Source organism: Engraulis encrasicolus, chromosome 21, assembly GCF_034702125.1.
Source record: "Engraulis encrasicolus isolate BLACKSEA-1 chromosome 21, IST_EnEncr_1.0, whole genome shotgun sequence".
NCBI lineage: Eukaryota > Metazoa > Chordata > Actinopteri > Clupeiformes > Engraulidae > Engraulis > Engraulis encrasicolus.
This window is the reverse complement of record NC_085877.1, coordinates 32,724,124-32,796,212: the sequence shown is the minus strand read 5'-3', so window position 1 is coordinate 32,796,212 and position 72,089 is coordinate 32,724,124. Positions and strand designations below refer to the sequence as shown.

Here is a 72,089-nt window from a genome sequence, read left to right as displayed (position 1 = left end):
GGAAAGATATGCCATATTCGGCACAGGATCGACGGGCACAAAACAGCACCGCGCTCCTACTAGGCTACACGAAGGCGACACGCTGATTGTTATTAAGATATTATCAATCATATGACACAATTATGTAGACTGTATGTGTTGTGGTAAACTGGAAAATATGGAAGCATGTTAGGGTGCCAGCCAGCTGCCGGTTTCTCAGATCATGTGACATTCCGCGCTGTCTTTGACAGGTTGAAACCGAAGTGGCACTTTGAAAGCCAGCTTTAAAATCTTATTAAACAATGGCGTTATCTCAATTATTATGCCGACAACTTATCGATCAACCAGCGCGGCATAGGCTACTTGTTTTTTTGTTTATGGCAACGTGACAAGGGGGGGACGATGCTTTGGCTGCTGCACTCTGTCTTTGACATGTTGAAACCTAGCGAAATTGCACTATCAGCTACTTTAAAAACGTATGCTTAAGTAGCTCAATAGCATGGTTTTAATGTAACAATGGCGTTATACCCATCAATTTGGAAGTCGGTAGGTATATTTTGACACAGATGTTCGTGCTTAGTTTCATAACACAAGAACTGCACGACCGCCGGCCATGGATAGAGTCATAACTACACAACACAGATGTTCGTGCTCGGATGCTGGGGCGATTTCGTTGCATATAAAGCAATAACTCCACGACCGACGGCCATGGAGTCGTAACGAAACACCTCGACCCGCAGCGCATTGACCGAGGACCCTTAGTACTAGGGTGCTACAATGGCAGAGAGGAATAGCATCTTTAGCATGCTGCTATCCTGCTAAGTGGCTGTCGGCCAGACTCACCCGTGGTCGCACTCGAGCTAGAGATATCCGTCAGCACACCTGCTATCCATAGACACTGCTTGTGGTAGCCTAGGAGTGTATTTCCAACCATGTCCACGGTCTCCAGATTTTTTAAGGTAAACAACAGGAGGGGTGGAAAACGCCCGGAGCACAACATTGATCTAGGTCACTTCAAAAGCTGATGCCTCCTACACGATCAGCGTTTGCCTTCTCCTTGTCAGCAACAGTTCCAGTCATTTTGACTTAAAGAAACTTGTGCAGAGAGATGCCTTCAGTGAAGCTTGTACTTGTTGCAACCTGTACCATTTGGACCGCCACGAACACAATATTTTCCACTGTGCTTTGATTTACTAGCCATAGACGCCGCCATTGATTACTATAACTTTGTGGGTTCGGAGTTGGACTGTGTCAACCTTATGACGTCACGCACAAGACAATAAATTCGCACTACTGGACAAAATATTGCTCATTTTGAGCACGTTTTAACATGACTTCCCGGATACATTATTACACACACAATAACTTGTTTTAATCACAAAGCTTGGAACTTTTGCAATATGCAGCACAAACTGTAAAATTCCAACAATTAATATTCGTTTCATTTCTTCTTTAAGGGCCTGGGGTAGCTTTTTGGAAACTTTGGATTTAGAACCAGTGGGAACGGAAGCAATTTTAAATCAGCCATTGTTTTTCAACCCAAATTTAAATATTGGGGGAGGAGATTTCTGGACAGTGTGGTTTAAGGGGGGATTTAGGAAGATCAGAGATCTACTGTATGAAGTAAGGCCAGGGCTCTTGCCCCTAGAGGCTTTTATTGATGAAATAACAAGAGTGAAAGATGATTATGCAGTGGGGAACATTAAGAAAGAACTGGACCTGATTTTAAATGCCATTCCAGAAGAATGGATGATGAAAATACACTCAACAGGAGGGGAAGCAGGAGAGAAGGATGGTGGTGTGCAAATCAGCATGAAGGAGGAAGGAGTGGGGCTACAAGGTCTTGTTCTTAGACATTTTTATTTGTATTTCAGAAAGAAGGCTTTTATTGCACCTGCATCAAATAATTATTGGTTAAGACTGGTCGATGGTTTGGAAGCAGGCAACATTTGGAAAAATGCAGACACTGAAATGTCCAGTTTTGGAAAACTTTGATTTTTTTTATTGGGGCACAATTGGGTGTACTAAATGAAATTAGACTCTGTAAGATGGGTTAGGCAAAATATGACCTATGTAAAGTGTGTGGAGGGGTCAGTGAAGGGCTCAGACATTTGTTTTTTTCCTGTCCAAAATTGAAATGCTTTAAAGAAAAGGTGAAAAAAGTAATTTTGGGTTTTGGAGAAGACACGCAGTATGTGGAAGAGAATTGGGAAAAGGTTTTTTTATTTGGTAGTTTCAAAAAGGAAGAAAAAACAGACAAGCATTGCAAATTGTTATGGCAGTGGCAAGACACTCAATATGGACAAGAAGGACCATGAACAAATACAATGAATGAATTGAATCTATGTTGCTTATTTAAATCCAAATTTTCAGCAATTATAGAATCAATGTACGTATGTGTATTTTAGCGACAAGAGAGAATCTGATTATTTTGATGACATCTTTGTTTTTACGATTCCCTTCATTGAAAGACAATGGAATGGTTTTACATTGAACTTGCCAATTTGTTGTTGATTTATGAATCTTTTTTGAATTACTGGAACTTCTTTTATCATGCCTATTTTTTTGTTAATGTGGTTATTGACTTTGAAGTCCCCTGCACAACTGCTTTTTTGCACAGCATATTTGCACATATAGCTTTACCAGGAGTAAGTTTAAACACAAGCTGGATATTCTCTTCAAAGAACTATGGTCAAATAAACTCTTGTTGAAAGAGATTAATTGATGTAAATATGTACTGTATTGATGATTCAATAAAAAATAAATTAAAAAAATGGCCGATCGGTTGAGGCTTTGGACTTGAAATCCAATGGGGTCTCGCCGTAAAAGTTAGAACCCTGCTCACAGCGCATGCTCTTGAGCACTGCCACCCAGATATGGAGGAAGAGACGCTTACGCCTGGAAGGAACATGTCGTGAGCTAACGAGTCGCGAATTCGTGCATGCTGATGAGTACAGCAAAATGGTGGATCAGCGACTTATGTTGATCTTACGAAGTGCCAGTGTCTGAAATGTTGTCCGTTTCCCCGTGTCCTTCGTTGCATTTTATCCAAGTACGAAGGAAAGAATTGAGCTGTGATGGCAGAGAGGTTAAGGCGTTGGACTTGTAATCGAAAGCGCAAACTCTTGACCACTTCCACCCAGATAAGGAGGAAGAGACGCAGGAACATGTCGTGAGCTAACTAGTCGAGAATTCGTGCATGCTGATGAGTACAGCAAAATGGTGGATCAGTGACTTATGTTGATCTTACCAAGTGCCAGTGTCTGATATATTTTCCTTTTCCCCGTGTCCTTCGTTGCATTTTATCCAAGTACGAAGGAATGAATTGAGCTGTGATGGCCGAGAGGTGAAGGCGTTGGACTTGAAATCCAATGGGGTTTCCCCGCGTAGGTTCGAACCCTGCTCGCAGCGCAAGTTCTTGACCACTTCCACCCAGATACATAAGAAGTGGCGCTTCCGCCTGGAAGCAGCCGCAAATTCTGATGAGGACAACAAAAGATGGATTCGCGAGTTATGTTGTGCTGTCGAAGTGTTTTGGTCTGAACCTTGATCAATTCTCGTTGGCGCTTTTCGTCGCATTTAATCCAAGTACAATGAAGACTCCTTCTCACAGCGAGTTCTATATTGATCTTCATTGCGTCACCATATGTAAGTTGAAACAGCTCGTTGAAAGTCAATGATGAAGAACAGAGTTTGCTGAGACGTTCATGGCAGAATGCTTGCGTTCCAACCGGTTTCAGTTGGTAGTAGCAGGCAGGCAGGCGTCCTTCGTATTATCGTATTTCTATGGTGGCAGCTAGCTGGATGCGCTGGCTGCGCCCCAGACGTGGCGTGGCTAACACCAGTTTACTCAGAAAGACACAATGTAGAAGTGACTGGCGCTGATAAGAAATGGAGCTGGTGAAACTTCTAGGTTTGGATGATTTGATGCAAATAACTTCATGAGCATTTTCTATGTAACCCATAGACCAATTCTAACTGGTGAATGAAGGGGTTTAATATGTCACCTTTAACCATTTAATAACCATGTAATAAAGACAGATAACTTTTCAGCCTGGATTATTTATTTTTGCACGCATGTGTTTCCCCCTGCCCTTCTCTGTCTGTTATCATTACAGCACTACTGTGAAGCCCACAACATCTCCACATCAACGGCCCACTCCATCTCAACGCTCCTCTCCATCAGCATGGTACACTTCATAACTTAAACTAGTTCATGACCTCTTAGATCAGGGATGTCAAATTCAAATTGACTGAGGGCCAAAATCAAAATCTGGAACGAAGTCGCGGGCCGAACTCAACAATTATTTTTACAAATGGACTAAAATTGTGCATGCATGCACTTCATACTCGTAGTAAAATACAGTCTTTCCCATCATATTTGTTAGTTAAAATGTATCTGCACATCCTGTGACACAGTAAATTCCATGTTCAAGTTGTGTTACGCTATACATTAATGGTGTGTGTGGGCCAACTGTAATACACATTTGAAACGATCTCGGGGGCCAAATAAAATGGTTCCACGGGCCAAATTTGGCCCCCGGGCCTAAGTTTGACATCCCTGTCTTAGATCATTTCTTTTTGCATGCTTGTGTACCTCCCTCTCCTCTCTTACTGTCTCTACCACTACAGGCCTGCTGTGCAGCTCGCTTGAAGGACAACACCGTAGCAGCACAGATGTATTTCTTTGTGTCTTTTTTATTCAAGTGCACAACATGACTAACTAGACCATCTTCATCAGAGTCCATGAGTGGAATGGAGAGAAGAGCCTAATTATCTGAGGCCCTGATTCAGCAGGTGTAGGCCTATGCACCGTGGCATTAGGCTATTGGTCCTTCTCCCAAGGTCTCACTCAGGTTGCCCACACCCATAAACTATTTACAAAAACAAAGACAATGCACATATAAAGATGCAAATATAAATAAAATTACATATGAAAAAGGGAGGAACCAAGAAAGGAATCCCAAAAGCCCTATAATTGAAAAATAAATAAATAAACATATAGCCCACCAGATTTAAGAGTAGACCATTAACACCAGTAAAGGTAGGATCATAACTTTAGGTGTATATCGCTCTAACATTACAGAAAACAAGACAGACTCAGCTCCTCATTGAGGCCAGAGGGTTCGAGTGAGTTCAGCGTATATATCCAAAAAGCTTCTCTGCATAAGAGTTTTTTAATCACATCTCCACCTCTAGGTGGAGTGACAACACGTTCTATGCCCCAAAACTTAAAGGGACAGTTTGGTCAATTTCAACATGCAGTTGTAATGCTCACACTACCCTGGACTTGTCAGTGCCTGAGATTTTTTTTTCTTCTTCGTCAGCCGTTTCCGAGATCCTGGTCATTGTAATGGGGGCAGCTCTTTGTTTACATTTCAAAAAAACATTTTTATTTATTCCCAAAAACATCCAAAAGGTTATAAAACATCAGCAGACAACTAGCAAACAGCAGTACCTTTTGGGAAAATATTTGGAGTTGGCCTATGTTTCATTTTTTAAAAATGTAAACAAACGCTGCCCCCATTAGAATTGCTCATATCTCGGAAAGGGCTGAGCCAAAAAATGTGGCATCACCAGGTACTGACAAGTCAAGGGTAGCGTGAGCAATACAACTGCATGTTGAAATTGACCAAACTGTCCCTTTAAGTGAGGCCGGTGACCCATGTTTGGCTTCCATATAGTGTCTAGCCATGGCATATGTGGTGTTGTTTGTGCGAATAGCAGTTTGGTTGCTCGGCTATTCTCAATTTCAATTCTCGTTTCGTTTGGCCGACGTAAACAAGGCCACATGGGCATTTCAATAGATAAATGACATGTGTGCTGCTACACGTAATAAACGACGAGATTTTATATCGTTGCCCTGTGCGCGGATGGGAAAAGTATTTGGAGTTTGTGGAGTTTGAACAGTGTGAGCAGTTACCACATTTATAAAAGCCTGTGGGTGGACTAGGAAGCCAGGTCGTGGGAGATGGTGTATTCATGTCTGAATGTACGAGGCGGTCACGGATGCTGCGGGCGCGTCTGAAAGTAAAAGTCGGTGGTTCAGAGCAAAACTCATTTAAAGCAGAATCACTTTGTAGTACATGCCAATGCTTGCGAATAATATTCTTAACCCGTCCAGCTGCTGGGGAATAACCAGTGGAAAACCCGATTTTAAAGCTTTTTTGTTTTTTTGTAGATTTGCATAACAGCGTTGACCGATCTGTATGCATTGCCCTTTCGTAGGCCTGGTCGATGTCTGGCTGTGGATAGCCGCGTTGCTGGAAGCGCTCTGACAGTTCCACAGCTTTTACTTTAAAGTCCGCGGTGGAACTGCAATTCCTACGAAGACGCAGAAATTGGCCCGTGGGGATGTTGCGTTTTAAATGGGTGGGATGGTTACTTTCAGCATGTAGGAGTGTATTGCGACTCAAAGGTTTACGATAAATGGTTGTCTGTAGAACGCAGTTGTCATCTTTGAATATGGTCAGATCTAGAAAGTGAATCTGCTTGAAGTCCGACTCCATTGTAAAGGACAGATAGCTAGTGGTGGAGTTGGCATATGCCAAAAACGCATCTAATTGTGCAGGTGTGCCTCTCCAAACCAGGACGATATCATCAATATATCTCCGGTAGAGGACCATGTTAGAATAAAAGGGATTTTGGTTCGGATTGTGTATGAATTTCTCCTCCCACAAGCCCATGACTAGACACGCGTAAGAGGGGGCGAAGGCACTCCCCATTGCGGTTCCTTGCAGCTGTAGATAAAAGCTTGCGTCATATTTGAAAAAGTTATTTGTCAAAATAATCTCCACCAAATTAAGTAAAAAACTTGAAGGTGGCAGGATGTCAGTGGGTCGTCTTTCTAAGTAGTGAGACATGGCTTGTATCCCAATGTGGTGTGGTATACACGTATAGAGGCTTTGGACATCAAGTGAGACCAGCATATCACTTGATTCGCATTGCAGATCCTTAAGTACATTCAAAACATCCGTAGTGTCACCGAGATAAGAAGGTCAACTGAAAGCAAATTTTCTCAGGAAAAAATCAACAAACTGCAGTGTTTCCCACAGTAAATTTTGGAAACTATGGGGGCAGCCGGGAGTTTTGTCCTGGGGGGGGGGGTGTCTTTTCAAGCGGGCTTTGGGGGGGGGGGGGGGGTGTATTCATGCAGCGTAAATGCAAAATGGCAAAACAATGAGTACAGTATATTGGCGCATGGAGAAACTATAGGCCTAGGCCTACATTTCAGCCATTTATATTTTGAGAAATAAGGCTACATAATACACATGCAGGGGTCTACGTAATGAAAAAAATAATAAAACAAAATAGGAGCAGAGATAAGAATTTAAGACTACTGTGAAATTGTTAACGCATAAACAAAAAGGGTCTAAGAGGGTAGGCTATGCCTTTTTCCCCACACACATAGGCGTACACATTCTACATGAGGGGTGCTGGTCACAGGGCCTGATTTTTTAAATTCCTCCCAAAATTCCTCCAACTGTAAAACAAAGCCTGGGGAGTGTTAGTAAACTCATCCCAACTGTCCCTTCTCTGAAGGTTTTTTTTATTGCTCCCAAATCCAAGTTAACTACAACAACTTGACTAGGCTTTTGATCCCTCTGTCTTTCAAGCACTTGTGGTCTATAGGATGTATTTACTCCAGGAGGAAAATGCGAAGGAAATCGTAATTCAAATCGTTTTTAACAAAAACGGAAATCGTAAAAAAAAAAAAAAAAGTAAAAAAAAAAAAAAATTTTTTTTTTTTTTACATTTTCGGAAACTATGGCGGCCATATTTAAACTATGGCGGGCCGCCATAGTTTCCTCAATGTATGGGAAACACTGAACTGAGATAAAGGTTCTGTAAGGCTCCCTATGCTAGAGACTATAGGGCGTAAAGGTGGATCATTCAAGCGCTTGTGAATCTTTGGAAGCCCATAAAATACTGGGCAACAAGGGTGCTCTTTTTGTAGAAAAGACTTCTCTTTCTCAGTAATCCAACCTTTTACATGAGCCTCATCAACGAAATCATGTATTTTCTTTTTCGTAGTAGTTGTAGGATTAGAAACCAAACGCTGATAATGCTCTTTGTTTTCCAGCAACTTTAATATACTGCAATTATAGTTGTCAAAACTCATCACGACAATAGCGCCCCCTTTGTCAGCAGCGCGTAAAATGATATCCTGTCTAGTCTCCAAATTACGCAGCGCTTCAATTTCACTTCTTGACATATTTTTTGATTTAGGGGTAAATTGTCGGTTTAATTTCGCTATGTCTTTTTCAACCAGTTGGCTAAATGTAACAATGGTTGAGTTTTGATTGGAGAAAGGTATAAACTTAGATTTCTTCTTGAATGGGGTATTTTCTCTTAATATAGTGTTCACATTGGGATCTGAGTTTCTACACACAGTGCTGCTACTGGATAAAGCGTTCCTCTGGAGAAAAAATGTTTAAGATGTAACTCTCTGAAAAACTTAAAGCAGTCAACCTTAAGAGAAAACATATCAGTATGATTAGAGGGAGCGAATGACAGTCCTTTCCGGAGCACTGCCTTCTCCTCATCAGAAAGCTCGCAGTCGGAGATGTTTATCACAGTCTCTTCACCTGGGTGCGTGGGGACCACCGGGTTGGTGCAGGAGGATCTTTTCTTGCCCCTCGTCCCCCGCCTTGTTTTTTCTTTTGGCGTTGGAAGTTGTTGTTGGCCAAAAAAGGCCACGTGCCAGTATCGCTCATACCATCCGACGAATCTCTTTCACTGGCGGTGGAGAGGACTGGGTCTCTGTTGGTTCTCGGTCTCACTGGGCGGTGATTTGCAGCAACCCTCTTCCTTCTTCCTTGCCACTTGTAGACTGTGCCATCCGTGTAGTCAATCTGCTGTGCAGCTCACTTTGCCTCCGTGGTCCACAACTCCACCATGTTACCGGGAGGCAGTAGTGCAGCAGGATGCAACACCATCCCTCCAGCAGCCCTCTGCTCAAGCTCTGGCTCAAGCTACTCCTGATTGGCAGAGTTTTCTGCCAAGTCAGTTTAGACGAGTTTTGCAGCCTGGGGATTGGGAGTGGGTGGCTAAATGTTTGTATGAGCCCACAGGTCAACTGAAACAGAGGCTCAGCACAAACTGGTTCTACCCACCACTGCAGCCCAAGTCATCTCCACCTCAGCCTCGTGCTGTGTTCCAATACTCGTACTGTCCGCCCTTTGGGTACGCAGGGTGTTCCATTTCTAATTGCGACGGTAAAGTGTACTGTAAATTACCCGGATAACGCCCGCAAAATGGCCATTTTTTGAAGTGTGGAGTTACTGTACACTTTTCGCACTCAACGGCCGCCATGTTTGTGACGTAGTTGAGTGTCAGATCTGTCAAACAGTGGAATCACCGTGATAACAGCATAGTTTTGATTCCAAAGACAATCGCCATGTGTATTAGAGGCAGGGGTAACTTTAAAAAGTGTCAGCATAACGAACAGTGCCTTCCGTGATGAATTGCATATTGGCGGTTGGTAAACTCGGCTGACACGCGACCAACCGTCATTTCCGTTAAGTGTATCAGACATAGTGCTGGGCAATATGGAAAAAAAACCAATATCACAATATGGATTACTTTATGTCACGATAACGATATATACGATATACACGATATAGCACAATTACAAACGTTTTCAGTTATTCTCTTTATTTGCTCTTTATTTTTTCACGTTGCAAAACAACCTTTCTTTAGAATGGGTCTTTTTATGGGTCTTTATCCACAGTGTGCCCATGGAGCAAGGAAATCCTTTCACAGCTGGATGTGGCTCACCAGAGCACGTTTCCTGCAGTGCTAACTGCTCAGTTAGCTCTTGACAGGAAGTGTGTCACCTGTTTAAGACCGAGGACCACTGGTAACAGCTCCTCCTACATTCAAGCAGCGATGGAGGAGGTTCACAGTGAAGAGTGGGCACGGCGAGCCATCCATTACCTGTCAGACTGCCAACATCATCAAAAAAGTGTGCCCTTTTTCAAACCACTGCTGCACCTGAATATGTTGCACCACCAGAGTTCAGGCCCCTACCACTGGCACAGTGGTTTGAGACTGTCCACTCCAATGACATCACAGCTCATATGGAGGAGATGAAGGGTGTAATAACCTCCACCTATGGCTGAATTTGAAAGATGGATTCGCATGTAATAATGTTATAGAAGTGTGTTCATAATTACCTCACAATTAAGCAGAATGTCTTGTTGACTTTATTTTGTTTTCTTTTCAGATCACCAAAAAGCTGGCTGGTGGCATCGCAGACACAGCAGCTTGGATGACCAACATTGGCAATGAGCTTGGCCAGGTCCTCAACTATGTTTTAACAACTGGTGAAGGCGCAGGACTGGAAGAGCTGTACCAAGGTGTCGTCCGGCGATACGAACACGCTGGGGAGCCAGAGCCATCTGCCATCTATGTTGACCGGGACTGCTTGTATGCTTTTCCTGTTTTGTTTGTGAATCATTATTGTTGATACTTGCAATCACACTCTTTTGGTAAGCTGTGTGACCCAGTGTGACCAGTCACACACTTGCATGATGTTACAAAAAACACTGCTGTTAGTGATGTTCAAAACTATGCTGTGACAAGTAAATTAAACGTGTGTGTGTGTGTGTGTGTTTACGCGTGTGAGAGAGAGATCTGACTTAAGCTAAATGTATGTAAGCGTTTGCTGGTGAATATACAGATATTAGTATGCTACTGGACTCCTTAATTTCCCTCAGGATGAATACATTTGACTCTACACAATCTGTTTGTAGCTCATCTACTTCATATAGTAGGGCCATGGGTAGAAATAATTGAAATAGGTAAGGTTTATGGTATGTAAATTTCCCAAAAACGTTGCTAAAATCAGCTCATCAAGGCATAAAATGTGTCTACCCTTGACGTGTATAGTATACACGTCAGTGGTGTCTACCCTTGACACTAAGAGGAATTTTGAATCTGGTAGGCACAATCAGTGTCGCCAAAAGAAAATCAGCCAAAGTTGCTAATGGCTCGCTGAAAAGTCGCTAGATGACGCCATGACATTACGTATGACGTCACGGCGTCACACACCGTGCGCTGATATTAGGCCAGTCAATCTAGCATTTGACCCGGGACAAATTGCAATAGTAATTATTCCATGTTTTTTGTAATCCCTAGGTTTGTCTAAATAACATATTAACAATCTACAGCTTTATATTTAGTGGAACATACTTTTTATCAACGTCAAAGTTGGAGATTTCCCATTAATTTTCCCATAGGGAGACAATATATAAGATACTTGGGGAATAGGCTAAAATTTAAAACAATAAGATATCAATTTGAAACTTTCACAGTAATTTACTCAAGCAAAGACAAAGATTTTTTGTATTGCAAGTTGTCTGAAATATGATGATTAAATATGCAAATGAGATCACATCTACTTAAATATGTGATAAATTATGCAACAACGGCCAAAATATAAAACAAATTGCAAAAGTAATGATTTACACTAGAGATGGGATTTATGGCTCTTTGACAGGATCCGGATCTTAGTGGCTCGTTCCTTTCAAAGAGCCGTTCAGAAAACTGGCTCTTTTGGCTCTTTTTAAAATAATTTATTCAGTGTTAAGAATGTAATATTTTGACTCCACCTCAAGGTAATTTTGTCCAAACAACAACTGATTATTCTCCTGCTTCTAAAGACCGCTTTTGCCCGTCTTTGCGGCAAACAATTGTGTTTTTCCCCGAATTTAATTACTCTGGTCGAGGTCATGTGCTTAAAATGAAAGAAAAATGAACGATGAACCGTGATCCGGTTCCCATCGTTCACTTCAGGGAGCCGTTCAAAAGAACCGGCTCGTTCATGAACGACACACCTCTAATTTACACTTTTTTATTGATACTTAATCCACCCTGCATCACATATGAAAAATCTACCTTCATCACTTTAGTGGAACATGCTTTTTTGAAGGTCAGAAGTAGCAGATTTCCAATGCATTTTGCCATTCAGTGGGTAAAATCGTATACTGTTGACCTTGGGAAAGGTATGTTACACTGAATTGATGAAAGTAGATTTTTACTATGTGATGCACAGGGGTTGAAGGATCAATGTAATGTATGAACCATTACTATTGCAATTTGTTTTATGCTTGGTCTGTTACCACAGTTTTGATCACATATTTCAGTACATATGACCTCATTTGCATATTTCAGAAAAGCTGCAATTCAAAAACTGTTTGCCTGAATGTGAGTTACCATCTGTGAAAGTTTCAAATGAATATGCCAGTTTAAAATTTTACCCTATTCACCTTTAAATTCCTATATTCTCTCCCTATGGAGAAATGAATGGGAAATCTGCCAACTTTGACCTCGACAAAAAAATGTATGTTCCACTAAATATAAAGCTGTAGATTTTTAATTGTGATACAAGAGGGCAGCGTTGCCAGATTGGGCGGGTGCCCGCCCAATTGGGCTACTTGGGATGAGCATCGGCGGGCAAAAACGGGAAAAATTGGCCATTTGGCGTTTTTTTTAAGCCGTTTTGGGCCCATAGAAGTCAATGTAATTTGGGCGGAATTTAGCGCATTTTGGCGGTTTTTAAGAACCTTTTGGGAGGGATTTGGTCAGACACATCTGGCAACACTGCAAGGGGGTTTAAGGATCACTTTAAAGTAGGAACCATTACTATTGCAATTCGTCCCGGATTTGGGCCTTTTCAGACCTAGATTGACTGGCCTATATACAGACACGTGCCCACATGCCTTCTTCCACAGTAAAAATGGGCGGTACTAGCTACTTTTTGGAGATCAGAGCTACTCTGCTGCCCTACTTAAAGGACCAGTTCAGTCAATTTCAATATGCTGTTGTATTGCTCACACTACCCGGCTAAGCCCTTTCTGAGATATGAACTATTCTAATGGGGACAGTGTTTGTCTACATTGTTTTTTTTTTTTTAATGAACATAGGCCTACTCCAAATATTTCCCCAAAAGATACCGCTGTTTGCTAGTTGTCTCTGTTGTATAACCTTTCGGATGTTTTTGAGAATAAACAAAAATGTTTTTTTGAAATGTAAACAAAGCGCTGCCACCATTGAAATGACCAAAATCTCGGAAAAGGCTGAAGAACAAACAAACAAACAAAAAAAGCCTCAGGTACTGACAAGTCCAGGGTGGTGTGAGCATTACAACTGCATGTTCAAATTGACTGAACTGGTCCTTTAACCGTGGGAAACTCTTCAGACGGCGGTGCAGAGTCACCATTCAGAGTTCCCACTCTATTTCAACAATTATTTATCCAGGACATTGCCAGGACTATTTTTTGATAATTCAGGACGGTTTGTCCGTCGGACCCACACAGCGACACACAATTCATTTCAGAGATAATGTGACAATATGACTAAGATTTGGAAGGTGAAAAAGTGAATCGCACTCGGGTTCTTTTCTTCTTTTTTATCTTGTATTTACATAGCAGCAGAAGTGTAGACAAAAGTTTCGGCTGTTGCCTTCGTCAGTGTCTCATCTTACTAAGCTACTTCCTGAGTTTTATCTAGGCGTCTCCTTTGCACACTTGTTGCTGATTGGGGATGAAGCAGTGCGCGCTCTAAAGCATCAGGCCTGATTGGAGAGCCCACTGCGCCACCCCCTGGATCAGCACAAATAAGTCTACAAAAACAATTGAAATGCATTTGTAACAATTCAAGAGATAAAATGAGGTAGCAACAAGCGAACATAAAGCCACAAATATACATATGGTTAAGTCAACAAGGCTAAATCTCATAACACATAAAAGACAGAAGCAGACACCGGAAAGAATATGAAAAAACAAGGGAAATCTACAGGGGAATTAGAGGAAAGGTGATAAATCAAAGTCTTCGTTCATGCCCCCTGGCGACATGGATTGGAGACAATGTATCCAAAATGCCTCTCTCTTGAGAAGCATCCTGTCTACATTGCCTCCTCTCCGAGGTGTTTGAATCTGTTCAATCCCTATACTTGTCAAATCTCCAAGGGTATGATTTTGTTCAAGAAAATGCCTTGCAACAGGGGACGTTATGTCTCGTATGGCGGATTTGTGTTCACTAAGTCTAGTTTTTAAAGCTCGTATTGTTTTTCCTACATAGGGCAGGTGACAGGGGCATTGCAAAAAGTGTATTACTCTCTGAGCTCTGCCGCTGAGTCAGTCATATAGAATCCGACGTATATGATGAATTTGACATGCAGTCAAAGCCTTGTTAGATCGATTTCGTTCACGGGGCTATCCCGAGGCGTGGCTCTCCACGGCGTATAACAAGGCCAAAGCATCGCAGAGATCACGCCTATTGGCTGGCTCTAAAAAACAGAAGCGCCCGTTTTCAGTTAATTACGCACTCACATTTAACAACATATCGGGACGCATTAAAACGATAGTGAATTCACATTGGTACATTTTGGCGATGGACCCTTGCTTAAGAACACGTTTGCGCACCGCCCTCTTTTTACCTATAAAAGATCTAGCAACCTGAGCAACCTGCTGGTAAGATCAGACGTAGTGCGTCAAAAGAAGCCATCCTTTATTAAAGGGTGATTTCCATGCAGGAATTGCGCGGCCTGTCCACACATCCAAAAAGTGAACAAATTTAAAAACAACCACACAGGAAAGGAACACAAAATTCACTCTCTAATAACATGCTCTTCACAGAGAGTAATATACATTTTGCAATGCCCCTGTCACCTGTCCTATGTAGGAAAAACAATGCGAGCTTTAAAAACTAGACTTAGTGAACACAAATTCGCCATACGACGGGGAGACATAACGTCCTCTGTTGCAAGGCATTTTATTGAACAAAATCATACCCTTGGAGACTTGACATGTATTGGGAGGGAAAGTGGAAAACAGCGATCCTAGCGGTTACGTTCCAAACACCAGGGTGATCCTATTGAAACTCCCATAGACGAGTTTTTAAAAAAATCCCACAAAGATATGACTAGGAACTATAACACCAGACACATTTTTCAGCGTACACAATAGGATGAACTACTACCTGTGAAAATCTTAAGTCATTTTTTGCCCCTTTAAGAAAAATAGAAATTGTGCCAATCTGGTCGGAAACGGACTACAGCTCCCAGCATGCTGTGCTTCGCGCCTAGTTGACAACACAGAGAAACAAATGAACGCGAATGAACGCAAGTTCTTCGCATATCTTCACATTCTTGTAATCCTATGAGTTCCACATTGTCTTCTTATTACACATATATACACGCGATCATTTTGGTTTGGTTTTAACTTCTCTAGTAGATATGATGGCTTCTGTAGTGACGAGTAACCACCTCTCTGGCTCATGTTTGGCTATGCTAATTTGGCTATGCTAATTACATGGAGTAAACACGTCACACATGCCAGTCAGTGTAGTTCTGTATTAGCTTTTTAAAGAATATTAAAATCAGTTCAGATCAGTGAAAAACCGAACATTTTACCCCCTGATTCGATAAAACGGGCCAACATGCCTATAATATGACTGCCACTACTTCTACTTCGTCGTCAGGGCCGATATGTAATTTTTCAAAGAAAAAAAACCATTAATTTGTTGCAGGGGCTTGGAACGTTGCCAGCAGGGGGCGATGAGATTACTTTCCCTCCCAATAGGGATTGAACAGATTCAAACACCTCGGAGAGGAGGCAATGTAGACAGGATGCTTCTCAAGAGAGAGGCATTTTGGATACATTGTCTCCAATCCATGTCGCCAGGTAGTCCGGCGGATTAGACACACAAAAGGGCCTAATCGTGCACTTTTGAGTAAAAGCATGAAAATTGGTACACATATCCTTCTCCATATGCTGATTAATATTAGCGTTGGAGGCGTCGCGAAAAATGAAGAATTTTCAAGATGGCCGTCAAATCCAATATGGCCAACCCAAACTAATGAAACTACTTGACACATTGTTGTAAAAGCATGAAAATTGGTACATATATCCTTCTTGATATGCTGATTAATATTGGCATTGGAGGCGTTGGCGAAAAATTATGAATTTTCAAGATGGCCGCCATATCCTATATGGCCAACCCATATTAATGAAGCTACCTGATACTTTGTTGTAAAAACATGAAAATGGGTGCCCAGTTACTTCTTTATATTCTGATTATTAAAAGAAATGGAGGCATTGCAAGAAAGTTGAATTTTCAAAATGGCCGCCAAAATCAAATCAGGCCAACCCATATTAATGAAACCATTGATGAATTTAACACCCACTTTGTAGTAAAAGCATGAAAAATGGTACACATTTACCTCTTGATATGCTGATTAATATTTGAAATGGAGGCATAGCAAATAAAACCAGAATTTTCAAGATGGCCGCCAAATCAAATATAGCCAACCCATATTAATTAATCCTCCAGGCACATTGTGGGATATACAGTACCTCTAGAAGTTAGTGACGACTGCATATAGGCCTTGTGTTTAATATGCCTCTCATGACTACAAATTCAAAAGGGTCAAGATTTCAAGGTTGCTAGGAAGTTCAATTGATTTGTCAATTCATGGACATGGTTAAGACATGGTTAAAAAAAGAAACCAATAATTAATTACTTCTAGCTGTACTTCAAGGTTTTCAAACGAACTGCAATCCTGTCCCATGCATTTTGTATGGGTATGTCTTGCCTGGTTAACACTAGTTGATCTCACAAGTGAGATACTCTGAAGGTTACATATGCAATTTCTCATAGGAAAGATGTGGTTTAAAATTGCCCATGGCCGTTAATTGGGTGTTACGAATGTTTCATTTGGCATATGCATAGCCCAAAGCCAATCGTGTCAGTTGTATCTTTTCAAACAAACTGCAGTCGTCGCCTTTCCACCCTTCCCTGCTCTCTGAATGGAGACCAAGATCTAGTACTTTGCTGAGGGATGGAATCCATGCTGTCTTTCAGATCAGAACGATTGTGCAAAGCAGCACGGGATTCCCCAGGTTGTGGTATATCCTATGGCCAACATCAATCAAACTGCCAACAATGCCTAATTTAAAGATACACATAAACTTTGAATAAATGGTGAATGGCACAGTTGGTGCAAAGTCAACTCAGGGTATGTAAATTTGAGTAACCTTGAGTGAAATTTTACTTGGACAGTATTAGGATTCATTTTTTGGCTATAATAATGGTGTGCAAGATTTTTGCTTATGATGAACCCCCATTTCTGTATTTGTAGTTCAAGGTATGCAAACTATGCATCATATGCAAGGTGAAGTTGATAAGATTTGATTTAACCCCCATGTTGAGGAGGGACAAGATTTTGTTTTGTTACCTACAGTACTTGAGTGAAGGTTGTGCACATTTATTTCAATGATAAATGGCTCAAATCCTTTGAAAATGAGACTAAAATATTTATTGACTCAACGACTACAAATGTGTTTCTACTACAAGTACAGAGAAATTTATACTGAGATAAATATAGGATATTTTATGCCCATTTATACATCTATGGGTTGGCCATATTTGATGTGGGGCCATCTTGAAAATTCTTTTTATTTTTTCATGATGTTAATACAATAAAAAGATACATGTGTTTTCATGCTTTCACTGCAAATTGTGCCCTGGTTTCACTAATGTACTGTAACACAATATGTAACACTATATATATATATATATATATATAACATTAGTAGGCTAGGGTTTGATGTTTAGAAATTAGGCTATGTTAGGATCACTTCCAGAGTCATCTTTTTTAGGACTATTACTTGTGTGTGTGTGTGTGTGTCTGTCTGTGTGCGTGCACGCACTTCTCACGTGAACCCTTCTACATTATTATACATATCAATAAGTATATGTGTGCTGATTGCATGCTCCTGCCACAAAGTGCATGGTGGTTACACTAATATGGGTCAAACATGTTTGATTTGTCTTGAAAATTCTGATATTTTTTTCATACCTCTATTCCTAATATTAATCTGCACATAAAGATGTAACTGTGTAGAATACCAATTATCATGCTTTTACCACAAAGTGCCCGGTAGTTAATGTGGGTTGGCCATTTTGAAAATTCTGTGTTTTACACATCTAATATTAATCAGCTGAAAAAGAAGGAAATGTGTAACCATTTTCATGCTTTTACTATGTGCATAATGGATTCACTCATCTGCTATACAATTCCTGTTATATGGGTCGGCCATATTTCATTTGGTGGCCATTTTGAACATTTCAATTTTGGTTTTACGCAACAATTCCATTTCTAACATTAATAGGTACATCATAGAGTATGTATTTACCAAATTTCAGGCATTTATGACGCAGTGCATGATGGTTTCTCACTAATATGGGTTGGCCATATTGGATTTGGCGGCCATCTTGAAAATACAACATTTTTCGCAACGCCTACAACAATAACATTGATCAGCATTTTAAGAAGGACATGTGTACCAATTTTCAGGCCTTTACTACAAAGTGTCAGGTAGTTTCGTTAATATGGGTTGGCCATATTGGATTTGGCGGCCATCTTGAAAATTCATAATTTTTCGCTACGCCTCCAATGCTAATATTAATCAGCATATCAAGAAGGATATATGTACCAATTTTCATGCTTTTACAACAACGTGTCAAGTAGTTTCATTAATTTGGGTTGGCCATATTGGATTTGGCGGCCATCTTGAAAATTCTTCATTTTTCGCGACGCCTCCAACGCTTATATTAATAAGCATAGGAAGAGGTATATGTGTACCAATTTTCATGCTTTTACTCAAAAGTGCATGATCAATTCACCAATCCGCTGGACTAAGGGGGCATGAACGAAGACTTTGATTTATCACCTTTCCTCTAATGCCCCTGTAGATTTCCCTTGTTTTTTCATGTTCTTTCCGGTGTCTGCTTCTGTCTTTTATGTGTTATGAGATTTGGCCTGGTTGACTTAACCATATGTATATTTGTGGCTTTAGGTTCGCTTGTTGCTACCTCATTTCATCCCTTGAATTGTTAAAAATGCATTTCAATTGTTTTAGTAGATATATTTGTGCTGATCCAGGGGGTGGCGCAGTGGGCGCTGCAATTAATGAACGGCCTTCAGGCCTGATGCTTTGGAGCGTGCACTGCGTCATCCCCAATCAGCAACAGGTGTGCAAAGGAGACGCCTAGATAAAACTCAGGAAGTAGCTTAGTAAGATGAGACACTGACAAAGGCAACAGCCAAAACGTTTGTCTACACTTCTGCTGCTATGTAAATACAAAATAAAAAAGAAGAAAAGAAGAGCCAGAGTGCGATCCACTTTTTCACCTTCCAAGTTATTCAACTGGAGACGCACCACACGGAAGAGTGCGGTGTATGAACTACTACTTCCGTAATATGACTAAGATTGCAATGAGTTGTCACAATTCAGAGTTCCCACTCTTTTTCAACAGGGTACGTCCAAAGACGTCATAAGAGCATACTATGGCATGGTCGCAAGGGGAGTCACTTTCTTCCTCTGCAGTTAGTACCAAAGAACGTAGATTGGATAAGAAGTATCACCCAGTCGAAAATACATTGGCCACGGTCAGGGTTGCCAGATGAGGCTGATGATTTCCAGCCCAAAAAAATGCTCAAAACCTGCCTAGAATCATAAAATCCTGCCCAAATCAATTGATTTTTGTGGCAAAAACTGGGCAGGTTTTTCTATTAAATGCCATTTTTACCCACACAAAGCAGCCCAATCTGGCAACACTGGCCACAGTGTAGTACCGAGGGTGTTGCTTAGATACCCTAGAACTAGTACGTTTCTATGCTTAAAAACTAGAGGTGCTTAACTCCAATCTTTGAGGCGTCCGGATGGATTGGATCATTCGGATCACTTATTTAAAATAAATAAAAATAAATAATAATAATAATGTATTTTTTAAAACGTTTCTGCCGTTAAGTGGCTATGCGCCTCGCCTTTGTTGTCCCATTTATCAATTCACGTTGATAAATCAAAGAGTAAGACAGTTTGATCAACAAAACTCACTTTAAGAATCGTCACAGTTCCTAAACTCATGCTGCGATCCGACCCACCTGGGTCTCAACTCTTAGAGCCTTTGGCAGGAGTGAAACGGCATGTTCCTGATTTTGCGATAAATATTGTGTGTTATTTAAGAAGACTAAAAATCAAATATTTGGGAGCAGAAGTCTAGTTGAGCAGGGATATACAGGAGGCGAGCAGCAGATGACCACTCGGTTCCGCTGCCGAGTTGCCTTGCGACTCGCACACTCGTGACAAAAACGAAACTTAAGCGTTGATCCGATCCGTAGGGGATTCGCTGCTACCAACAACTCAGTCGCCGCTGCTGACTCGGACGAGGGGAGTGACAGCAGTGGCCAGGGTTGCCAGATGAGGCTGATGATTTCCAGCCCAAAAAATGCTCAAAACCCGCCTGGAAGCACTAAATCCCACCCAATTCTATTGATTTCTATGGGCAAAATTGGGCGGGTTTTCCTGCATAATGCCATTTTTACCCGCACAGCCCAATTGGGCGGGAAACAGCAAAATCTGGCAACAGTGGCTTGAAAGTCTACGCTGTAACACAGTGGGTGATAGAGTGACGAGAGTAGCCTACAGACTGAGATGTAAAAGCGTCGGCAGAGCACTGTTAACATTTAAAATGTAGACCTCAACAGAGTCTGAAGCACACACATAGGGAGTGGGGATCCGAGACTCAATTGGCCACAACAGGCACGACGGATCAAACAGGCTCGATGAATGACGAGGCGGGAGTTGGTTCAGTTTTACTCAGTGAGTGTAAAGCTGGGCTTACACTGCGCGGCTTTTGCCCCGATTTGGCACTCGCACCACTTTTTGAGAGTCGGGCCGATTTCTTGCTCAATCGTGAGTCTCACCACAGCAAACTCTAATACAGCCTAGCCACTCCCTATTAAACCCCATTGTACCGTTTTTTTTTTTGGCTGCAGTTCCACCAGAATTCCATTAGGGGCGTAGGCGGAGACCAAAATGAATGGGGCCCAATGGAGCTAGATGCTAAAAATCGTAATTTTCATCCAAGTCTTCTCGACAGTGCTCGGATTCGAAAGTGGCTCGTATTTGCAAAAAATGTTTTTAACTCAAGAATCTACTGAATGAGTGCATATGTCCCTTTGGTTTCTTGCAAGGTGGCTTTTCGTTGTCCACGATGCGCTAGCATTATGCTAATGACAGCTGGTCGGCCGGCGAAAAGGACGGATTACGACCAGACGCACCGCTTGACGACAGGCTCCATGCCAAGCGCCAACAGATTTTAAGATGGACTTTTTCCGATTATATCACCTCCGCCTTCCAAAGCTCTTTCCCGGTTGCAGACACTTTCATCTAATTGTTATGTAAAATGCACATTTGAAAATAAAGGAGACTTTGAATACGTGTGTTATTCATGTATTGGGAACACATGGGATCAAACGGACATGATAGCCTGCAGCATACCAACCAACCAACCTCCCGCTAAAAATAGGTTACCCATAGCCCTTTTCTCTTCCTAGAGTATCTGTGGGTTACCTTCATCAAACATTTAAAAAGAAAATGCCTCGTATGTGCGCTGTAATAAATTGCTGCAATAGAGGGCAAGGGCTGTCCTACTTCCCTTTTCCAAAAGACGACGAACGGTATTGTATAAAATACATTCATGTTAGCTTTGGTGACTTACGTAATAGGGTGGCCGTGCACAGATACTCTAAAAATAGATCGGTGTCTAAAAATAGCTTCCACATGACGGCCTACCATGAATACTTGCCTCATCTGAGTTCTAAGAAAAACAGGTTGACAGACACGTGAAACATTAATGATACGTCTTCATTTCAATGGGGAAATATTAGGATGAATGTTTTTTTTTTTTTTTTAAATCTGTTATTCCATTTTCCTGGACAGACCTTAGCAAAACTGGACAATCCTGGGAAAACCTAGTACACCATGGAAGTCTAAGCACATGATATCACACATCACACATAGCCATCACAAATCACTTACATCCTTAACGAAATTGGTTGGCAAATACTGAACAACAGATGAACATTATGAAAGATAGAGGGTGCAGGTAATAAGTTGCAAAGGAGTCAACTAGGGCTGAAACGACCTACAGTGTTATACAAAGAACAAAATTTGTCCAAACACCCTGGGGTTGCACTTATCTTTCCCTGCATTCGCCAGAAATTTGTCGGGGCATATTACCTTAATTGATATGCATGGACATGAACATGCAAGGCAGCAGAAAAAAGCTCACAACTGCATAGGCTATACATGGGTTCTCAGTGTTTGTAAACATGATGTTTTGAGGAGGGGCAAGACACTGGCAGCCAAGCACATGAGCTAATTGAAGTGAAAGTGAAAGAAAGTGAAAGCCCATTGGTAAACTCCAACTCCCATTGTCATTGTGACACAGCACTCCACAGCACACAAGTGAACACTGCACACAACAAAATTGCATTTACACCGCATTTCACATTATTACGCAAATGACATTTTTTGCCGTTTTCCTAAATAATCAATAGAAATGACAGTCGTCATAATTTTCAAGTAATCGGCCATTAGAGTACAATTCAAAAGTTTTTGAATGAACCTTCCAATGATAACGGTATTTTTTTAAATGACAAAAAACTTAAAATGCCCAAAATGCTCTGTTCCAAATTATTACGCAAAACAGTTTTGTAGTGTTGTAATACAAATTTCTTTCTTTTTTTCCCATTTACATCAAAACAGTTGGCATTTGGTACCTTCTAAATTACATTTCGATGTTCAAAACTTGGTCATAAGCTGTAACTGGAATGCTGCGTTTAACATTGAAGTCAATGGCAGGGCATTGCATGGGAGTTATGGAAGCCTAGATATCCTTGATGCTTTGCTCTCAGCTGTTTTTGTTTGTTTGGTCTGGTGACCCACACTTCACTCTTCAATATACCCGTAGATTTCCATGCCACGTGTAGGTGCTTTGGAGGTGATGACATTCTAACTCACCAGACATAGCATCCCATTCATTTTCAATGGGGTTTTATGTCTGGTGCGTTAGAATGTCATCACCTCAAAAGCACCTAAACGTGGCATGGAAATCTACGGGTATATTGAAGAGTGAAGTGTGGGTCACCAGACCAAACAAACAAAAACAGCTGAGAGCAAAGCATCAAGGATATCTGGGCTTCCATAACTCCCATGCAATGCCCTACCATTGACTTCAATGTTAATCGCAGCATTCCAGTTACTAAGACAAAGAGCTTATCACCAAGTATTGAACATTGAAATGTAATTTAGAAGGTACCAAATTCCAACTGTTTTGAGGTAAATGGGAAAAAAAGAAAGAAATTTGGATTACAACACTACAAAACTATTTTGCTTAATAATGTGGAACAGAGCATTTAAAGTTTTTTATTATTTAAAAAAATACCGTTATCATTGGAAGGTTCATTCAAAAACTTTTAAATTGTACTCTAATGGCTGATGACTTGAAAATTATGACGACTGTCATTTGTATTGATTATTTGGTGAAACAGCGAAAAATGTCATTTGCAGAATAATGTGGAATGCGGTGTATGTCTCACCCGTGCATTTTGTTGAATGAATTGCACAATATGTTTCATGTGCTTTGACTCCTGAGGTCTTTCAAACATTGACGGACTGACTTTGAGCTAATGAGAAGTGCATGTGACAGCACACACGAAACGTTTGTGCGTGGACATGACCGAACAGCTCAAATGCCCACCAGTTTGCAAATTGCTACCACAGAACCAGCACAAAATACCAAGGCATCAAACAGAATAGGACTACAACAAAGGCACTTCCATGGGAATTCGACTGTTAAATCACTCATCATTTCAGATTAGCCACACACACACACACTGTCGCTACTCTCTTTCGCTCGCACAGACACAATCAAGCTTCGCCAACGTTGAGGCTAACAACTACGCCAGACTGCTAAGCCACAGCCAACACCTGACTATTCCATCCCAGGTGAAAAACCCATATACTTAAAGTGTACTTTTTTTGACCGTACTTAGTACAAAGTGTACTATTTTCGGCGATTTAAAGTGCGCTTCATTGCACTATTAGTGCGCTGAAGCACTACTAAAGCAGTACGTCAGCACACTTGCAGCACACTGAGGATGCTAAATTGGCACCGCTTTTGGACAACTTTAAGTGCACTACAAGCATACTTTTGAAAGTATGCTCCAAACACGCTTTTCATGCATTCATATGGCATTAAGAGTGTGCTTGAGTACACTTCTATAACATTTTATTGTTACTAGAAGTTCAATAAAAGTATATTAACTTCATGCTTCTTTGGACTACATTGGAACATTTTAAGTCTGTAAAAAGTATATCATATGAAGTATTGTAAATATATAACAGGTATGCTTGAAGTGTATTTACAGTACACTCCCAAGTACATGAAATAATATAAATGTAATGTTACAATCCATGCTGGTTGTCAGAACTTGTAAGTTACACACATCCACAGGTACAGTACTGTTGCAGTATGCATGCCTAGCATGACTGGCATTTACAATCGTTGCATTGTCACAGACACTTCAGGTACACATTTCACTTTCTGTCAATTTTGCTGCTCCTTCCTGCAATTGATCATTTGGCTTGGTGATTAATAATGACATTGTATTCATTAATTGAACAATTAGTTCCGACTTACCTCCATCCATGATACTGTGGGAAGTGTGAGGCTATATATACCAGAACATATACGTGACCATCATAATGACGGTGGGAACATGGTCATTTTTTGTGTACCACTTTAAATTTTAAAAACCCCTACAATAAACACAGAATATAACAATGAGTAATATTTTCATGCAAACCAAAAATATTCCTTCAGGATTAATGGCTTTCTGTTTGAGAAATTTACCTCCAAGAAGTGCATTGCATGATTGGACATGCATGATGGTGCATTATGGGTAAATGCACTTGTGTAAGTGTCACGGGGTGACAATTGAGGCCCAAGTGAACCGAAAACTAGATGTCATTCATTCCCAATGTAATGCACCTGGAGCATGATTAGGATAATGGAGCGCAGGTGAGGAGGATGGAGGTGATTGGTGCACGTGGGTTGGTGAGCAGAGTTTTAAACAGCAAGAAACTAGACTGTGAGGAGGAAGCCGCAAGGAGAGATGACTGCGAGAATGCCATCCTGAGGGGAGAGAGAGGCGAGAGTGGAGCGGCAAGATGGGAGACGTCGGACACCGGTAACCGGACAGAGCCAGGCGAAAGGGACGAGAAGTTGGATGAGAAGTGGACGCGATCCTATGGATCAGACGGCAAACTGGCAGCTCGGAGGAGAGCGCGACTGGCATAGTGCCCAGAAGGAGTCCGCAATCAGAGTGACGGCCAGGTGAACCTGCCTCGATGGAAAGGGGTGAGACGGACATGCACCCCACCGTGAAGATGAGCGACTCGTATTCGCCTGGTTACTTGGCCCCCGTGAGTGCGCCGCTCTCTCTCGCTCTCTCTCGCTCTCTCTTTTCCTCTCGCTCGCACCCAAGACTGCTGAAGACCAACCAGCTATTCCGGGCCTACGCAGAAGAACTCCCATCGCTTCTCATCACCGCCAGCTGCTCCCGATTGAACGTGTGTGCCATGCCACCTCGCAAGCCCCGCACGGATGGACTTGGTGGCTGGACTGTCCAAGCATTCCATTGGAGACTTCAGACTTGGGCGTGGGTGGGTTCCCCCGTGGGTAATGGACAGAGACAACTAGGCCTACCCCTTTGACTTTTAATCCAGTGGTGGTAAATAAATAGAACGAAAACTGGAACTTGTGTCTTGTTTTTTGGTGTTGTGCAGTGAACTCCCAGGGTAGTAGTATCAAAGTGGGCGCGGCCAGCAAACGCGCGCCCCACCTGTGACATAAGCACACTTTTGAAGATATTTGGGTGAAGTACAATCATGGTGCACTTAGAAAAAGTGTACTTGCAATATGTTAAAACGATTTACTTTAAAGCGCACTATAGAAAATCACACTTCAAAGACATTTGGGTGAAGTGTAATCATATTGCACTTTAAAAAAGTACAATTGCAATATATTATTAAAAAATACACTTTTAGTAAGTTCACTATTAGAACACTATTAGTACATTCCTCTAAATACACTTTAGCCAAACATCTTCGAAGTCCACTTGAAGTATGGGTCGCTAAGTGTACTTTCTTTGAGAGCAACTTAATTACATCTAATTTTAAGTACACTTTAAATAAGCATATTATAAACATACTTTTTCTTAGCACAAAAAGCACGAGTGCACTTTTAACATGCTAAGTACACTTCAGTCATGCTTTTATTGTACTAAATTGAACCACTTTTTCACCTGGGATCACCACTGCAAGGACTAAAAATCACTTCTTACCTGCAACGATTCACACTGGTGCTGACATATTCCCTTGGCTTGCACTGTCACATTTGTCTTCTGTTTTTAATCGACATCCTTCCAAATAGAAATCCGTTCTTTTTCAATGAGGTGGTGACTGACTTCCCTCATTAGTTAACTTCTTCCAGGTGTTTAAGACAGTCAAGAAGCCTAGTTATCTAATGTATGGCCAACGCAACGCCAATATCGCTTTTACAACGTCTAGATATAAACAATGTCTAGATATAACACCACTAACGTGGGCTTTCTATTCAGACTGTGCGGTGAAAGGGGAGGAGGAGCTACAGTACATTTCCGTATAACATCTGTAGTTTTATTATTGTACGTTACAAACAGCAACATTTCATGTAGAACTACACAGACCATAACTGCCACAATACCAGAAAAAGTGGCGTGGAAAAGGACGTAAAAACAAAGCAAAACAGAACAAATAAACATTAATCCTTTGTCGATATTTTGCATTGAAACGTAGGTCTTAAATTACTCAAACTCAATTTTAGACTCAAGTGCAAAAAATCCCTATATTTTAGACTTTTTTAGGCCTAAAATGGATAATGTGTAATTTTAGACTTTTTTAGACTCCGCGGACACCCTGGATGGATGATTTAATTGTTATAACCCCGTTTTGCGTTTTCTTTGCCTGCTGCTAATGAATTGATCACCATTTAGCTTCACGTTATGCTGCTTGAAAATATGTTAAGCCTAAACTACGTCTACATCAAAAGAGCCCTAGATTTTGAATACCGTAGCCAGCTGCGCATTACCGACTCTCGCGCCGTGGCAGAATCTTTCTCGCGTCGCGCTCTTGAGCTGTCATGCAAGTTACACTCTCGCTTGCGTGAGACCTCTGGTACAACCCCCCTAAAACGAATAAAGCATGAATCTTTGGATTGAGTGGCATGGGCTGAGTTGGTCAAAATTTCGAACTATTTTGTTATTAGTATTAACTGCCACAAGACGTTCTCTTGGACACCTCCAATAGATGAAACAAATAAACGTCATTTTATGGCAGCATTTTATGGCAGTAGTGGTGTTAGCTCATGTTCTGTTCTTCTATCTTGGTTAGGTCCTCTTGATATAGGCTTGCACACATGGCAATCACATTTTGATTTAAAAACCTCAGTCAGTGCAATGTAAAGACAGGCTGTTCACAAATGCTGGCTTTGATAACTTGAAATTGTGAAAGCGAGCATTGCACCTTCTCACTGGTCATTTATGATCAGATCTCTTTATGCTTATAATATGCACTAGTGTGTGTGTGTGTGTGTGTGTGTGTGTAGTGTAGTGTGTGCAGGGCCACTGACAGCTTTTACCGGGCCCGGGGCTAAATCATCTGAAAGGGCCCCCCTCTCAATAAATACAATACAATTGGGTCCCAATTCTGGGGGGCCTCTTTCTCTGGGGCCGGGTCAACTGTCCCCTCCCCTGTCGGCTTCTGTGTGTGTGCGTGTGCTTTTGTGTGTGTGTGTGTGTGTGTGCGCGCGCGCGCGTATCAATTGACCACAATCTGGCTTTATTTCATTTTTTATTACTCCGCGAAGGTCTAAAATTTTGCCCATGATGGTCTAAAAAAGGTCTAAAAAAGTCTAAAATTTCACTTGTTAAAAGCTGCAGACACCCTGTAATTAAAATATATTCATTAAAGTTATTGTCCAGAATCTATTGATATTCTACCTGTCCATGTCAGAGTACACGCATACCTTTACAATTATAGACTTGTAGTACTTTATAACAATTATAACAACAATATGACATTAAGAACACTACAGTACTATAACATGAGCCTTACACTAATCTACCAACTGCTACTACCTTTATAGACATCAGGGTGATGCGTTTGGAGGACAAGGAGGACGAAGGATGTCCCAGCACTGGATAGAACTGTTGAGATAAAGAAAAGTTTTAGGGAGAACATAATCAATTTCTATGCCTTCGAATAGCTTGATTTTTTTTTTTTTTTTAAATAAATAACATTCTTGATTTCGTTAGGTATATGAAGCACTTTGTGGTTGGCAATGATGTGTTTAAATGTGCTATACAAATAAAATACAAATGAACCAATGATGTTAATGCGTGAGAGAAAATCAACAATCTAATTAAGATTTCCATTCAAGGAGACGAAAATGGATAATTAATACAAGAAGAAAGGACCTCCATCTCCATATGTCTCACAAGGACCTAACAAGGGGAGGATATGTGGTTTGTCAAAAACATTTTGAGGAATGTTTCCTGGAAAAGTGAGTTTTATGGTCGGAATTAATGACAATCCAATTGAATATGCAAAGTACAATCTTTGCCTTAAGTTTTGTCACCTATCCATGTTGTTGGAACAGTTTGATGTGCAAAAATACATTTGCTGGACCGAGGAAAGATTAATACTTTAATGAACATGGAATGGGCAGATTTTGCAAAGAGAGAGGGAGAGGCCGGCTTTCAAAGCCTACACCTGCCAATTGGCCTAATCAGGGGTGCATTTCTGAAAACCATAGCTGGCATTTCTGGAAACCATAGCTGCTAACTACTTTAGCTACTTTGATGTGTACAATGCAATTTCCCATGGGCAATTACCGAAGTTGCTTAATGCCTACAGCTATGCTTTTGAGAAACACACCCCAGACCATAGCTTTACTGTGCACCAACATACCGTGGCCTGGAGGGAGCACAGGGCAGTGTATGCAACCAAAAAGCTGAATTTGTATATTTGAAGTTAATTCACTGTTCATTTTTTTCTGTAAGCGCCCAAACTTATGTCAGGCCAGTCTTTCTTGGGTGCAAAAACTGTTTTTGTGCATAAAACTTCAATTGGGAGGGTTGTAGCTTTCATATGAGTGACTTCTGACGCCAATTAAGAGAAACCATTAATTGAAACTGTGGTGCTGTTTCCACGTAGCAGGTGTTAAGGAAATTAATTAAACTAATTAATTTATCGAGACCACGACCAAGTTAAGTTTACAATTAGCTTTTGCGAAAGGAGAGAGTGAAAAGCCTGGAAAACATGTTCCTCGCTTTGCATCCTCGGTCACTGTCTGAGTCTCTCCTCCCGCCAAGGCCGTTTTTATTGGGCAACACAGAAGGAATGGAAAAACAGTTCTAACATTGTTTCAGTAGGAAGAGAACATTCTCTGCCCCTATCTATGCAGGTGCACTGACAGTAATTCACACAGAAACAGAGTTAGACCACAGACACACAGAAACAAAAGCTCACACATAAGGGGTCTTACACACCAAGGCGGTAAAGCGTCGCGGAACGGCCGCATTTTATACCGGCGTCGGTGAAAATACATTGAAACCTATCTGTCCTTACACACCAACCGGCGGTAGTCGGGCGTCAGCGGCGCGGGAGCCGGCTCCGCGCCGCGCTGCATTTGGAAAATAGAACTCCAGCGTATTTTTCACGCCGGCAACCGGCGGTGTCTCATTCAAATGAATGGCAAAGTAGCATGCTAGCTTTAGCTGTGGGGACGGTTTTGAACAGGACTGGCCGCGCACGCCGACGCTGTCAGTGTGCAAGGCAGAGAAAAGCACGCCGGCCAAAACTAAGCAGAAAGACCGCGTCCGTCCTGCGACCGTTCCGTTCCGCCTTGGTATGTTTTGGCCCTAAAGAGTTTGGCCAGAAACCAAGAAAGAATAACCAAGTAACCAACTAATATGTTAGAATTATTCTTACACAGGATATTTTTATATCTGGATATTTTTTTTTCTCCTGGTACAATGTAATAACATTGGTTTTGGCCTTCCGTTTCCACTAGCAGATTTTTAAAATCCAGATATTTACTTTTTAAATATCCTGTTTAGGGGGGTAAACACACTTGTTACAATGGAGTTTTTATTTTTATCCACGTTACACCTGCACAGGACAAAAAAGTAGCAGGCTAAACAATATCCTGCTACGTGGAAACAGCACCTGTGTGTCCAAACTTTTCACCTAATGCCCCCCCCCCCCCCCCCCCCCCCCCCCCACACACACACACACACTTACTGATACATACTCCTTGTTTTCATGTTTTAACAAAAAAAGGATGAAGGGAAAACAACACTAACCAGCAATGCAATCCCTACGCTGGTAGACTGCGTGAATCCACCACCTCTTGCCTCCCCTCCTGCGAAAAGGCGTAGAAGAAGTGAAGGTAAGAGTGAGAAATGACTCAAAGAACGTTGCAATAATTAAAAAAAAAAAAAAAAAAAAAAAAAAACACATTTACAGGTGCATCACATGTACAGACACGTAAAATAAAGTAGGCCAATTACACATGAAATGGTCCACTGAGATTAACTTTTGGTCTTAAATCATCCAAAGCAGAGAAAATGCACACTGACAAAAAAAAAAAAGATGCTGCTATGGAACAGGTTGAGTACATAACAAATGGAGCAGATGGAGAAGGAGAAGAAGGAGGACAAGTGGCAGGGGAAATGGGGGAAGGATCAGAAAGAGAAAAAGAAAGATGTTCAGGAGAAAGAGAAGCGGAAGGAGAAGGCAACAGAGGAGAAGAAGGAGAGAAGGGAGGAGAAAATGAAGCAGAAGGGGAAGATGAAAGAGAGATAGGAGGAGAAAGAGAAGCAGGAAAAACAAAAGCAGGTGGAGGAGGGGAAGGAGAAGTCCAAGTAGAAGACGACAGAGGAGAAGAAGAAACGGGGGTAGGGGAAGAAGGAGAGAAGGGAGGAGAAAAGGAAGGAGAAGGACAGAAAGGTGGAGAAAGAGAAGCAGTAGCAGGAGTAACAGGAGCATCTGGAGAAGGAGGAGGGAAAGGAAACGCGAAAGAGAGAGGAAAAGAACAGCCTCAGCATCAGGTGTCCATTGACCTATGTAGTCTGCAACAAAAAGATAAGGTGATGCTCTGAAAATAATTAATTTAGAAATTGGGTAAGATTCTCACAGAATCAAATTAACTATGCATATTTGTCGTCACAGAGAATTGCAGCTCTTGAGGCGGAGGTTGCACGGCTAAAAAGGCTGAGGAGAAAAAGGAAGGCAGCTAAGCCTAAACAACCCAAGTAATGTAGCTCTTACTCTTCATACTCTTCACATAAGGCTGCTATGAGCAATGGGGCTTTTGGCATCGCATGTTATCTACTCTTCTCTGGTATTTGTTATTGTTAGTTTGTCATTTTCCATAACCTAGCCATTGATATCACCTTTTGGTACCATCTTCACAATTTCCACAAGGCAATGAACAATTTGAGTTGAGCCGAGCTGATACCATCCAGTGAAAAAGTCCCATGAGTTTAATTTCATTCCAAATTTATAACGGTTATCTCATGCCCCACAACAATACCTTTTGTGAACCTCTGCAAAGTTTTTGTACTTTAAGACCTAACACTATCATGTTCTTAAATAGGCCTCATGAAATTCTGGAGGGCCTGCTGCAGGATTGTCCTGAGCCCTGTAAAAAAATTATCAGGGCCCAGATTTCGGAAGCTGGGAAGAGGGGAAGAGGTAGGCGCTTCAATGATGATATGAAAGATCTGGGTCTGCAGATTCTGCATACAAGCCCCAAGGTGTATAAATATCTGAGAAGCCTATTTGCCTTGCCCTCAAAAACTACGATACGACGCTATGTCAATGCGCGTGTGGGATACTTCTCGGTAAACATCAACATCACATTTTCTGCATTACCTTATCTACTGCATTACATTACACAGTTCTAAGAACATAACATATATAATTTTAATGGTAATTTAGCTTGCTTTGTCCCACAGCCAGGCTTCCTACATGGCATCATGAACCAAATGCACACCCTCACTGCCACTCTACCACCAGCAGAGAGGATGTGCACTGTGGTAATTGATGAGATGGTCATCAAGTGCTGTTTTGAGTTTGATCGGCACCATGATGCCATCCATGGCGTTTCCCCTTTGGGCCATGATGGCAAGAGGGCTTTTGTGGAGATGGAAACAGGTAAGCCAACACCAACATCTCCTGTTTATATTTATACCATTTTTGTGTGGATATCACATTACTCAGCATGAAACTTTGTCCTTCAACAGGCCATAGGCTACTTCTTTTCAGCAGGGCCAATGGCTGCTGTTGATATTGCAGCCATCATCCGGGAAGCCACCCGACATCTGGAGGCAATTGGGTTTTCAGTATGTAGTGCATGTATATCAAAGAGCAACATTAACAACAAGCCGTGTATCTGCACAATTTTCATCATTTTGGCTCTATACCCCACCACAATGAATTTAAAATCAAAGGAAAAGATAAGCTGTAAGCGTTGTCTAATGGCAGTTATTAAGATGAATATTATGCAGACTCACAGTCTTTCACACACACACTCACACACACACACACACGCACACACACAATTCACAAAGATGAATATTGAGCCAGTGTCACAGTATTTACGCGACTGTACTTACAGTAAGGGCCAGAAATATTTGGACAGCAACACAATTATCATCCTTTTGCACCCAATACCCCACCACAATGGATTTGAAATAAAACAAAAAAAAAAAAACTGTTCATTAACTGTAGACTACTAGCATTAATGTGAGGGTGTTAGCATCCAAATCGCATTAACAGGATTGAACTAGCAACCGTTTTTGTACGTGTTGCCCACTTATTAAAGGAACAAAAGTAATTGGATAGTTGGCTGGTCAGCTATTCTCCAGTCAGGTATGTGCTATTTTTATATATAAAAATGGAAAGTTTGATGTATAAATACTAGACTGTCCAATTACTTTGGGTCCCTTCAAATTGGGAGGTACTAATAGAAATGAACATAATGCCTTCACAGTTCACCCAATTTGGACGCAAACACCCCCATATTAAAGCTGAAAGTCTGCTGTTATTGTACCACTCATTTGTTTCATTTCAAATCCATTCGGATGGTGTACAGCACCAAAAATAGGAAAAATGTGCAGATATCAAAATATTTATGGCCCTCACTGTACATAGAGAATCAACCACTAACCTATTTTCAAGGTGCAAGCTGTAGTCTGTGACCATGCAGCAACCAACATCAAAGCCATCCATCACATTGTGTTCAATGTAACATTGTGTCTCTATGTTGCTTTGTAGACTGTTAGCGACTGTGTGATGGAGGAGGGGCTCTATTACGTTGCTGGCTGGGTGGTGCGGGTCCTTCAGCAGGACTTAACTGTGAAGACCTGCAAACAGTGCGAGTTCCTGCTGTTAGGCCCAAGGCATCAGGACCACAACTACACTGCAGCTCCACACCACCCTTTTCTGAACAACAAAAAATTCACACCGGGGGCAAACCTTATGAGGCCTTCCTCACAGTTTTTTGAGGGCATAAGATTGTTGGAGGGTGAGTTTTCCCGAGCCATTCCAAAACTCTGGCCTCATCCGCACATCACTAGTAATCTAGAGACCATGCTTGGAAAACTGGGGGCGTTCAAGAGCTCTTGAACGCCCCCAGTTTTCCAAGCATGGTCTCTAGATTACTAGTGATGTGCAGATGAGGCCAGAATCAGCCCCCACCCCGAGCATGCCCTCTTAATAGAGACAACGGCAATAAAAAAATTTGTGATGTGCAGGTTAGGAGCTGAAATCAGGGTCCGGAACCGGGCCCTGCACTCAGATAAACTAAAAGCGGGCAGGAAACTCACTACTTTGACATCCTGAATGGCATGCCTTAGAAGAGCAGTAGACACGTCCTGTTTTACACAGCTTTGTGTTGGCACATTTGCTTTGAATGACTGCAGCTCCCTCATAGCAAGAGCTAGAAACTCCATAAAAAAAATTGAATGGTAGCCCAGAGTCCCTGTTTTTCAAATGAGACACAGAGCTCTTCTGAGTTACATTCAGGGACAGTGTAATTTCAGATCTGCTCAACAATACCCTTTTCTTCCCATGTTTTTTTTTCTGTACATAATGTAGAATACTTCTACAGAGTCTCTACTTTCAAATTAGTACCTGCCACTTCGTGATAGATCACAGGAATCATTTAAGTGAATGTTGTGTAAAACTTTAAAATCTCAAAAATGGCACCACACCTTAAAGAGGTTAAAACTGTTTTTTTCTTTTTCTTAGATGTTCTGTCCCTCCATGTTATAATTACAATTGCTATTACAATTGTTGTTAATTGATTGTTACTACTATCTTCATTGTCTTATATTCCTATTTAATTAAAAGACAATCAATTCTCATTTCATGAAATTTGTCTCAGTTGTTTGATTGTGCCTCCCCCATCGTACACGAAGCTGAAAGTTAATCTTTATCTGCTACTGATGTTGGCTATGATTATGTCCTCGGCTGTAAATTGCTTTGGGTAGAAAGCGTCTGCCGAACGCAATGTAATGTAATAACAAAAACATATGGTAATGAATCATGTAAAAGCCAGCTGAGACGAGACCCATGCTTAGCTGATAGCTACGAACCTAGCTGCTAACAGGTTGCGAAATAAAAAAAAACAGATATCACGACGGATACAATCGCTACGTCGGCAAAAATGCCCGATTCCAACATGTGCGTAAAAAAAGCAACAACAAAATACTTTACAAGAGTACCTTAACCTACTTACCCCTCCACAGATCGTGTCGTCCGTGTAGATGTTGCTTCAGGACTGCCATTTTTCTAAATAACTGATATCTGCCTCAAGAACAGAAACAAGAAACAGGCTTGCTGCCGTAAAGCAGCATCTCCGGTCGTGAGCTGTGTATGACGTCATCGACACTTTAAATAACTTTTTAAAGAGAATGTATGGCTCTAGAAATCTAAAACTCGGTCTGGAGCATTTTATAAATATTCTCTTTGAAAGGCAACACTTAAATTAGTGCACAAAAAATGTATCTAGAGATAAGGGTAGGTAATGGGGTATAGCTCCATTGGACTCCATTCATTCTGGTCTCCAGAATTTTGATCACCCTCACATCGCCCCCGCATGGATACCAGTGGAACTACAACTATATCGCCTCGTTCGAAACCGGAAATGCGCCGACAGTGGGATATCTGGTCTTCCTAGAGTATCTGTGGTCTCACATCGTGCAGTGTACATGGGGTAACGACAAGCAATTTCTCCTCACGATCGTGCAATCGCAGGGGTCGCAAGAAAATCAAAACTGTTTGAAATTCTAGTCGTGGCTTGTGTGTAATTTGCAGAGTTAAAGCAGTGCTACGACCCGATTTGACACTTCACATGCACAAATTAATAGGGCAGTGCGATTCGCTGTTGAGCGCGACCTCATGTCCACCTCACTCCTCTGCAGACCGGGGAAACATGCCTGTCGCGTCGTACGGTGGAAGCATTTCGGTCGCATCCGACTGTCGGATCCTGTTGTGTGAGGACGTAACTCGTGAGCTGTGAACTTTTAAACAGTGAAATTCCATCGTGCAGTGTGAGCAGAACCTTAAAGTGGAAATGAAGCACTGACAACTACTATCATTTTTCGGCGACTTATTTATTTTCATAAACGAATGGATGTTCGTTGAACTGCACTTTTAAGTAGTTTTGCTGAAAAATTACATATTATTACAGAGTTTCGCCACAAGGGCGCAGCCATGTTTGCCGCCTACGTAACGCGAATGTTAGAAGTTGGTGGCTAACGTAACCTTCCATTCACTTAACGTTAGCGTGTGCTAACTACAGCACTAACTGACTCTAATCGTGGCAGTAAAATTGAAGAAGGACGAGGGGTTCATTTTACATTGTCCCTGGGTATTCTATGTTATAGACCTACTATCAGATGAAAGAGAAATGTCAAGTGTCATTATCACTTTGTGTCAAAAAGCCTTTGCTACGAGCATGGTGGGATAGCTGCAGCCATCCACCCATTGCATCCACCATAGGACAGGAGTCAGGACTGAGAGGCTGCTCGCTCTCATAGGTTTGTAGTGACAGACCGTCACCAATAACGTCTTTTTCCTGCATTGTTGGACGCTAATCTGAAAGCCCATGTCGTTAAGTTGGCTATGTGATCCAATTCAGTAATAGAAAATAACTTGCAAAATTGGCGGAAGTTTGGAAGGCTCTGTGAAGGGAAGGGACGCAGCCTGTGTGTGTGTGGCTATCCCATCCCCTCTCTCGTCTCACTCTCTGAGTCTGAGCTTTGGGGATTTGAAGTTGATACCACGGGAAATGAGTACACACATTAAACTATCATGTCCTAAATTAAGTTATGGCATGCTTATTAAAGTAGCTGCATCTATTGTATTAAATTATTTTGATATAAAAGCCGCGAATGCATCCTCAAACTGGCTGGATTGAATTTGACTGGATAACACAGATAAACGTGGGCACATGAAGTAAAATTAATTCAGGTGCTTGGTAAATGTTGGCGAAATCATCGGAAGATGAAGGTAGGGAACTGCAACATTGCACGATTATGAAAGTGATCATGTTGGCTCATGCCAAAATTTGTTAGCGACTTGTCACCTTAGCAAAAAAGCTGCTTGTTTACCTGTGGTTCATGTGATGGGATGTCTGTCTGCCTTCATGCCTCATATTTGTTCTGTCCCACCCAAACAAGTATTCTTGCTTCATTTGGGTTAAGCAAATAAGCTCATAATCATCAGCCACGCAAGGCCCAAATGTTTAATTCACTACTATCATAACAGCATTAGAATAGGAGACTACCATTCGCGTGACGTCACCCGCTGGCTGGAAACGTTAACAGAAACGTTACGTGTTTGTGCTTTATTTTTTTATTAACGGCTTAAATTTCAGACTTCAAAAAAAAAAAAAATTGCTGGTTTATTTTACTGGTGTTATAGACAGGGGTGCACATAACTTTTTTAGGCCGTTACTCATATGCGCACCAGCAAATATGTTTTGGTACGCACCACATCCGCGGTAAAAAAAAAAAAAAAGTCTACTGTCTGCAGGGTCGAAGGATCACCACGAACGTTGACACATGTTGTTTGAAGGCTAATGCAACTGGTGAAGGTAGCCTAATCAAATGTGTTGTTAGTTTGGTATTCTTTAAATCTTAATTAGCCTACATATGGTACAGGTAATCTTGAAGTTAAGTGATTATTGTCTGGATTTCATCTGTTTTTGCCGATATCGCAGTCATGCCTGTTAACTGATGCACAGAGGGGGAATAAACTTGTATGCGGTGTCCGTTTGGAATATGGTGGGAAGAAGCTGACGAAATTAAGAAGTGGAGCTGGCCGGGAACTGCGTGCATTTAAGAAGCCACGCGCATGGATGCATGCTTTCAGTTTTTAACTTCTATGCATCGGAGTTGCCAATGAGAATAACGGGGGTGCGCGTCCATTCTGGGAGTTAACAGACGGCACAACTCCATAATGATGGAGGGAGGAGGAGAGAGCCAGGAGCTCAACTCGGTCGCGCTCGCGCTGACTGTCGTTAGATTTACAGTTGATATGCGAGTGACATGTCTATTTTTAGGCATTCACCAGAAAACGGGACACATCGCGTCCCTTACCTGTTCAAGACGGAACGCATGCTTTCACTACCACATACGGAACGATTCCGCATTTCAAGGGACTGACACTAGCCTACATTTCTGTCCGCTCATCATTATTAGCCTCAAGCCACGGCACTTGGAGCCACTTCTAGGAAAGTTTTTTTTTTTTTTTTTAAATATCTGACTCAATTTTCTTTGCTGTTGACGAAACTCCAAAGAAACTGATTAGGCTACTGTTGTCTGTTTCTTTTTGGACATGTTTGACCATTCACCAACATCAACAGTCTGTTGAGATAGGGTACGCAAGTGCGCTGTAGTGACCGAGGTGGCAGTACGCATTGCAAATTTTTGGTACTAATGCGCACCTGCGTTCCAGTTATGTGCACCCCTGGTTATAGACCCCTATATTAGGTCACTGCTTCATTTCGTCTTTAAGACCCACGAGTGAAAATATCGCACAGTGTATGCCCGGCTTTAGTGACTGAACAGCATACTAGAGATATTAGATAATGGCTGTTGTTCCAACTAAAGAGGATATATTCCGGTTTCACATTTTCTCGCGCTGTAACTGCCATTTTGTTGACATATTAATGAAATGCCGTCTGACCCGTCTTTGGCAGATCAATGCATGACAGCCACCCGGTCTGTCCAGAGGAGGTCTTGATCCGGCTCTCCAAATGGATCATCCCGGTTTTAATCAGCTCTATTAAAAACACGGAGCGCATGGTCAATGGGTATGTCGCCATGATGGATAAAATGTGTACAGATATCCGATTGGCTAAAATATTTTTCCTAGTACAACAACGCCACAGATGGCCAAACTCGGCTTCTCATTGGTCAACCTTCACAACTTCCTGTGACAGGTTAGGTTTAGGCATGGTTTTGGTCTGGGCACAATTTCGCCACAAATTTGCCAATACCTTGCTTATTTCGCCGTTTTTGGCAAAAGTAAAGAATCAGAAATATTGCTATAAGTTTAGGGAAGGTTTAGGTCTAAGCACAAGCACATATCAAAAATGTGGCGAGTGTCAGCGTGTTTTCGGCTTCAAGACTCGTAACTTGCACGTGTTACAGTCTTGCCACTCTGGAAGCTCGACCAATCAGAGGCCACCTGTGGCGTCCTTGTACTAGGGGAAAAAAATATCGCATCCGATTGCAGTGTTCAGCTTTGGCCAAATTAACTGCACCTGTTGGTCAGCAGTAATTGCTGATCGTAATTAAGGACAGCTGACAAACATTCACGCTGTCCTATGACCTGTTCCACACTCCGATCCTCGTGGAAGTGGCATTGTATCTAACCATGCTTCCAATACTGACCGTAGAAGAATTGTACTCCCTCGTCATCATTCCGTACGCTGTGATGACGTCTGTGGCCGCTCTTTCTCAAGTCTCTTTGCTTCGTACCAAGGAGACTAGAGATAGGAGGGATTACATACGTAGGTGCCCCATTACTGCTGACCGACAGCTGCAGTTAATTAGGCCACAAACTGAACAGTGACAACTGGATTTCCTCTCTTGACCGATTTTTACAGAGTTGCAGACTACAAATTTTATCCATTATGGTTGTCGCACCCACTGACCATGCGCACCATGTCTTTCAGCAACGTCTTGGGACTACACCTAAGCCAATGCATTTTCCATTGAGTGATACTTCTTCTCTAGTCCACGTAAAATGCAATGCCGCTACTGCCAGGTCTGCAAAGTGGAACAGGTCATAGACAGGGAATTTGTGTCAGCTGTAGTTAATTTAATCACAAACTGAACATTGACAACCAGACATCCTATTTTGACTGGGCCGGAACTCACAGCAGCTGCTCACACCCACAATGCAATTCAAATTGCGGAGTTTCCAGTGTCACAATTTTTATCCATCATGGCATTGCACCCACTGCCCATGCGCACGGTGTCCTCAAGCTACGCCACCGTACTACACCGTGGACAATGCAAAATGCAAAAAAAATGTTCTTATCCATTTTATGTTCTTTGGGTACGTCCAAAGCTATTGACTTGGGCTGGGGTAACTTAATGTGCGGTTGAAGATCACCAGCTACCCTGCTGGTAGGAATCTGCTGGAGCTTGGCGACCACACCCTATGTCAAATTTCTGCTTTCTGATCCCCAAAACGTTTATTTGGAATTAAATGAAAGTACAACGTATAGCCTACTCACATTATCTCAGAAATGAATACATACATCTCATATCACAAAAAGTTGTGTACTTGGATTTAAATGCGTTCTCCAGAGGACTTGGTGTTGACTTTTTAGCTCACCGACCACTGTGGCAAGTGCTTTTACAGAGACACTAGACATTAAGTGTCTCTGCCAGCCAGAGTTTAGTTGCCAGTTTCTTTTTTTCTTTGGAATATTCTTGCATACAAACAATTGATGCAACTACTGTGAGAACAAAGTAGCTTTCAAAGTGGCTAGTAAGACTGAAATTTGTACTTCTCTAAGCCTAATTTTACCAGCATTTGGCCAGTTGACTGGTGCCGATGTCAAGCCTTGGTTCTCCATATGTAATTCCTTTATGCAGATATGGTCAGCCACAGCGCTGACTTTTAGTAGATATCTGTCTGAGTATATATTTGATTTTTAAAATAGCAGTAATGTGATGGGCTATCCCATGTGAACAACCTTTATTCCTGTTCTGTGCAGCTTACACACAGGGTTGCCAGATGAGGGTGATGATTTCCAGCCCAAATAATGTACAAAATCTTGCCCAATTTTATTGATTTCTATAGCAAAAATTGGGCTGTTTTTTATCTGCTAAATGCCAATTTTACCCGCACACAGCCATCCTAAGCAGCCCAATTAGGCGGGAAACAACCCAATCTGGCAACACTGCTTACACACAGCGTCAATGAACTCCAACCAACCCCTACTGTCTAAATGGCAGATGGCAGAATTAGTTAAAATGTTCACAGTTCTTGAAATGGAAGATGGCAACCTGGCCAATCGCTGTGGGCGACTTTGTAGATGTGTGTATGGATAATAACACATCAACAGGTGGGAAAACTTTGAGAAATTCAATCATCATGTCTATCTATAGTAGGGAAAAATCCAGGATGGTTTTTCAAGACGGTTGAGAACCCTGACAATGCATTTGTCACTGAAAATGTGTTTCAAAAAGTCGGCAGATGCACCAAAAAGTCGCTTAAGGTGCTAGATGAGGCTTTTAGTCGCCACTCGCGTCTAAAACACACTAATTTGGCAACGCTTGTCACAATTTTTGCTGTCTGGGGCCCTTTGGTGTGCAGTGTTGCCAGATGTGTCTGGTCAAATCCTGACTAAAAGCTTCTCAAAAAACGCCAAAATGTGCTAAATTCCGCTCAAATTCAACAAATTACATGGACATCTATGGGTCCAAAACGACAAAAAAAAAAAAAAGACAAATGGCCAATTTTTACTCGCAGACGCTCATCCCAAGTAGCCCAATTGGCTGGGCACCCGCCCTATTTAGCAAGATGGTTGGTGTGGCAGTTTATGAACGTATATGCCTACTCATAATTAATCACAAGTATTTTATTTTCAACGTGTCAACACATTCACTACAAAGTCACGTAAAAATGCGTTTTGCCTCCCAAACGTTGGCTCCCAAACCGTAAAATTACGTTTTTACACTTTTTTTTTTTTTTTTATTGGATTCTGAATCTACACTTTCTAAAACACATTCTGTAGATCGTCAAAACTCCTACAAAGTCAGGATCTGGATATTTCATCATCTGTGCATTTTTTATTTCACACCGTTTTTGAGTTTTATTATAGCCAGTCAAACCACTTCCTGATCACGTCACGTCATGTCTCGAGTACTTCCTGGGTTGGAGAATCAAAACAGACTTGCCTTGCTAGCTAGCATATTCCTAAACACAGGGAAGGATTAGGATTTCCAGGATAAGTATAAAATGGAAGGTTGTAAGGGGTCTTACACACCAAGGCGTTAAAGCGTCGCGGAACGGCCACGTTTTTTACCGGCGTCGGTGAAAATACATTGAAACCTATCTGCCCTTACACACCAACCGGCGGTAGTCGGGCGTCAGCGGCGCGGGAGCCGGCTCCGCGCCGCGCTGCATTTGGAAAATAGAACTCGAGCGTATTTTTCACGCCGGCGACCGGCGGTGTCTCATTCAAATGAATGGCAAAGTAGCATGCTAGCTTTGGCTGTGGCTAGGGTTTTGAATAGGACTGGCCACGCACGCCGACGCTGTCAGTGTGCAAGGCAGAGAAAAGCATGCCGGCCAAAACTAAGCAGAAAGACCGCGTCCGTCCTGCGACCGTTCCGTTCCGCCTTGGTATGTTTTGGCCCTAATGAAAAACAGCATGCAACACAGCAGGAAGTAACCTACTTTGGCACGTCTATTTTTATCTACAGAACGAAAACTGTCAGTCAAGTGACATTAGCCAGCTAGCATTTCAGGTGCTCTGAACTGCTTGACCAGGTGATTTTAGATTACTTGCCAAATATTTGGAAGCTACTGGAGTTGTTCTTTGGGCGATAAAATGCTTTTAGACCCGCAATTTAAACTCGGAGAGTCAGAGCGCACCAGTGACAAAAAAGGCTTTATCTTAGGTGCCGTTTCCACGTAGCTGGATATTTTTATATGTGGATATTTTTTTCTCCTGCTTGTATTGGTTTTGCATTGGTTTTGGCCTTCCGTTTCCACGTAGCAGATATTTAAAAATCCAGGTGCAGGAGAAGAAAATAGCAGGAGAAAAAAATATCCTGTTTAGGGGTCTGAAACGCATTTGTTACAATGGAGGATTTTTTTTATCCACATGTTGCGTTTCCACGTAGCAGGAGAAAAAAATACCCTGCTAAAAAAATATCCTGCTACGTGGAAACAGCACCTCAGTTCGAATGTTCAAAATCGCTATTTTTACCTAAACCAGTGCACGCTTAAAGTGAAATAATTTCGGAATGGAACAAGCTAGAAACAAACCGTAAAAATGTACAGACAGCTTTCGAACAAGCCCTGACGTGTCTGTGGGTTGAAGACAAAATATTCGGTGGGTGACATAAAATGATTAAATTGGCTGGGAGTCTACGGTTGATATTGAATGTGTTAATTCGCAGTGTAATTAATTAATGTAATTTTAGTCACCAGCAAGGTATGGACAAAAGTTGCGAAATGTAGTTGCAAAGTCACTTAATCGGGAACACACACTGATAATAAAGATAATTACTGTTCAACTTTGTGTACTTTTGTCTTCTATCTAAATATTGCACAAAGAATTCCAGTATTGCCAGATTTTCTACGAGACATAAGCGGCTAACGTTGTAAAAACAAGCCCAAAAGATGCGACCGAAGGGGTAAGTCGTCAGTCATGTGCCTAGTCAGAGAAGACCTTTTGCTCTTTGCGGGGGTCTGTGCGGCAGCTAAAATTCACACAGAGAATGGGAGTTAACAATGCTGTACTAGGGTTAACTTGTAAGGATGAGTGAAAAAAACGAGTTGCCATTGAGAAACATTATGTTACACACATCCAAACCAGCGGCAGAGATGAAGAAAATATTAAGCCAAACCCTGAAGAGAACAAGCCCCCCCCCAAAAAAAAACAACCCACAACTTTGCAGAACTGGATGACAACATCTGACAGACAGGAGAGCAGAGTGGTCAGTGATGATCGAATCGAAAATGGTAACAGTGTTTGCTTGCTGAAAAATCGTTTGAAGTCGCTAGATGACATCATGACATCACAGTAATGGTGGGGTGTCGTCCGCGCTAATGTCTTATCCTGTGCGTATCGCTCGGTGCGTAATTCCAAGAGCAGTATGATAAAGGGAAGAAAGGAGTCGCACACTGGAGCTGGATGCAAAATCAAAAAAATGTATTAAACAAAGCCGAGAAAATGTAAATAAAACCGACAGACAGGGGACAAATGTTTCGGGTCTAGCCTTAGCCTTCTTCCCTTTATCATGACATCACAGCCAGAGACAGTTTAGATCGAGACAGGACAGATGGCGGCCATCTTATTGACGCCTTTGGAGTGCTATTTCGCGATTAAGTACCAGATTTGAGGGTCAATGGGAAAAATGAATGGGGAAACTGAGTATAGGATGGGGAAGAACCCAGCGGTTGTGAAAACCATATGGTTGAAACCACCGTGAAAACTGATCAATGTAGACTGCTTGGTTGTGTTATACGAGTCAAAACAAAGCTTTTAAACTTTTCTCACTTTTTTTTTTTGGGAGAGTACAGGCGCAGTAGCAGTGTTGCCAGATTGGGCGGGTGCCCGCCCAATTGGGCTACTTGGGATGAGCGTCGGCGGGCAAAAACGGGAAAAATTGGCCATTTGGCGTTTTTTTAAGCCGTTTTGGGCCCATAGAAGTCAATGTAATTTGTTGAATTTGGGCGGAATTTAGCGCATTTTGAGAACCTTTTGGGCGGGATTTGGTCAGACACATCTGGCAACACTGCGCAGTAGTTCCGTAACGGCACGAGAGCAATGGCTTTTCACAACTGAGCGTGCGCCGATGCAGCCAGATGATTGGATCACTGGCACCGCAGCTCAGCAGGCACATTGGCTCTTGTTACCAGAAAGGTGAGAGATGGCTGTCCCATCTCACCTTCTAATCAAAATCTCTGTCACAGCATCACGCTTCTCTACAGAAAATGTGCCCACATTCCTTCATCAACAGTTGAATGGGCAGTGCTAGCTACTTTTTAGAGATCAGAGCGTGGAAAACACTTTCAGTCACAATTATGATGAAAAACAATGATTTCTGTCACTGAAAATATGTTTTAAAAAGTCGCCAGATGCATCAAAACGCTTAAGGCGCTAGATGAAATTTGTAGCCACCAGGGTCGTAAAAAAGTCGCTAATGCCGGCTGCATACTGGGCAATACGGTCACCGCATCACCGGAGTGCTCGCCACCTAGAGGACACTGTATTATCTCAGGAAAACTCCCGCAATTAAGGTCTAGTAGTGGCTGGTTTGAAACATGGCGGATGGAGCAGAAAATGCCACCAAACTTATTTATTTGAACACTTACTGATAAAGACCATGTGTGAAAAGTATTGCTATGTTTGGTGATGAATTTGGTTTTTGTAATTTCGTATCAAATCAAATCGCGTCATTTTGATATTTATCTATTCATTTTTAAGAAGATCCGTGGGAAATCCTATCAATAAAGCAACTTTTTGTGCCCATGACTGACACGTGTGTTAAGCAAGCTACAGATTTTTTAATGCAAAGTCGGGTTAACGCATTGAGGTGTTGAATTGGAGAATGTGAGAAAAGGAAACCTCTCTCTTTCACGCTTTTTTCTCACGCCAGCTTCATACCATGCGTTACAACACGGTGGAAATTATATTTTATGACCATGAATCAGACATCTAGGACTGTCTAAAAGTTTATTTTGTTTCTCATAGGCTTTGACAGACCAGGGGTGGGTTTCTCGAATCCGACCAAAATTAGCCTTCGGAGCAAGTAAGTCCGAACGAAGTCCGACACAACAACTAACAAACAACTATGATTTCTCGAAACCCTTAGACCAACTAGGTCCGATGTAGGTACGAAGTAAGTCCGATGAAATTCCAACCAAGTAAGTTCAGACGCACAATGAAGTTGTCGGAAATGCTCGGAGTGTCTCGCCTCAGCTCGGGTGCATTTATTGCAAAGCAGTGACGCTACCAAAGTGCCTGTCAAATGCATTAGGGTAATTACATCTCTATCAAAAGTCCACAAATCTTCGTCAACACAATCATGTCCCCGAATTCTCCCCTTCAACTGCAGTTATCAGATGCGACATTACAACCCATCATGCATTATTTTTTTTACTTAGCTGAAAGAAATTCGGGGAGGGCAGCTCAGAGAAATGGTCAATGAGCTCCGGCTGAGGTGGGTAACGCCACAGTGACACCATGTTTATGGTATGCCTCACCGGCTGGGAGCCTGACCACAGTCCCAGTGCCTCCATCTCTGCTTTCATCCACAACTTCTGCTGGCGAGAACAGCTCCACCTCTTAACATCCTGGTCGTGGCTTGGCAGTGGATGGGATGCTGGAGGGGCTGAGTGTGAAGGTGCCAGTGTTGATTTTGACAGGAATTTTTAATTTAGTTTTAGTTTTAGTCTCTTGACGAAAATTTAATTTTAGTTTGTTACGTTTTAGTCTAGTTTTAGTCGACTAAAATTCATACAATTTTAGTCAACTAAAATATTACGTTCATTTCTAGATGTCTAGATAGACATTGATGTCTACACTTCTCTATAAAATTGTCAAACTAAAATACCATTTGGGGAAAACAATGGTTAAAATGACATTGTAATCATAAAACATTGTCAAAAACTGCCAGAGCGTCTCATAAGCCAGTGCGTCCAATGTGTAACAAAAATAATGGCCACGACACTCATAAATCTCTGTCGATATTTTAGAACGACTTTGCACGTTATGAAACAATACTGGGTATTGGCCTACCAGTAATCAAGAGCATCGCGGGGTACAGTAGCCAGGTTACTGTAGGCCTATACAAGCGTTACAATGGCACCTGTTGGAAGACGTCTCTCTCTCGCGCGTGTTGCCTATTATTTGCTTGATGCAAAGTTGTGATGGCATACGCGCTCTCGTTGACATGGTTGTGTGCATGGCTCCATGCATTCGCAAGACGTTATTGCAATAACGTATGTGAAAGCGTGGAAGGGCCGTTCACTTCCTGTTCCAGTGTCCTTGTCTGAATCAAGTCGCAAAACTCCACACTTCCCTTTGCGATCGGCACTAAAGTGATTCTTATCAGAAGGCTTGTGCCTACACACAGACCCTTAAATTACAAACATTAGCGAACATTGAAAAAAGATCAGACAACGACCGTTGGGTAGCAGGTTAATGAAAGCGACAGGGAGTAGAGAAGTTCCGCAAAAATGCATCGTTAGAGAAAGATGTTTGCTACTAAGCGACAGCACCACCAGTATTTCATGACTGCATAAACTTCTTCGTCATGGATAAATGGGCAACAATATTTTTCCAGCCAGGATTGCACTGAAAAGTAGGCTACTGCTTTTGAAACAAAGGCGACGGGTGTGCGGTCACTGTACCTGCGTGTGTGTGTGTGTGTGTGGGAGTAGAGGAGGGAGACGCACGCGGAGCAGATGAGGGTCGCGACTTGCGAAATAGCAGGCAATTGTTTTTCAATGTTTCAGTGACATATTAACAAAAATGTTTCCTATTGGTTTTCGTCTCCGGTGGTATTGTAGTCACATTTTCATTTTTTTGGACGAAAATCTAAATCAATATCGTTATTTTTTTCGTCATCGCTTTATTGTCGTCAAGGGAAAAACAATCGTTAACGATAATTATGAGGAAGGGACTTGTCAGACTCCGACTGCAGCATCACCCAGGACAGGATCATCCAGTTCTCGTTCATCACTGCATATGATGACATGGTTCCTGATGCCAGCACCACCTTTCGGGCCACTTTACGGGTGTGGTCAGCTCTCAAAGCCTGTCCAAACGTGCCTTGAAGAAGCTGGGTAAGCACGTCTTCTTGCCGGTGGTATTCCTGTATGATGCACTCGGCCAAGTAGTGTGGAGACACGGTCACTCCGCACCAGCCATCTGCATCATCATACTCCCCAAATGGTGTTGAACTACTTGCTTGCCGTAACACTCCTGTGATAGTCCGTTGGCCGTACAGCCCTCTCTCTCCGTCCAGGACATTCTTCACAGCCAGGAAGTAAGCCAGGTGTGCCCGTTCGAACTTCAGATGAAGCGCCTCATTCACCTGATTGGCCATGTCATTTGGGGACTTTCCAGTGTGGCGAAGCTCGTCCATCACCGTCTTGCAGATGGCCTTCTTGTGCGTCAGAAAAGCAGGCAGGATGTTCCTCAGTCTGTCAGGAAGCATGTCCATCCACTGGGGCTTGTCAGCGAACCAGTAGCTCTTGCAAACCGAGCAGGTGAGCCGCGATGCCAAGATGTAGTACTGGCCACTCGTGCCAATTATGACACGTGGACGACCAACTCCAGAGGACACGACATGAGGATTCCGGCAACCCGACAGGCTTGGCAGACTGTATGTGCTTCTGACTCTCTCCATGATTCTGTGCTCTGGCTTCCAGATGAAGAATGGATGGAGCTGAAAGAAATTCGGGGAGGGCAGCTCAGAGGAATGGTCAATGAGCTCCGGCTGAGGTGGGTAACGCCACAGTGACACCATGTTCATGGTATGCCTCACCGGCTGGGAGCCTGACCACAGTCCCAGTGCCTCCATCTCTGTTTTCATCCACAACTTCTGCTGGTGAGAACAGCTCCACCTCCCCTTAACAGTGAACTGCTTTCAATGTTAATAGAACTGAACACAAGTATTATTATATTAGGCCGGAAGGTGGCCTGCATAACAAAGACATGAGGATGGCGAAGAGATGATCCCGATTCATGTCAGGATCAGGCCAGAGTAAGCAGTAGAGAATAAAACCTTTCAGCGATGGCTTCAGAACCTAAAAGCACAGAAAAGTAACTTCTACTTCACTTGTATTAACAAGAATGCAGCTGCTTTTTCTATGACTATCAAGTCTGCATTGCCAATGCAACACGTTTAGTGTACACTGCGGGCAAAGGGAACATTGCAATTTTAAATAATATGTTTAGTCTTTTCATCATTCAAGGTTTTGACAAATAAGCTGACTTTGAGTTGATAGAAGCCCAATAAAAAAGTAGTGGTGTGCGTGAGATTTTCTTACTAGGTGGAACCTGCAGTTTCTTTGGGGATATCAGGAGCATGCTCTTTTCCAACTCTTCATCATCGTCCATTTCTATACAATAGAGAACAATGGTGAAAATGTGTGTTTACATACTTCAAATCAACATATTAACATTCAATGTTGACATATTCATTAGCACTGTCAACAAACCTGGAAGATTAGAGGCAAGTGATGCTGAGGCAGTAGCTGTCACGGGGAGTGGTGCTGAGGCAGTAGCTGTCGTGAGGGGTGGTGCTGAGGCAGTAGATGTCGCAAGGGGTGTAGCTGGGGCAGTGGCTTTGGCGGTCACAGGGGTTGGAGCTGGGGCAGTGGCTCTGGCTGAAGCTGTAGTTGGTTTCCCACTTTGCTTCTTGGCAAGGTACTGCTGCAGTTTATGCATCTTTGTGTTCTTCCTGCATTCTTGCTGCAGGATGAATGCAGCATACCCATCAGCTCTGCTCTCCCACACCTCTCTCCAGGTCTTCTTTGGATGCTTGCCAAAACCCACCAGGTTACTGTCTTCATCACTATGCTGAGGCTGCTGGTTAGCGATGTAGTGCATCAGGTCCTCAATTTCTTTGAAGGTTTTAGCATAGTTCTACTGGTAGAAAGACAGAATGCTATCCTTCTCTGGACCTTCTGCCCTTGCCACACCAGACCTTTCCTCCTCCTCAACCCTCTTAATCCAAAACAATGTGTAGGACACATCATTCTCAAGCATCCACCGGAATGCCCTTGTATTGTCCAAACTGTGTGCAGTACTCTCCTAGCACCTCTTGCCTGTTGGACACATCCCCACCTCTCATAGAAATGATTTCTCTGGCCTTGTCTCTGCTGTGAAATGGGAGGTGTCTTGTCTTGAAGATCTTTATTCATTTTGATATTAATGGCGTCTTCAGAAGGACCCTGGCAGAGGAAGCCAGGCGGTCCTCTGCGGAAAGACACCGTGATCTTCCAAGGGAAGACAAGGACACGCCTCATCTTCAAGGCTGCAGAAAAAGAGAATATAGAGAAAAAATGTTGTGACAGTGATTACACATATATAATAATGACAATAGGCTTGTACATAATGGCAAGTTATGCTTTGAAAAGTTATATGGTTATGAGTGACAACTTGGACTACATAATGTTATGATAGGGTCTAATATTTATTGTAGTATTCAAGGCTGTGCTTGTTGTCTTGATTTATGACCACCCAAACATATTCATACAAACAGCCTTACATGTAACTTTCCCTCAATGTTGACATTTGCCAAAGCTGTTAAACCCATTATTCACTGAGTCCAGTTTGTGCATTTGTTTACCCTCACTCGAAAAAGTTACCTCAGGACAGCAGGGGGTACAATGCATTGAGGGGGAGGGGAAGGTGCACAGCTGACTAGTTAAGAGAATAGAGACTCAAGCCCGATACACTTGAATAACATTAATTCGTGAATTTTGAGCTGAGAAACTGGCTATGTCAAAAAGAGACAACGAGCCTTTGTGTAGTGCAAAGCATGCCGATAATGCTTACGATTGGCTTTGTTGTTAATCGTAGCCACGAGCGGTCACAGCTCAAGTCGCCTAAAGTCTTTGTCAGAAGTGGGATTCGAACCCACACCTCCAGGGGAGAATACGACCTGAGCACAGCACCTTTTTTTTTTTAATTGAATCATCAATACATATTTACATCAATTAATCTCTTTCAACAAGACTTTCTCTGTCCATTGTTCTTTGAAGAGCATATCCAGTTTGAGTTTAAACTTACTCCTGATATAGTGATACGTGCAAATATGCTTTGCAAAAAAGCAGTTGTACAGGGGCCAATTCAAATCAAAGCCATTAACCACATTCACAAATAAAATAGGCATGATAAAAGAAGTTCCAGTAATTCAAAAAAAGATTCATAAATCAACAACAATTTGGCAAGTTCAATGTAACACCATTCCATTGTCTTTCAATGAAGGGATTCGTAAAAACAAAGATTTAATCAAAATGCTCAGATTCTCTCTTCGCTAAAATACACAAACATTGATTCTATAATTGCTGAAAATTTGGATTTAAATAAGCAACATAGATTCAATTCATTCATTGTATTTTTTCACGGTCCTTCTTGTCCATATCGAGTGTCTTGCCACTGCCATAACAATTTGCAATGCTTGTCTGTTTTTTTTCTTCCTTTTTGAAACTACCAAATAAAAAACCCTTTTCTCAATTCTCTTCCACATACTGCGTGTCTTCTCCAAAACCCAAAATTATTTTTTTCACCTTTTCTTTAAACATACCTGCAAACTTGTCACCTTTCGGCGACATTCACCGTTTTGATCTCAAAATAGGTGACTTACGTGAATCGTGTAGGTGGGGGGTTGGGGTAGACAGACAGATAGACTGGATACGGTACTCATAGAATCTCGAGCTTGAGCGACATTCTATTGATCTTTTGTTGGTCTGCCACTGCCTGTAGTTCCCATTGGCCGCAACGTGTGTCGGGGGCACTGACGTGTATAGTATAACTGGACTGCGGAGTTCGATAGAACTCCATTCAACGGTTTTGAAGCAACCGCGGCTGATTTACTTCCGCCCCAAAAATGCGGAAATATAATAATCACCTTGACAACGTTGAGCTACATTGCTGATAGGTCGACATTGCCGGCCAATCCACAAACAGACACTTCAAGACATGTCCCGCCCCTCCCACCAGAATATGACATGGCGTCCCCAGCAGAAATATTGAACAAAGTTTTCAGCTGTGGAACTGGTCGACACAGAAACCCTTGATTGTCATAAAAACAGCAACACAAGTTCAAATGGAACTGGTCATCGGTAAGTATGGCAAATATACCATGCTATTAATAAAATGATACTTTGGGATAACGAAACCTTGAAGAGCTTGTTATGATGACCATAATAATTTTAGCTTAGCATCTAACGTGAGCCAGCCGAATGGCGTAAGACCTAGCTTACTATAAATTACTTCACCACGTTGTAATGTAGCCGCAATTAAAGATAAATTGGAAGTTAGGCTACAAACAGAGCTGTACACAGAAAATGCAATGTGAAAATGTGTCTTTGGGGTCGGCGTACCGTTTGGCAAAACATGTCAGCAATACTCAGTATCAACATTGCATTTGTATGAGCTCAGAATGCTCCAATTTTCATGTTGTACATCGTAAAATAGTGTTTGTTTAGTGTCTGCCACACCAAGTTAATCCTCTACGGACATTTGTAAATAACTTTGAATGTTTGGGCATCAAATGACATGCAAAACCTTTCCGTTTGACAGACAAACCATGGACGTTGAAGAAAGGCTCCTCGACGCCAAGCTGTCATCCGGAAGATTGAAGATGAAGATTGCCGTGTCGAGCAGTCATCATCATGACCATTTTTTTGCTGATCCCCCCAGTTTTTGAAAAGATTCAGAATACAAAGCTTCTCTTTCTTAGATCACTCTTAGAAGTAGACGGTATGGTAAACAAACCAAAGTTAACACCTTTCAGTTAGTAAAACATAGCTGGCACAGTAGGCTATGACAAAACATCTGGGTGTTTTGTGTGCTTGACATCAAGATTAAAATGAAATATTCACCCTTATGTTCTGCTTTTTAAACTTGCAAATCATGGAGTGGACATTCTTCCCCAAGCTTGTAAGAAATGCATTACTTCAATCACACAGTGTCTCCCAACTTTTTTTTGTCTCAAGTACCCCCTAAGCATTTTTGTCATACCATGAGTACCCCCTCCCTCATGCTCTAGTCTACTGTATATCTTCCTCTATCCCAATATGATTATGCTCCATACATTTCTTTTTATTGATACCTGCCAATGCATGTACCACCTGCATTGTGTTCACGTACCCCTAGTGGTACATGTACCCCTGGTTGGGAAACACCGATCTAAACAGTTGTAACAATAGTGTGTTAACCAATATTACAAATTAAACAAAATGTGTGGGCTGCTGTATATAAGCATTTATTAACTGTGTTTCATAATTGCAATGGTTTTTGAAGCTGGTTCTGCATATCGGATCCTCTGTGGTGGCAGGATGCAGGCAGCAGCGTACTGTACATCTTCAGCTGTAACGATAAATACAAATCTATTTTTAAAAAAATAATTAATGTAACATGAACATAATTGAAGCATATCACTGGTGTATATATAGAGTAACTATAACATTTCAGTGTAGTAAAAATGTCTACATTTGTTTAAAAAGGAAAAACCCATGAACATCCTTCTCAAAAAAGTTTTGGGTGCAGGACTAACAAAGTCAAATGACAACTGAAAATTAAGTCTGCTCACCAAGCTCCTGTTTTACTTATTTAATGTGATGAGCTTGAAGTGCAGACTTCATTTTCAGTTTTCAAATGTCTTTATTGTCCCATTACATCTGCAGAAATATGGGGGTGTACACTCACTTGTGTAATACACTATATATGTAAGCAGAGACGTTGTCCAAGTCCTTGGTCATGTGATGCCTGCTGCAGTGTACTCCACGTCTTCAGACCGCTTCGCTGTATATAAAATAATGGCATATGAAGTGTGATGAGAATACGTCACTGTTTGGTACACCAACAACTTAACATACTTATGTCGTTTACATTATTTACCTCAACATTAAGCAGCTGAACTTGTATTAGTGGCAGGTTCATGGGAAGAAAACACAATAGATAAGGAGATGGGCTGCTCGTGTTTCAAAGCATGCTACCTAATCAGTGAAAATCATGGGGTGGTAGTTTCATGGTGTGGGCATGCATATCTGTCAATAGAATTGGTACCCTTGTAATTATTGAAGATAGTGGCTACTGACAAACGCTGAGAGTTTACTACGCTTGATGTATACTTTTATCCAGTCCAATTACTTTTTGCCCCTTCAAATTGGGAGGCACATGTAAAAATAAGTGAAAGTCACTTTGGATGAAAGCATTGGCTGAGTGTAGTGTAATGTTACATACCGGGTACTATATAGTATCATAGATGGCAGCAGGCTGGTCGGGTCCTCAGTTGTGCACTGGCAACCGTGGCTGGTCCTTGTCCGTGTCTCTATGGGGCCTCTTCTCAGGTCGGAGTGACAATCCTTGATGATGCTGACTATGGTGAGACCTGCTGGCGTGTAGCCTACTGTACATTTGCAGACATCTGTAAAGAAAATGATGACAAACGAAGGGTGATGAGAACATCATATATTTCATTACTATTTTATTACTAATATATAAACACATGCAGAGTAAGGAGATGATGGTGTTAGCTTTACATTGGAAGGTCTCTGGTCTTAACTCAGGAGCATACTTTATATTATATTAGGGATTTTAAACTTTACTTACCTGACAGTGAGTCCTGGCTCTGTTTTCCAGGTGAAGTGTGGTTTGTTGTTTGCCTACAGAATGAAACCATGTCACATGAGGATGGGGAAAGGATGTTTACTACACATGTTCACGCTGCCACCTACACGAGAAGGGTCCAGCTGCAGTAAAACAGTTCCACCCTTAATGCAAGCACGCCCATGGGCGTTCCCGGCATTTGCCGTATTGGCCAATCGTGAAGGGATACGGCATGATGTCATTTTCAAGGCCATTTCCGGATGAAGGCTCCATGTTTGTTACAAAGATATCCCGTGCAAATTGTTATCTTCCAGATAGTAGAGCGGCTACAAGGCCAATTTGGCTTGAATCGTGCAAATTATGATACAAGCATGAAACTTGGCAGGTATGTGCTTAAGACCAATACAATCAAATCTACCTGATTGGCCACTTGAAATGGCGGCCATTTTCCAAGATGGCCGCCAAAAAGGGCTCCAGAAATGGATTTATGGCATAGAATTGACCTAGAAATTTATGATAAAAGCATGAAAATCAACGTGTATGTGTTTAAGACCTATACGATCAAATCTACCTGATTGGCCACTTGAAATGGCGGCCATTTTCCAAGATGGCTGCCAAAAAAGACCCCAGAAATGGATTTATTGCATAGAATTGGCCTAGAAAATTATGATACAAGCATGAAATTCAACATGTATGTGCTTAAGACCAATATGATCAAATCTACCTGATTGGCCACTTGAAATGGCGGCCATTTTCCAAGATGGCTGCCAAAAAAGACACCAGAAATTGATTTATTGCATAGAATTGACCTAGAAAATGATTATACAAGCATGAAATTCAATATGTATGTGCTTAAGATCAATACGATCAAATCTACCAGATTGGCCACTTGAAATGGTGGCCATTTTCCAAGATGGCCGCCAAAAGGACCCCAGACATTGATTTATTGCATAGAATTGACCTAGCAAATTATGATACAAGCATGAAAGCACATGTATGTGCTTAAGACCAGTGCAATCAAATTTACCCAATTAGTCACTTGAAATGGCGGCCATTTTCTAAGATGGCTGCCAAAAAACTAAAAGACCCTAGAAAATGATTTATTGCACAGAATTGTCCAAGCAATTTATGATGCAATTCGGCTTGTATGTGATTAAGACCAATAGGCCTACAATCAAGTCTACTTTATTTGCTACTTAAAATGCTGGCCATTTTCCAAGATAGCGGCCAAAAAGACCCTAGAAATTTGCAAATTTCATATATGCAAATTGCAAATTTGGTGGAAATAATTGTTCACCCTCCTTAAATATGTTAGCATGGATGATGAAGTGACACAGATATTAAAAATGTTCTGCAATGACACATAAGCCACTCACACACAAATAGCATGGTGATGACATGCTAATGCCAGTTCTTAATTTAATATCAATGGAGGACGTCCGCCCCCNCCCCCCACACACACACACACACACACACACCCCGAAGGCTATGAGATGCTAATAATACGATGACACTGCGGTAATAATATGTCAATAACGGCAATTTGTGGTTCTCTCGATATTGCTGTTAAACAAGCGGTACACCAGAAACAAGAATTGTCATGAATTTAGTATTTGCTCTGGACTTGACGTTGACATGTTTGATTTAGCTATCACATAATGGCTTTGGCTTGTCAGCCTGGAACATTCAAAGATAAGAGCCTCCTCCCAGAGGCTGTGGAACATTCTGTTTCATTCAATTTCTCTAGTCAGTTGCCCAAGGGTGAGAAGGCTGATCGTGTCAAGGCCACCTGGATCCTCGCCTCTCCTAATAGGACGCATAACACGTGTCTCCCTTGGGTCGGTCACCCCTTACTATGTGTGTCTCATTCGTTCAGCAGGAGCAGGAGTGTCAATTGTGCTGCCTAGAGTGCTGTCCCTGGGTAGGGCGACCGTGGTTAGCTAGACCATACTTCTCCAATGAAGTATCTCAGGCCCCTGCTCGACCAGGATGCATGATCGAGGGGAAGTGCGTCTTTGATGTCCCCCTTGGACTTTGGGAACCATAGTGTGTGCCCTCAAACGGGTATCTATCGGGGCTGGCTTGGCCAGCTCGCTGTGGTGGTGGTTGCTACTAGGTTCTCCGTCCGCAACTTGGACCTACGGCCCTGCTGGAGAATGGTCTTTTCTGCCAGCACGGTTGCACCTGTGGATGTTGTGTACTGAACATGCTGGAAATGCCCCCTTGTGCCAAGGCCTGGTTTGCCATTGGGGAATACCACTTGGTATTGGGGGCCTCGCTACACCTCTGTGGGCTCCACCTGCACATCGGTTACACCCAGACGGGTGGTTTCCGTGCCCTGGGTTCCCTCCACTGCGTGCTCTCCGTGGTATTGGTTGTCCGGACGCTGCCTTTGTGTGCCTAGCCTCTCTTCTTCGGGTTCGGAACGAAGACCCTGGGCCCTTGGGCGGCTGTTGCGTCTTGGGCTGCGCGTTGGGTGAGCATGACGTTTATCACTGCTGATGGACGCTGCCTCTTCTCCTTCAACAGCTCTGGACATTGGCAGGAGAATGGTCTGTGCCCCGGCCAAGCTTTTGTTTGCGCATTCTAGGTAAAGTCAACTCAATCTGGAGTTTTTCAAAACCCATATGGGATGTCGAGTGTTTCGACAAAAAGAGAACTATAGGTTACCGAGGGTATCTCTGGTTCTCTGAGGGAGATGAACGAGACATCTCACTAGATTGCTAATCTCACCCACAAGCTCAAAGGTTAGTTGCCTCAGATTGAAGCTCAGAGCCCAGCGCACCTGGGCTTTGTCCCCAAGGGGGTGGGATCCCCAGCTGTGCAGCTCATTGGCCTGACGGTATGGTTGAAAGCAAGTTTTGGCAAATGGTCGCGGGCGTTACCCATAGTGAGATGTCTGGTTCATATGCCTCAGAGAGCCGGGGTTACCCTCGGTAGCCTATAGTTGTGTGCCTTTTCTTGATTGTGTTTCCTTCTATGATGAAATCATTGGAAATTCAAACAGTGAATGTTAACATTGATTTGGGCCACATCTGCTAGATTAATTGCAATTAATGAAGTTCTAGTGTCTTCTTTGATGGCCATCTTTAAAAATGGCTACCATACATTTTCAAGTTGCAAATGAGTGGATTTGATTATAGGCCTATTGCTCTTAAGCACAAACACACAAAATGACATACTTGTATCATCATTTTTTTGCTCACCTCTGGGCTAAATTCAGCCTTTTTGTGGCCAAAATGGCTTCCATTTCAAGCGGGGAGTCAGGAAGATTTGATTGTATTGTTTTTTTTGCACATTCATGCCAAAATTGATGCTTGTATAATAACTTGCTTGATCAATCCTGTGCAACAAATCCATTTCTATGGTATTTTTTGGCGGCCATCTTGGAAAATCGCTGTCATTTAAACTGGAAAATTACTTAAAATGTATTGTGTTGGTCTTAAGCACATAACTGCCACATTTCTTGGTTGTGCTTGTATCATAATTTCCTTTCTCAATTCTGTGCAACAAATCCATTTTTAGAGTTTTTCATGGTGGCCATTTTGGAAAATGGCCACCATAGCAAATGGCAAAACAGACAGATTTGATCGTATTGGTCTTAAGCACATACATGTTGAATTTCATGCTTGTATCATACTTTTCTAGGTCAATTTTATGCAATAAATCACTTTTTGGGGTCTCTTTTGGCGGCCATCTTGGAAAATGGCCACCATTTCAAGTGACCAATCAGGTAGATTTGATCTTATTGGTCTTGAGCACATATATGTTGAATTTCATACTTGTATCATCATTTTCTAGGTCAATTCTATGCAATAAATCTATTTCTGGGGTCCTTTTTGGCGGCCATCTTAGAAAATGGCCGCCATTTGAAGTGGCCAATCAGGTAGATTTGATCTTATTGGTCTTGAGCACATATATGTTGAATTTCATACTTGTATCATAATTTTCAAGGTCAATTACATGCAATAAATCAATTTCTGGTGTCTTTTTTGGCGGCCATCTTGGAAAATGGCCGCCATTTCAAGTGGCCAATCAGGTAGATCTGATCATATTGTTCTTGAGCACATACATGTTGAATTTCATGCTTGTATCATACATTTCTAGGTCAATTCTATGCAATAAATCCATTTCTGGGGTCTTTTTTGGCGGCCATCTTGGAAAATGGCCGCCATTTCAAGTGGCCAATCGGGTAGATTTGATCGTATGTGTCTTGAGCACACACTTGCCGAATTTCACGCTTGTATCATAATTTGCACGATTTTTCCTGTAGCCGCTCTACTAAGAGAAACGTTTCACTGAACATTCCACTGACATAATATTCTCAACAATTTATGGAAGAAAGTGAGATAAATCACACGTTTTCTAATCCCAATATGTCTTTTGCTTCGTCTTCCCGTACCTCGGACATTGTAGCCTACTGTTTAGGAGTCGTGTCGCTATACACAAATTTGTCATAGCAACGTATCAGGTCGCCAAAATGTCAACACGACGACGTTGACATTACCTTACCTAGCTGTGTGTATCGAGGTCACTGTTAACACTGTGTAGGCTATATGATTAAACATCCTTTCCAGGATATTAACACACCCGGAAAAATAATAATAATTTAAAAAACCCTTTTGTCGAGGTTGTTCACTTGGTAAGACATGATATAGGCTACTTAGAAAAGTTTGAAACGATGTAAAACATCAGCAACACATTCCCGACTTTTTAAAGTAATGAGTGTCACCTCACCACATTTATGTGGCAATGTGGTCAGCTTGGAAAGAGCAGATGAAGAGTTCAGATGCAAAACCCCCTAAATCCATTTCTGAAGACCTGCACTTGTATATTTTTAGAGAACCCTGTTGTTGGTTTGGTTTATATTCATGTACTTGATAATACATATAAATAGTTATATTACCTAAACAAAATAACACACTATGCAATTTTGATAGCTTTGTATTAAATAAAAATGAATTAGGATTATTTTCTGAAAAGGCACTTAGGGGGTTTTGCATCTGAACTCTTCAGATATTAATGGAAAAATATATGAAATAGTATTTGAAATAGCAATAGGCTATTTGTTTGTTTTATTGGAGAAAAACGATTTCTTCATTACCATAGGCCTACCATACTCCTAGCTTGGGAACTCCTACACTGCCTTTAGTTCTACACAATCGTTTCGATCTGAAAGACACTTCACTTGTGATTAGGTCTGGTGTTAACCAGGCAACCATACTCCATGTCTGTCTATGATTTAGGAGTGACCACACTGAGCTTACCTCTTTATCCAGGAGAGGTTCCAGATTGGCCTGTCTTAATTCAAAGGCCATCAGAAAACAGAGAAAATGTTCCCTACCATTATAACCAGTGTTTGTGCGTACATAATCAGGACCGCTGACAGCTTTGGCTGTGCCCAGGACAAAGTCATCTGAAAGGGCCCCCCACTCAATACATAGACTACATACAATGTAATGAGGACCCATTCCTGGACCCCTCGTCTCACTGGGCCCAGGTCAACGGACCCCTTTGTCCCCCCTGTCAGCTTCCCTGCATGTAGGCCACATACATTGCTGAAAGAAGTGAACGAGACAGGAATGAAATGTGAAAATGTATTTCTGTTTACTTTTACACTATGAAGTGTGAACGGTCACCTCCTTCTCCTCATATTCAGAGTGCATAAAACAGCACTCAACTGTGTGGTCTGTTGATAGCCTGAATAGTACAGTAGATTAGACTCCATTTTTTGACAAAAATCTATGGAGGGTTAACACAAAGTTTGAAATTGTGTTTGACCAGTCAGTTTAACTAATAACTAAAAATAATGCATTGACATGAAATACAGACTGATACATTCAATAAATACAGTCACACAGAGACACAAACAGTGTGCAATAAGAAGAGTAACATACTGATGGACAATAAATACACAAACACAGTGGACACACACACACACACACACACACACACACATGGCAGGAGGAGATCATACAGGTGATGTGAAGATGCTGAATATAAGGTGCAATGAGTAAAGTGTAAGTGGCATGGTGAAAGAAGTGTTCATGGAATATTCTCCAGTGTCCTTGGAATATTCATGTGGTTTTCTTCAGAACGTTGAGGAGACTGATGGCTTGTGGAAAGAAGCCGTTTCCCAGTGTGCTTGTGCGGCACCGCATGCCGGGCTAGCGCTTCCCTGATGGTAGTAGGGAGAACAGTCTGTATGCTGGATGAGTTGTGTCTTTATGATGTTCATTGCCCTCTTGGAACAGTGTGAAGTGTACAGATCCTGAATGGCTGGTAGGGGTGATCTTATGAGCTTTTCTGCCGAGCTCACCACACTCTCTGTACTGCCTTCTAGTCTTCAGCTTGACGGCTGCCATGCCAGACAGAGAGGCTGCTGGTCAGGATGCTCTCAATGACACCCCTGTAGAAGGTGGTGAGTGCCGATGTGGGGCGGTCGGCTCTTCTCTCATCCTTCGCAGGAAGTGGAGTAGTGTCTGTGCCTTTTTGAGATGGTGGAGCCATGTGGTGCAGTTGGCAGAGGAGGAGCGGCACAGTGGTTGGTGCTGGGTTGATCAGGTTCAGAACCAAAGTTGCTGGTGTCATCAGCCCTCCCTCTGAAAACTGGCTCCGTGCCTGTCAAAAAAAAAGGCATGCTAATGTTATGAATGAAAATAAAGACAAAAACAAGCACCCCCTATCTACCTACAGAAAGACATGACCATGTGCATATGCTTGTGCACACGCCCCCCCACACACTGCTACTGTCTTAAAGTGTGGCACGCAGGCACGCACGCAGGCAGGCACGCACACAGGCACGCACGCAGGCCTATTCTCCCCCCTTTGCCTCAAGTCAAGTGTGCATTTTAGAGGTTGGCCTCACCTGCACATGTGTGAAGAGCAGGGAGATGGGAGGTTGAGGATGACGAGGCAGGGCAGGAGGTTCTCCTTGTGAGCTGCCCTGGTCCTGATGCTGATTGCCCATCACCATGCTGTGGCTCATCAAACCCATTACTGGCATATCCATGCTGAACAGGAACGACTGCTTCCATCTGCACACATGCATGCACACACACACACACACACACACACACACACACACACACACACACACACACACACACACACACACACACACACACACACACACACACGAGAGGGTATACATAGAATACACTACATAAAAATCACACCCATCATTTTAATGCAGAACACCAGGCTGAAGAGATACAGAGCTTCTGGCCTGTACAGGGGTCACTACTACTGTGCCAGTGTTTTGTATTATCCTCTATACACAAGTTCTGCTATAAATAAACCCAGCACATGAAGGAATTACTGTATTGGTCTAGTGCAGAACAAAACAGATTCAGTGATTTACTCACCACTGTGTGCGAGTTTCTGTGTTCAGCTCAGGTGGAAGCCTCCATCACAACATGTTGGTACTGATATCAACCATCTTTCAGAAAACTGTCTGCCTGTCAGAAATAGCAAAATTATGTTACCACAACAAGGTAGTATCTTAAAGATACCCTTAACCAAAGGCAGACGGACACACACTGCTACTGTCTTGGTTCTAGGACACACACACGCCCTTTAAGGGTCACATGTATAATGACCGGGTTCTCACTCACGCACTCTCTCGCACTCACTCGCACACTTCTTACTCACTCGCACACTTCTTTTCTCCTACTTTTGCCTCAGACAATGCAGTGAGTTTTTAAAAATTGGCCTTACCTGCACATGTGTGAAGGGCAGGAAGAGAGGTTGAGGATGGAGCTGCCAGTCAGGAGGTCCAGAGCTGTCCTGGTCCATCACCATCATGTGGATCATCAACCCCAACTTCTTATATCTGCGTGCACACATTCTCTCTCTCTCACACACACACACACACACACACACACACACACACACACACACACACACACTTGGAGAGATACAGGTTGTATGGCACATCAGGAGGCAGGGGTATTGTTGCGCTCTAGATGTTTAGAAATAAGTAGGTGCATGGACCCAAAAAGTAGACTTCAATGTGGGAGCACACTAAAGACACTAAGGTCAAGTCACTACTCTCTGATGGCAGCAACCTGAAACGTCTGCTCTAATCTGCTCTGAGAATTGTTTAAAAAAAAAAAAAAATCTGCTTGTGCTTGACCTTAGTGTCTTATTTAGTGTGTGAACCTGCTCCCACATTGAACTATATGGCACATTTAAAATCAGACCCAATGACAAGTCAAGTCAAGTCGGTTTTATTTTCAATTTCTTTACATGCACTGGTCAAGAATTGAAATTACGTTTAACACCAGGTTGAACAAATATGACACCTCCGACTTTCAGTGCTATTCTATACATCTTTGCCTCAAAGAAACACAACTGATAGCTCAGATGATGAAACAGACGTGCACAACACAGCACAGGAAGAAACTACTGTATAAACACCTTTTGGCCCAGTGCTTACCGGTAATTTGCTTAAGGGTAAATACAGCATCATTTCGTGATAGCTCGTGGTACAACAAACATTCAAAACATCTGCGTGTCATTTGAGAGGGATGTCAAAACTATACGTTTATTCAAACGAGTAACAAACCACGAAACTGTTATTAATACGGAGATCATTTCGTGATCACTTTGTGGCGAACTTTATGATATTTAAGCAAGCAAGCACACAATCCGATAACCATTCGAAAGACCGTCAAAACGTTTATGAATTAACTTTTCGTAGTAGGCCTAGTTAACTTTTATTCTAGTCTGGCTAGCCATTAGTATCCGTCATCTCACCCTTGTCATGTTAACGTCTTACCTTACACATAACAATGTACTCCATTCACATTTGCCTCGCTCGTATTGTCGTAACAAGATTCTGAGATGTGCTGCCTTTGTCCATTCTGACCAGGCTGGCTAGCTAGCTACCAGGTTGGAAATACTGTAATAAACTAGCACAGATTTCCCAGGCAGTGAAGCCTGTAGTCGGGTATGAAGGGCAACAGATGTTCATATTTGGGAACCAAAGGCAGTTTCCTGCTTAACATATGCAGTGAAGTAGTCACAAGAATGGCAATTACACAGGAATAATAGTTGCCTTGTCTGCCCATAGCTTAGTGCTGTACATTATGACCACTACACACACAACATCTGAAACAAACTTACGAAGGGCGGCCTGTTAGCTTGCCTTGAAGCTAAAAAAAAAACATTAGCCAAAGCCGCTAGTTGGTGGGGGTCGTAGGCCGAGGTGGTTAAATGTTCGCCCTCCGACTGAAAGTCAACTAGTAAAGTAACCGTTATGTATATTCATGCATTTATACTGAAATCTTACCGACAGTTGAGTGTTCGCTGCAGCGAAATCCATCCAGTGAGTCGTTTCAAAAAGTCCCGCGCGGCGCTTGTGTTGTCATTCGGTAGCATGTCACTGACTTCAGTTCAGAAACTTCAACAGCCAAAGGGGCGTTACTGTGAGGGCGGTCTAGTAAGGGGGAATGGGCGTAGCGGTATTAGCTGGACAAGACGCAGCTGGACCATATTGACCTACACAGCATCCTCCTCACAACCGCAGGGGCAAAACACCTGAAACATAATAATGTAATCCTTTTTCAGTCCAAGATATAGACTAGAAAATGAGTGACAGCATCACAATCAGTTTGTATGCAAGTGTAGTGGACCCCCCATTTTTGTCTTTTTGTTATTCCCTTATTCTCATTCCCTGTCTTTTTGTTGTCCTGTCAGAAGTTGTCTTTTAGTTTAATTATGCTGTTGCACGTTATCGCCAATAGATGGCATCATAGGACCAGCAATGAGTGCAGAGGCCCTCTCTGGTGCAGTAGCCAGTGACTTCGGTCACATAAAAAGAACGAAACGTGGAAGTGACAGGCTTTGTTATGATACAGAAGGCAGCTGTGTCAGCTGTACAGTTATGCTGAGGAAAATGTAAATAAACAACGAACTCAGCGAAACTCCACACACTTGAGGACCTTATTCATTAAGTGTGCAAAGCATTCACGCAATAATGCCACCAGGTTATTAACATACTGATAACGAACGTAGGCCTACCAATGACCATCATTTCATCACCAACTAGCAACTTGGAAATTTGGCAATACAGAAACGAACAATGTTTAACAGTTCACGGAGGAACACAGCTAGACTACGTTGCTTTTCCGATGTGGCCACTGGCACGCATAATGCCAGAATGGTAGTGAAATGTTTACAGCATCTTGATGTAAGGACTTGGCTACGGAAGGAGGGAATCCTTACACCTGATGCACGCCAAACAGACACATTTTGCTTCCAAAAGCAATGGCATTCAAATTATAATTAAGTTACTTGACAAGCCGACAGATCATCAAACACTGAAAGATCAGCATGCTGCCTTGGGCTAATAACAAGCTAGCATTGTCGTACGTGTTTGTTTAACAAAGCTCAGTCATTTTGGTCAATCAGCCACGTATTGGGCCTAATACATGTTTTTATTTTACTTACCAAAACTGCAGAGGTCCTTACAGAATACGGAGAAGTACATCCAAAAGTACAACAACGCATATTTGTGGGGAAAGTGTACCAAAATTAAATAACCCATGGCAGTGATGAAGCTGTTGAAAGTAATGCAGCAGGGAGGGAGCTTCCCCTGGAGACGGCGCGAGAGTCGTCCTTCGCCTTGACGACGGCCTGCCTGTCAATCAAAACAATAATTCTAAAGAATGTCAACTGCCAATCAACCCAAATAGCTATGCTCATTGGTCATTTAAACTATTTTAATAGCTCTCTCAAATACAGGGTCAGCCTGAAAAAAATGTCTGGGCTGTTTGGAAGGGAGGGACAACTATCGTAGGAACTAAACAGAGCCGACTTGGCAAGAATTGGCAAGGAGGTATATGGCTTCAAGCCCACCATTGAGAATAATGGGAAAAGGCGCTCTACTTCCTTCTTCCGCCCAAAAATCGTCCCATGTCCCGCCCCCAGCCGTTGCTTCACAACACATCGAACATCCGCAGTCTAGTTATAATAGAAGTCTGTGGTCGGGGCAGAGAGATTTTAGAATGAGAGAGGACATATGGCGGCCATCTTGGTGACGCCTCCGGGGTGCTATTTCGCGATTAAGTAGACCAGATCTGAGAGTCAATGGGAAAAAAGAATGGGGAAACTGAGTATAGGACGGAGGGGAACCCAGCGTTTGTGAAAACCATATGGTTGAAACGACCGTGAAAAACTGATCAATCTAGACTACTTGGTTGTGTCATACGAGTCAAAATAAAGCTTTTTGAGCCACTTTTCTCACGGTTTTTTTGACAGAGCGCAGGCGCAGTAGTTCCATAACGGCACGAGAGCAACGGCTTTTCACAACTGAGCATGTGCATAATTTCGCGTGCGCCGATGCAGCCAGATGATTGGATCACTGGCAACGCAGCTCAGCAGGCACATTGGCTCTTGTTACCAGAAAGGCGGGAGATGTGCGGGTAGACGCCATATTTGCGTTACGAATCTTCACCGTTAATTTCTATGTACCTGTCCTATCTCCCCTTACTAGAATATTTCTGGTCGGGGGAAACATTGGCCATTCAGATTCTACTAGCGGCAAAACTCGAGGCACCGCGCACCAGTCGCAGTGAACAGCTGATGAACACACGTATCTGACACACGTACCCCTCCCCACCCCCCTCATTATCTTCTACTTTGGTACTCTCGCTTTCCTTTTACAAATGGCCGCTGTCCAAATCGCCGTTTCAAAGGTAAATAATTTCAGCAGGGTTTGGGAATTGTGAATTGTTTCATTAGCTACGCCCGTCCACTTGTGAAAATAAATAGCATAGCCCAACGGCAGCAGGGGACCATTCCATCAACGGCGGTAACCCCAAATCCGAGCTAAAGTCGGTAAACTATGCTATTTTTAGACAGAGATCCGATCCATCAGCCTTGCTAACCTGAAACTCAGCTGAGTTGCCACGGTAATTTATGCTCCAACGTTAACCTGGTAGCTCCCAGGTTTAACACCAGGCTAAATGAATCAGTGTTGCACAAAACATGAACCTGTAGGAAACAGCTGTCACAACGGGCACGTTCCGCTTGATTCCCGCCATCATTTTACGAGATCAAAGCGAACCAGTCATCAGTTTTAATAGTCTATGATGTGATAATGCCAGTAAAAACTACAATAGTTACCATTGTCTTTCATTTTGCGGGATTTCTGATAATCAGCATATTTAAAAAAAAAAAACATTTATAGTGTTGATTTACTAAGATGATACTGGACAATTCCTTCCATGACAATGAAGACGTGAATGGCCCAGTGGGCAGGTGCGCTGCGTAATAAGAGGTCGTCCCGGGTTCAAGTCTTGCATGGCGACATGTTAGAAATGAAAACTTTATAACATACTTTTGCCTATTCTCTCCTTTGATGTCGCTTTGTGGCTGGCTTCATTTGCTGTCAAGCAATAGGTCTACCAATAGGCCTACCTTAAATGTAGACCTTTAGGCTATTTTCAGCATAGGCAATAAAAAAAACGTCTTCACAACCACCTTAGATGCCTACGCTTGGAGTTTGCATTGCAATGATTCAATTATCTCTGCCTAACGTTTTACCTAGTCTATGCCTTTTATCATAAAAGAAATTCTTCTGAAAGATAAAATTAAAACACCTTAGATGATGCAAGCATTTTATTTTTGCGCATTGAAATTATGGCAGTCGAGGTTCGGACGAGACTCTCCCTTTGATAATTGAGTTGATCTGTCATTACGCATGGTGGGGATTGAACGCTGGTCTCTCAATCAAAGTGCGGTTGCGTTACCGCTCACCTACAGATGGTCGCCTAATATCTCTGATAAAGACTTGATTTGACAAGGCATGCCGGAGTATACAACATGATCGCATTTTCGACAATCGTCGATATGGACTTCCCATGTACAACGTGCACGAGCGCAACGCCAGCTTTGATGAGTGCGGCCAAAGAAAATGGAATCTTGTACAAGAACCACAACTAGCTGGTGTGGCCAGGAGTGGCACTGCAGCTATGTTATCACAGCCAAGTAAATAATGAATGGGTGCCAATGGGGCTGTACCCTTCTCATAGAACTATCTGCCCGTGTGATTTTTTCCCTGGAAACAATGGAGTCGCGTTCGATAGATATGAGTAAGTGAAAGCATTTGCCGACACGTTTGCATCTTGTCAAGTGTTACATTCGTGAAAATGACCCTTATTTCAACTATAGCAATGACATAACACGTGACAATCGACTTTACGGGACTACGCCATTTGTTTTGTAGTTTTAAGTCTGACTTCAGATGTCCAGTGGTGGACGAAGTACACCAGTTATGTACTTGAGTAAAAGTACAGTTACCTTGCGTTGAAAACTACTCAAGTAAAAGTGAAAGTATTCACCTCACTATTTTACTTGAGTAGAAGTACAAAAGTATCTGCCGTCAAAAATACTTAAATACTAAAAGTAAAAAGTAAAAAATTAAAAATGAAGCCTTTGGTGCAATTTTGATATTTAAGTGTTGTAGGCCTAGTTTGGTCATATCTAATTAAATATCCTCCATGGATGTTATAGCATCAGAAGTTAATTTTCACCTCTAAACATTTAATACTCACCCTAACATGCCCAAAAGAACACATGAAAGGGCCATTAATATTAAGAATGATTAGGCTGAAATTGATTATATGCCTATTAGAACAATAATACTCCCCAGCCGTAGGCCAACAGTCCAGTATAGGCCTACTTATTTGTGACAGCAAGGAGTTAGAGTAGTAGCCAATAAAGTAGGCCTACTTTATGTTTAATTTTTGTTTTAAATATATATATATATATATAATATATTATTATGTAGTGTTTGGTTATATTAAGGTTGGCTTAGGCCTATGTATGGACAAACAGACTTGCGATTCTAAGATACCTTTAAAGATAGGAACATCTTCATATACTAGTAATGGTCTCTATTTGCTAGATGCCAATGATTTGCAATAGCCTACTTGATACAACTTAATTGGAACACTTATCTGTCTGATCATGAAAAAGCCTTTTGTGTCTGTGCACATCACTGGGCCAATATTTAGCAAAAGTCCACTTTTTTCCTCTTTTTTAACTTTGTTACTGTTGTTTTTTACAACCTCACTTTGGTGATATTGCCAGTGCTTTTCATATCTGAAGCCTACTGACCTGACTTAAGGGAAAGGATTCATGTTGCAAGGATACATGTTGCATGTAGCCTCACTTTGCAACATATGGTGGGCATGGCAATCCTCATATACAAACCCTTTACACAAGCCTCTTTTCCATACAGTTGAAGCAAATCATTTTTTGGTGACAGGGGAGTCTATTAGACAAGTAATTGATATCCTTCAGAAAATACTGCAATGTATTGAGGGGAAAGAATGCAACGGAGTTGTGCGCCTGGATGGTTTGGAATAAGCAGCATGTTTAGGCATCCTGTGTACTTGACTCAAGAAACCAACACGCTACAAAAGCGGCAATTAGGCCTATGTGACTCTATTGTAAGCCATAACACAGATATAGCACAGTAAGTCAAATAAGCAGTAGGGCCTACATTAAGTATCAATTCGCTGATTATTCAGTTCAAACGCGAAGCCTATTTGACAAATTTCGTCTTGTCAGGCAAGTGCAGCCTGCAAGCTAAACCCCTCCCCCTCACACAACGAATACGACTTGCAGATTAATACAACAACGTTATTGTCGTCTGCTTTATTGTTTTGCTGTGCTTTCCGCATGTTACTAGAAAGTACCGTTTCTTCTTATTTCAATTCGTCTCGCAAGTCGCAACAGTGGACACAGTGGTCTTGCTCTGCTCGCTTTCCTTCTAAAACTAATTCTGTACAGTAGAGCTTGTTGTCACGTGACACATTACAACCAATCACAATGGCGAATCTCTGAGTCTGCCAATCGGATTCAGTTTCACTTTCTTCACACAAGCGTGAAATCTCAGATTTCATTTGATCAGGGCATTAAAAATGAATTAATTCACCTGCCGTGTATCGCCTTAAATTAAAAAAAAAAGGAACGAGTAAGGAACGAGTGTTTCTGTAAATGTAACGAAGTGAAAGTACTAAATTTCGCTTTGAAATGTAGTGAAGTAAAAGTATAAAGTCTTACCAAATAAAAATACTTGAGTAAAGTATGAAAGTATGAAAATGTTACTTAAGTACAGTAACGAATTACATTTACTTCGTTACTGTCCACCACTGCAGATGTCGATGTGTTTAAAGTTATGTTAGGATTGTTGCGGACACCTGTTATTTATTGCATTTAAGGTGGTGGAAAAGCGGCATGTGTACATGGGGTAAAGGAAATGACTGCGCTCATCCTTAAGAATTTGGGCACCTTCAATTAACATGTTGGACGGCGGTGGGGGGTTTTGAGGTGTGTGACCGTAGATGTCTCTGCTAGGATCAGTCAGAGTACGTCTCTCGTCAGCTCTGGTCGTGAATAGTCGCAAAGATTCCTCAGCCAGCAGGTATTAGCCGAATGCTAGCGTGTTGCAGGACAAAACTAACACGTCTTTGGGAGAACAAAGCCATGTCAGGAACCTTTAACTTCACTTCTAATACAACGTTCATGATAAGGTACAGAATGTGCACACATCTTTACAAACCAGAGAACAGAACCGTCACAAATCCCTGCTGAGCCATTTAGCCCAATAGGCTCCCATTCATCTTTTACTTGGCTGCGTTCGCCAACGGGGCTATAATGGGAGCCAATGAGAGACGCCTATCTCATAGCTTAGACAATTTCTGGTGCGGCTGAAGTGAAACTAGCCAAGACGCAGCTGATCCTCAGTGGTGGAACGGCGTCTGCCTCAAGTTTAAGCTGCTGTTAGTTGAAACTCCGCTTTTGCGCGTAAGCGCCGCTGAATTCAGCGCCAATGATGGAATGGTCCCCAGGTCTGCGGTCCTAACATGGATGTTTCGCTTTATTTAAATTGACGGCTATATATTCATGCTTGTTTTGATATTTGACCAAAACGCTATTGAATACTTCAGAGTGAGAAAATGTGTTAGAATGACGGTAGGCAGGGACTGACTGCGGTATAAATTGGCAGATTAGCAGATAATTAAATTTGGTTCCCTTATGTCAGATATACACTCGATGAAACCTTCATAAACGTCAGAGGAATGCATAGCAATGGCTATCTGTCATGCCCCGGCCCCTCAATAGCTACAATGATGACTCATTTTGCAACCTGTGCAATCATGATTTTAATGTTAGCAACCAAGGACATCATATTATTTATCTAAATAGCCTATTAACCTAGATGACATCTGTCTTTATCTTTTTCTTCAATCCAATGTTTCTTCATAGTAGGCTAACACCATTTTATTTGGGAAATTTATTTGGGTGTTGCCGGTTCACCGCGACTAGTTTGTCACCTTTTTCAACCCTCTTGAGTTTGCAGGTATGTTTGAAGCATTTCAACTTTGGACAGGAAAAAAACAAATGTCTGAGCCCTTCACTGGCACCTCCACACACTTTACATAGGTCATCTGTTGCATAACCCATCTTACAGAGTCTCATTTCATTTAGTACACAAGTGTGCCCCAATAAAAAAAATCAAAGTTTTCCAAAACTGGACATTTCAGGGTCTGCTTAATATTTTTCCAAATGTTGCCTGCTTCCAAACCATCGATCAGTCTTAACCAATAATTATTTGATGTAGGTGCAATAAAAGCCTTCTTTCTGAAATACAAATAAAAATATCCAAGAACAAGACCTTGTAGCAGTGTTGCCAGATTGGGCGAGTGCCCGCCCAATTGGGCTACTTGGGATGAGCGTTGGCGGGCAAAAACGGGAAAAATTGGCCATTTGGCGGGTTTTTAAGCCGTTTTGGGCCCATAGAAGTCGATGTAATTTGTTGAATTTGGGCGGAATTTAGCGCATTTTGGTGGTTTTTGAGAACCTTTTGGGCGGGATTTGGTCACACACATCTGGCACACACTGCCTTGTAGCCCTACTCCTTCCTCCTTCATGCTGATTTGCACACCACCATCCTTCTCTCCTGCTTCCCCTCCTGTTGAGTGTATTTTCATCATCCATTCTTCTGGAATGGCATTTAAAATCAAGTCCAGTTGTTTCTTAATGTTCCCCAGTGCATAATCATCTTTCACTCTTGTTATTTCATCAATAAAAGCCTGTAGGGGCAAGAGCCCTGGCTTTACTTCATACAGTAGATCTCTGATCTTCCTAAATCCTGGTAACAAGTCCTGGTAACAATGGACAATAAATACAGTACAAATGAACATTCAACATCAACATTCAACATGTAACAGATATAAGATAAATAAAGAATGTAGACACTACAATAATACAAATAATAACAGTACAAGTGGTAGGTTCCAGGACTAAGGTAGTGCAGGTAAGGTGCAGTCCATAGAGGCAGAAAATAACACTAGAGGTGACCCCGCCCCCCTTCTGACGGCAATCTGTGGCGGCCATTATCTGTAGGTAGGTCTGATAAATGGAAATGAATGGACAAGGAGGCTCACCTCTGTCAAAAAATGGCATAATAATGTGAAAATGTCCATCAACACACTCTACAAGGACACTAGTTGAAGTGTATTGCTAAATATGTGCAGAATTAATATAATTCGATTTTTAGATGTATTTTATCGACTCATATGATTTAAGTAGATATCTATCCTGACATTTCAAATCTGGTCTTTGATTAATGGGTTACTTCATATTCACACAGTTTTAGTCCATTTTTAACAGAGGTGGGCGTGTTCTCCATTGACTTGAATTGACTGAAGGTGCCTACACTACCTACAGACAATGGGAGGCGCCATGTGCCACTTCCCAGTGCTGTCGTGAATTGCTATGTCCACTCTAGTGTTATTTTCTACCTCTATGGTGCAGTCCCTGGTACTGTGTGTGTGTTCTTGTGGGGTAGTGCAGGTACAGTCCAATAGTGGAATACAAAAGTCAAACTGCGCTGTCCAACATGGTCCATTGTAGTCCAGTGGTCCATTGTAGTCGTTGTAATTGGTTTTGATTTGGTCCGTTTGGTTTCTTGTTTGCTCGTTTGCCCTTGTTATCTTAAGCTGGGCTTACACTGTGCGACTTTTGCCGCGATTTTACCCCGATTTGGGATTCGGGCCGATTTCTTCATCAATCGCAGGTCAATCGTGAGTCTCGCATTGTGCAGTGTACATGGGGTAACGACAAGCGATTTCGCCTCATGATTGTGCAATCGCAGGGTCGCAAGAAAATCAAAACTGTTTGAAATCCTGGTCGTGGCTCGTGCGTAAATCGCACAGTTAAAGCAGTGCTACGACCCGATTTGACACTTCACATGCACAAATTAATAGGGCCGTGCGATTTGCTGTTGAGTGCGACTTCATCTCCACCTCAGGTGCGCATGTTCCATCCTCTGCAGACTGGGGAAACATGTCTGTTACGTCGTGCAGTGGAAGCATTTGGCTCGTATAGTGTGAGGACGTGAGTCGTGAACTTTTAAATAGTGAAATTCCATCGTGCAGTGTGAGCAGGAGCTTAATACCCACGAGCGAAAATATCGCACAGTGTATGCCCGGCTTTAGGCAAACACA

General features: G+C 42.1%; 1 long non-coding RNA gene, 1 other non-coding gene and 1 pseudogene across 2 annotated transcripts; 1 reads left to right on the top strand and 2 right to left on the bottom strand.

Moving 5' to 3' along the window:
• The first annotated feature begins 3,308 nt into the window (after window positions 1-3,308).
• Window positions 3,309-3,390, top strand: trnas-uga (transfer RNA serine (anticodon UGA)). The gene has a single exon. It is a non-coding gene; the product is annotated as a tRNA-Ser (tRNA).
• A 43,483-nt stretch (window positions 3,391-46,873) lies between these two features.
• Window positions 46,874-50,369, bottom strand: LOC134437379 (uncharacterized; annotated as a pseudogene).
• A 2,735-nt stretch (window positions 50,370-53,104) lies between these two features.
• LOC134437865 (uncharacterized) lies at window positions 53,105-63,661 on the bottom strand. The gene is made up of 3 exons (XR_010032496.1): window positions 63,067-63,661; window positions 53,566-53,686; window positions 53,105-53,380 (listed from the first exon to the last, which is right to left on the bottom strand). It is a non-coding gene; the product is annotated as an uncharacterized LOC134437865 (long non-coding RNA).
• Between the last annotated feature and the right edge of the window lie 8,428 nt (window positions 63,662-72,089).